At 41.4% G+C, this 52,558-nt stretch overlaps 1 protein-coding gene across 1 annotated transcript; it reads left to right on the top strand.

Moving 5' to 3' along the window:
- Window positions 1-23,646: 23,646 nt before the first annotated feature.
- onecut3a (one cut homeobox 3a) lies at window positions 23,647-50,158 on the top strand. The gene is made up of 2 exons (XM_034180228.1): window positions 23,647-24,901; window positions 49,626-50,158. Exons 1-2 carry the CDS (start codon window positions 23,863-23,865, stop codon window positions 49,916-49,918), a joined length of 1,332 nt encoding a protein of 443 aa, XP_034036119.1. The 5' UTR covers window positions 23,647-23,862; the 3' UTR covers window positions 49,919-50,158.
- The last annotated feature ends 2,400 nt before the right edge of the window (window positions 50,159-52,558 follow it).

Genomic DNA, 52,558 nt, shown 5'->3' with positions numbered 1-52,558 from the left:
AACTTTAGATCTCAACAGTTTTTAGAAGAATAACTCAACCCTTTTATTTCCTGTTAATTATGTAAATTGTTTATGTTAATTTACTGTCTTAATGTATTTATAAATTGTTATGGTTCTTGTTATCATCACTATTATTATCATTATGATGATGATAATAATAATAATAATAATAATAATAATAATAACAATAACAATAACAATAACAATAACAATAACAACAACAACAGTAATAATAATAATAATAACAATAATAATAATTTATTATTGTTATTATTATTATTATTACTACATCTATTTTGTCATTTGATTTTAAATGGATCACAATGGAAATCAGTGTTTTCACTTTCTTGTGTCATCCATGTATTTTTAACATATTTACAATTATATTATGAACTTACATAGAACCTACTAAAAAAAAATCACTCACTCACACTTTTAATATAAAGATGATTCATTGCCCCCTGCTGGAATGGCGTGTGAGTCCAGAATGTAGTTTGCAACGTCCATTGTTCAGTGTTGTTCGCTAGTATCGGGAGCTTCTCCAACAATATTAGTCCTATCAACGTTCCGTTTTTGGCGTTCATCCTTGATCTAAAATGCATAAGCATACTAAACGGCAGCTGTCAGCTCTTCCTGGTTTCAGCATTGAAGTCATATGCACGCACACACACAGAGGCCACTTGGCTGTTATAATATATGGCTATATATTATAACAGCATATGTCAGCTGTCCACAGTTTCTCTGTGATTGAGGTTACACACAAACACGCACACATGCATGCACGCACGTATGTGGAGCTTTTTGTCTTTTCCTCATTCTGCTGCAAGCAGGTGCTTTTAGTTTTAGACAAAAAGAAACAGTGACAGCGGTGGAAGACATCAAACACACTACGCATTGCACTCATGGTAACGGCAACATGACGCTTAACTAAACTGACTCAACCAAATGACCTACAAAAATACAATAAATCAGTAACACTAACAACACTGTTAAACTAACATGAACCACAATAACAACATTTAAAACCATAAAATCCCAAACTCCCATGGTGCATTGCAGCACAATGTCCATTGTTTACTGGCTAGCTAAAATTGCTAAATTGCAACATGACATTTAACTAAACTGACTAAACCAATTGACCTACAAAAACACAATAAATCAATAACACTAACAACACTGTTAAACTTACATGAACCACAATAACAACATTTAAAACCCTAAAATCCCAGACTCCCATGGTGCATTGCAGCACAATTTCCATTGTTTACTGGCTAGCTAAAATTGCTAATTTCTAATTGCTAATTTAATATTAGTCCTATTAACTTTCCGTTTTGCAGCATTCCACCTTGAACCAAAATACATAAGCATACTAAACGGCAGATGTCAGCTCTGCCTGATTTCAGCATTGAAGTCATATGCACGCACACACACAGAGGCCACTTGGCTGTTATAATATAGATGTCATTTAGTGTACTCTGTTATTCATAGTATATCTATTATTTTATATATTCATCATTTCACCCTGCAATTTGCACTCACTTAGTGCATCTGGGTTTTTTAGTATATTTGCTATTTTATTTATATTCATCTTTGTTTTTGCGTGGAGACAGTGGCAATGAGATTTTCACTTTGTACCTTCACAAAGTGAAATGACAATAAAGAAATCTTGAATCGAAATGCTTAAGACTGAAAAGTGTGTGTGTGGTGTGCACGCTTAATTTTACTCTTAAATCAGCATGAGTTGCATGTGAGGTTACTGTCTTCAGTCCTGTGCGTCCTTCCAGATATGAACAAAATGACAAGAATACTTTCATCTGATTTTTACAAAATTGGGTGGAATGATTAAAGGTCAACAGTGATTACATTTTGAGGAAAAATATGTTAGAAATCAAGTTCACAGGCCATGGACAAAAAATTTGGCCCAGCGATTTTCTATCTGCACTACCAGTCAAAAGTAAAGGGAAAGTGTGTCCAAATCTATCTATCAATTTATCTATCTGTCTGCCTGTGTGTGTGTGTGTGTGTTTGTTTGTTTGTATGTGCACCCCTTAATCTGGATCAACTCCAAAATGTAATGGGTTGCTCTTGGCTCGTGCTCCAACCCTCCACCTACTTTCATGAAAATTGGCCTTCAGTTTTTACATAATCCTGCTGACAGACAAACAAACCAACAAACAGTCATGAAAAGCTCTCATTGCTGAAGGTACGAACAGATAAAAGCAGCAAAGCCTCGCTTGGGAGAAGCAGGAGCCAATCAAAGTTGAGCCTGTTTTTCTTGATAAATCATTTCTCTTTGAGATGTGCTTCGGGGCCACTTTCATATGTGCACATTTCTGTAAACCTGATTGCCATATCTGACATTGCAAGTTGAATCTAAATGCACAGACGGGTTTATCACATTTTAGGTTAAAGTAGATTTTTTAGTGAACTATAAAATCCTGTCACTGCCAATTTTTCCTTCCAACTTGACAGATTATTCATGCATCACTTTTATTACGTCTCATTTGGGCACAGTGTAGACAGGGACTGACTGTAGGTCGTCTTAACGTCTGGGGTTTATGTGCACGATTTAGACTGTGAACTCTGGAATTGGAGAGGGCTCACATTTAAAAGTAGATATGAGAATGCAGCCAAAAAAAAAACCCCCATCAGATTTTGGCAAAAATTCAAAACTCTAGATGTGCAGAGCAAAATGGGAGCAGCTGACCTGCTGTATAGCTTTAACTTAAATTGTTGAGGCTAAATGTTGTGTCAGACTTATATAAAGGGCTGCGGTGTCAATTAGTTGTCTGGCTGCAAGGCTTTTAAAGCACCAACATCTATATCAGTAGGACTTTCCCCCATAATAATAATAATAAAAGTTATTATTATTAATTCATTTATATATAGCACCAAATCACAGCAACACTGCCTCAAGAGCTTTGCACAAATCTGACCTTGCCAACCCCCCATGAGCAAGCACATTATTATTATTATTATTATTATTATTATTATTATTATTATTGATGTGGCTTCAGAGACTATTATTCCTGCATAGGCTTATTCATCCAGAACCACTGATGCTCTAACAAACCAGTACATAGGATGTAAACCCATGATCCAGTGACTTGTGGGGTCTTAAAATAAACAAACAAACAAACAATCAAACAAAAAAGTAAATAATAATAATAATAATAATAATAATAATAATAATAATAATAATAATAATAATAATAACTAGGACTGCAAGCAGTCATATACGGGCCCTCGTTCCACGCGACTGCCTACCCAGGCCAGTGGGTGCCACTGTGACCACATGTGGGCATGTGCATGCAGGGGCAACCACTCATCACACAGTTAAAATTTTAAACAAATCACACAATGCATGAAGGAGTTATGACATGTTGATTGTTCATCCACTAGGGGGCGCTCAGTGTACAAACAGAGGGGCCGGGTGTGTTCAGGGGCCAACCGTCATCATACATGTGAAGATTCAAGTCAATCAGGCCCGGGGGGCGCTATGGCGCAGGTGGGAACTTAAGATATGTAAACGTTCAGGGCGGAGCCCTCATCATGTCCAGCAAGTTTGAAGGATCTACGATGAAGTATGTGGGCGTGACAGCCGTTCGAAGTGAAATGGCGTGCTCCGAAAAGCTCGCCAAAGTTTGACGACCCCTAGCAGCCACACCTTTTGACTTAATTAGAATCTTTTGATAACTTTTGATTACCATTGTGTTGTGATGATTTTGACCAAATTTGAAGACAATCGGATGAAATCCCTAGGACGAGTTCGTTCAAATGTAAGTAGTGGAAAAGGCCAAAAATGGCAAAAATTTGCTCAAAATCGAAACTTAAAATCAAAATGGCCAACTTCCTGTCGATATTTCACCATGACAGTAAGAGACTTTTTTGTCCGTCCTGGTATGGTAAATATGTGTACCGAATTTCGTGAGGCTACGATGAAAAAAGCCCAATGAGGAGGGGTTTTTGAAAATTTCTAGGGGGCGCTATTTCGCGATTTTTCTGCGACCATGTGCGACGCCCCCGAAATATCGAATTTCGGATCCGGCCGGACGACATTGGAACGTTTGGTGAGTTTTTGAGCATGGGAAGAGGCTGAAATTTCGATTTCAAGAGTGAGAAGAATAATAATAATAACTAGGACTGCAAGCAGTCATATACGGGCCCTTGTTCCGTGCGACCACCTACCCTAGGCAGTGTGTTCCCTTGTGACCAAATGTGGGCATGTGCGTACAGGGGCAACCACTCATCCCACAGTTAAAATTTCAAGCAAAGCACACAATGCATGAAGGAGTTATGACATGTTGATGGTTCATCCACTAGGGGGCACTCAGTGTACAAACAGAGGGGCCAGGTGTGTTGAGGGGCCAACCGTCATCATACATGTGAAGTTTCAAGTCAATCAGGCAAAGCATGAAGGAGTTATCATGACTTGATGTTCCATGGCAAAGGGTCAAAATGGCGGCACCATAGCGGCCACACCCTTCAACATAGAGAAAAGCTTTCGATAACTTTTGGTCAGTATCATCTTCGGATGCTGTCAAAGAAATTTGAAGTGCATTGGACAAAATCCCTAGGAGGAGTTCGTTCAAATACAACATGTGGAAATCATTTCAAAATGAGAATAAAATTCAAAATGGCCGACTTCCTGTTTGGAGTAGACTCATGGTGCAAGAGATTTTTTTTGTACGTCTATGCAAGGCACACATGTGTACCAATTTTCATCTCCCTACTCCAAAAAAACCCCTAAGGGGAGGGTTTTTTTTTTATTTTTAAGGGGGCGCTATTGAGGCACATTGCCCCGCCCATGGGCAAGGCCCCTATGAATTGTAGGAGGTTGTCATGCTTGACCTGTGTATCAATTTTCATAATGATATGACAAAATTAAAGCTGTCAAAAGGAAGAACGTAATTTCATGGCGAAGGGGCGATATTCGGTACACCACCACACAGAAGCCGTTACTCGTAGGTTCACGGCGATCATCACCTATGTTCACCAACTTGTTCTGCATGTTTTAGAAGTGGAAGGAAGTTGATGGTGTAAAATATGTGACATCAGTACCTGTTTAAGTATAATGTTCCATGGCGAAGGGTCAAAATGGCCGCGCCATAGCGGCCACACCCTTCGACATAAAGAAAAGCTTTCGATAACTTTTGGTCAGTATCGTCTGTGGGTGATGTAGAAGAAATTTGAAGTGCATTGGACAAAATCCCTAGGAGGAGTTCGTTCAAATACAACATGTGGAAATCACGCCAAAATGACAAGAAAATTCAAAATGGCCGACTTCCTGTTTGGAGTAGACCCATGGTGCAAGAGACTTTTTTGTACGTCTATGCAAGTCACATATGTGTACCAATTTTCATCTCCCTACTCCCAAAAAACCCCTATGTGGAGGGGTTTTTGAAAGATTCAAGGGGGCGCTATTGAGGCATTTTGCCCCGGCCATGGGCGACGCCCCTATGAATTGTAAGAGGTTGTCGTGCTCGACCTGTGTATCAATTTTCATGATGATGTGACAAAATTAAAGCCGTCAAAAGGAAGAACGTAATTTCATGGCGAATGGTCAATATTCGGCACGCCGCCACACAGACGCCGTTACTCGTAACTTCACGGCGTTCATCGCCTATGTTCACCAATTTGTTCTGCATGTTTTAGAAGTGGAATGAAGTTGATTGGGCTAAGTATGTGACATCAGGACCTCTTAAAGTAAAAATAGGACCTTTCCCGCCACCATCGGGGGGTGCTATGGCGCAGGTGGGAACTTAAGATATGTAGACGTTCAGGGCAGAGCCCTCATCATGTCCAGCAAGTTTGAAGGATCGATGAAGTATGTGGGCGTGACAGCCGTTCGAAGTGAAATGGCGTGCTCCGAAAAGCTCGCCAAAGTTTGACGACCCCTAGCAGCCACGCCTTTTGACTTAATTAGAATCTTTTGACAACTTTTGATCACCATTGTGTTGTGATGATTTTGACCAAATTTGAAGACGATCGGATGAAATCCCTAGGACAGGTTCGTTCAAATGTAAGTAGTGGAAATGGCCAAAAATGACAAAAATTTGCTCAAAATCGAAACTTAAAATCAAAATGGCCGACTTCCTGCCGATATTTCACCATGACAGTAAGAGACTTTTTCGTGCGTCCTGGCATGGTAAATATGTGTACCGAATTTCGTCAGGCTACGACGAAAAAAGTCCAAAGCGGAGGGGTTTTTGAAAATCTGTAGGGGGCGCTATTTCGCTGCGACCATGTGCGACGCCCTCAAAATATCGAATTTCGGTTCCGGCCCGGATGACTTTGGAAAGTTTGGTGAGTTTTTGAGCATGGGAAGAGGCCGAAATTTCGATTTCAAAAGTGAGAATAATAATAATAATAATAATAATAATAATAATAATAATAATAATAATAATAATAATAATAAACAGCGCAATTACAATAGGGTCCTCGTAGGATGTTGCCTACTCGGGCCCTAATAATAATAATAATAAATAATAATAATAATAATAATAATAATAAACAGCGCAATTACAATAGGGTCCTCGTAGGACGTTGCCTACTCGGGCCCTAATAATAATAATAATAATAATAATAATAATAATAATAATAAACAGCGCAATTACAATAGGGTCCTCGTAGGATGTTGCCTACTCGGGCCCTAATAATAATAATAATAATAATAATAATAATAATAATAATAATAATAATAATAATAAACAGCGCAATTACAATAGGGTCCTCGTAGGACGTTGCCTACTCGGGCCCTAATAATAATAATAATAATAATAATAATAATAATAATAATAATAATAATAAACAGCGCAATTACAATAGGGTCCTCGTAGGACGTTGCCTACTCGGGCCCTAATAATAATAATAATAATAATAATAATAATAATAATAAACAGCGCAATTACAATAGGGTCCTCGTAGGATGTTGCCTACTCGGGCCCTAATAATAATAATAATAAATAAATAATAATAATAATAATAATAATAATAATAATAATAAACAGCGCAATTACAATAGGGTCCTCGTAGGACGTTGCCTACTCGGGCCCTAATAATATGTTCCTTCCTTTCCAAAAGACGTACACTGTAAAAGACAGGCTACTGTATCCTGAGAAGTGAATTCCCATCCAAAATACTGTAAGTTCTGGGAAGCAGGGAGGTCTCGTTTCTGTGTTTGGGGAGCCCCCTCCCTCCCTCACTCTTTGTCTCTGTCTTCTCAAATAGACTATTTGTCATCTCTGAAATAGATCATTTTAAAAATTCAACCTGGAGCCAACCCCCACCCTGACTCCCCTCTATTCTCACTCTCAATTCCCCAGACTCCGGCCAGCTCCGATCGATAGCCTATTGATCAACTCTCTCCATTCCCATTACACACCAGTGCCAAAAGAGCCAACCATTTCCCCTGAAAAGCTGATCTGGAACATATTTGCAATGGTAAGGTTTCTCCCGTTTCGGCTGGTGGTTATTGTGTAGAGTGTGTGAGGAGCTTCTGCGGTGGTGAGTGTGGCTGAAAGGACCTCACACTGAATGCTTTTAACTGAAAGCGATTAAAAGAAAGTCAAGCAGAACATTGATTCTCCCCACTTAAGTAAAATAACAAAGGTGAGAGCATTATTGCAATGTAGAAAGTCACTCTTTTCCCAGTTGATTCTCCTTGATTCCTCTCCCCCCCCCCCCCCCCCCCCACACACACACACACTCTCTCTCTCTCTCCATAGACAATGCTACAGGCAAAATCAATACTTGTAAGGAAAAAAGAGGAGGCATATTTTTAGCCTGTTATTATATGAGCTGTATGAGGAAAACAGGGTTTGTGGGAAAGACAGAAATGCCAAGTTGCTGATAACAGCAAGATGAGCTGGGAGAGCCACAAAAGAAGTGAAAGAGTGAGAAAGATGATGTGCTGTGTGAGGCAGAGTCTAATGGAGATGGATCAAGCGAAGGTGGAGATAAGATGTCTGGAGTGATGCAGGCTGCAGATGGTTTTCTGTGGCACTCAGAGTTTTGGCCTGTGAACGTATACGTTAACGGAATGTTTGAATTTAGTTTGATTCTGGTTTTCTGGTGTTGCCTTGCACAGATGCAGTCGTGCACTCACACTTTGCACCGTGCACACTGCCCGTTTCACTACGGCCTCCAGTTTCCCTCTCGATGCCGATGGCTTTCTGATAGTCTCTTGTCTCCTGAACTGCTTTTAGGGCTCTCCTCGGTCCTGCTGTCAATCAGCCTCTGCTTCTCCTCTGATTGGCTGGAGATGCTCTGTTGATCCAGCGGCTGGCTTGTCTGATTGGCTGTGGTGCTCAAGGGGGGGGGGGGGAAGTTAGGAATTGATTTATCTGTGGTATTAGGGGATCAATTAATCCCCATTGTGTGTGCCAGCACAGATAGTCCGATATGTCTTATTTGGTATGGCTTGTTTCTGCTTGACCGAGATAAGAGTCTCTCCCATCGCTTCCCTCTATGAACAACAAATCAAATCAAATCGAAACGGGTGACGGACGGCATGCAGAGGGTTCCTCCCCGGCCCCCGGCTGGCTGATCACAATAAGTAAAGACCATCATTATGAATGTACAGAATAAATGCCTCTCGTTTTAAGGATCTCTGCTCTGTTGTCATGGCAACCCAAGTTTTCAGATTTAAACACTGCTAATAATGCTCATAACTCTGTGAAAAAAATATATTTTAAATGGGTCATGTTGTTCAAAATTGGACATAAAAGACTAGTTTCAACAGTTGTAAAATGCATCAAGTATTAAAAAAAATGGTTTAATTGTCGCATTATTACAGCTGCATTAGAAATAATCTGGTTTTAACTCACTTTAAAATGGTTCAACACAACAATTAAATCAGTTACAACTGTTTGCTGAAAAATCCCTTATTATATCTATTTAACCCATTCAGGTTTTAAAAGGGTCGTATTGTGCAAAGTCGGTTTTATTCTACTTTTAATCTAAAGGAGCAACTACTACGTAGGCCCGCTGGGCTGGTGCGTATCTCTGAATTACACAGCGTGAAGCGACAGAGAGTCCACGACTCCCCCTGGACAAGACGCCAGTCTAATGCAAGTTACATCCCCAACCAAGGCTGGTTCCCATTTACAGCTGGGTGGACTGACATGATGTAGATGAACTGTCTTGTCCAAGGACACAAACACTTGGCACAGGTGGGATTCGATCCCAGGCCTACATATTGGTCGACCAGCTCTTATCCGTGGACCTCCCTGCTCTACTTTAATCTACAACGTAAATGTGATTAGGATTTCATGTTAAAATTTCTAGAAGCCCCACATTTTGTCTCCATTCAAAGAGGAGTTGGCTTTCTATAAACAACATTTAAGCCTAAAGCAACTCATTTATTTAGACTTCTGCCACATGCATCACCGATGTTCATATCTTTAAATCCTGCTTGCTCCATGAGACATCTGAGGTTGGACTGATGTGCTGTTCAGCCTTTACACATAGACTGTATATATATATATGTATATATATATATATATATATATATATATATAATATATATACACACACACACATACATACAGTGGGGCAAAAAAGTATTTACTCAGCCCCTGATTGTGCAAGTTCTCTGACTTAGAAAGGTGTCAGAGGTCTGTAATTTTCATCATAGGTACTCTTCAACTATGAGAGACAAAATAAGGAAAAAAATCCAGGAAATCAAATTGGAGGATTTTTAAAGAATTTATTTGTAAATTATGGTGGAAAATAAACATTTGGTCACCCACAAACAAGCAAGATTTCTGGCTCACACAGACCTGTAACTTCTTCCTTAAGAAGCTCTTCTGTCCTCCACCTGTTACCTGTATTACTGGCACCTGTTTGAACTTGTTATCTGTATAAAAGACACCTGTCCAAAGCCTCAAACAGCCAGACTCCAAACTCAACCATTGCCAAGACCAAAGACTTGTTGAAGGACACCAGGAAGAAAATTGTAGACCTGCACGAGGCTGGGAAGAGTGAATCTACAACAGTCAAGCAGGTTGGTGTGAATAAATCAACTGTGGGAGCAACTGTAAGAAAATGGAAGACATACAAGACCATTGATAATCTCCGTCGATCTGGGGCTCCTCGCAAGATGTCATCCTGTGGGGTCAAAATGATCATGAGAACGGTGAACAAAAATCCCAGAACTACACAGAGGGACCTAATGAATGACCTGCAGAGAGCTGGGACCAAAGTAACAAAGGCTACACACTACACAGAGAGGGACTCAAATCGTGCAGTGCCAGGCATGTCCCCCTGCTTAAGCCAGTACGTGTCCAGGCCTCTCTGAAGTTTGCCAGAGAGCATATTGTTGATCCAGAAGAGGACTGGGAGAATATCATGTGGTCAGATGAAACCAAAATAGAACATTTTGGTAAAAACTCAACTCGTTGTGTTTGGAGGAAGAAGAATGCTGAGTTGCATTCCAAGAACACCATACCTACTGTGAAGCATGGGGGTGGAAACATCATGCTTTGGGGCTGCTTTTCTACAAAGGGGACAGGACGACTGATCCGTGTTAAAGGAAGAATGAATGGTGTTGGGAAGGTGTCGTAGCACGGACCCACAACAGGGGGCGCAAAGGAACGGACAATGAATAAGCCAAATAGTAACAATTTAATGTTGTGACAACACACAACTAAACACACAAGATCAGTAAAGTCAATTAACACCAGCTGACGTGTGGGCAGGCTCGAAGATAGAAGACCCCCGACGAGAGATGAGCCGCGTCCCACACGGCTTCCACCACCAACGGTCTGAAGAACACCGGAGCCGCCAAGTCCCGAGTCCCCAGGTGGCCTCTGTCTTCGGCTGTCGACCCTGGTACTGCTGGCAGAAAACAAAGACAGGATGGATGAGTGTGAATTCGCACACTCAGTAATCCACAGTCTGCACTCAGTTAGGAGGGAGCACCTCCACCTCCAATCACACACTCGTGCAGCTCCTGTTTTAACCACTTATCTGGTTTGGGGTGTGAGGCGAAGCCGTTGCTGTCACACCAAATGCCAATCCCACAGATAAGGTAAACACCAGGAAAACGGCTGCAAAAGAAGTTCAGATTATTATTCAACGTTCGAGTCAGCAGAGAAAATTACCTCTTCGGTAGATGATTTCTCGGCGAGGAGGTGGAGTTGCAGTCCGGCCTTTATGGTGATGGTGATGATGGTGAATGAGTGACAGCTGGTGCTGAGGATGAGTGACAGCTGTCACTTCTTCTGGGTCTGGCGCCCTCTCGTGCTTGGAGCCCGCACTCCAAGCAGGGCGCCCTCTGGTGGTGGTGGGCCAGCAGTACCTCCTCTTCAGCGGCCCACATAACAAACGGGGCCATGTATCATGAGATTTTAAGCCAAAACCTCCTTCCATCAGTGAGAGCATTAAAGATGCAACGTGGCTGGGTCTTCCAGCATGACAATGATCCCAAACACACCGCTCAGGCAACAAAGGATTGGCTCCGTAAAAAGCATTTCAAGGTCCTGGAGTGGCCTAGCCAGTCTCCAGACCTCAACCCCATAGAAAATTTGTTGAGGGAGTTGAAAGTCTGTGTTGCCCAGCAACAGCCCCAAAACATCACTGCTGCAGAGGAGTTCTGCATGGAGGAATGGGCCAAAATACCAGCTACAGTGTGTGCAAACCCGGTGAAAACTTACAGGAAACGTTTGACCTGTGTCATTGCCAACAAAGATTATGTTACAAAGTATTGAGTTGAACTTTTTTTATTGACCAAATACTTATTTTCCACCATAATTTACAAATAAATTCTTTAAAAAAATCCTACAATGTGATTTCCTGGATTTCTTTTTTTTTTTTTTTCTTTTTTCATTTTGTCTCTCATAGTTGGTGTACCTATGATGAAAATTACAGACCTCTCTCATCTTTCTAAGTAGGGGAACTTCCACATCAGGGGCTGACTAAATACTTTTTTACCCCACTGTATATATGTACACTGGACAAACCATCTGTGACATCACCCAGGTTTTCTGAAGGGCAGGTTTGAGGCTTTTAGTTAAGCTCTGGGGGTCTCAGAAAAGGCCCCACTTCCCTCTCATGTCACAGTGAAAATTTAATTAAGTTAATGGTGACAGCTTTGATGCCAAAATGAAGCAAGACTATGTTTTTGGCACATGAGAAAATAAATAAACAAATAAATGAATGAATAAAAGAATAAATAAATAGATATAGAGCATCGTGCTTGTAGAGCGCAAGCCTCCACCAACACTAGTTTCCAATTCCACAAAACTTTACCTTGGAAAAATTTTTCAAGGTCAAAGTCCTGTTAGAAGTGACTTTTCATAAACGAAATTAGATGTGATCAAATGCCAGGAGGATGTATTTAGTTCATGCACTTGAATAAAAGGTTTTTTTGTGGTACAGTATTGCCAAGTTTTTTTTTAAAAGTTCTTCAGTTTCTGAATTCTTTTTCAGATATTTTTCACAGAACATTGGTTATCTCTGCTGTGCACAATTTGTTGTTGCTTTTTGGCACTTGGTTTCCGACTGATAACTGGAGACAAACAGGCATAAAACTCTAACCTCCATCCAGTTTTGCTGGTGTAGGTAAATCCATAACAGAAAAATGAGAGTGACTGAGGCACTTTTGATTGAGATATAATGCAAAATGTACACGAAATGGGCTTTTCAATGTTAAATTCAAATGTTCACAAAATCCACAATCTGGATCAGATCCTGATCAAACTTTGTCAGGTGATAGTGAGTGACAGTGTGCACCTCACTTTCAAATATGAGAGTGATTGGGGCACGTTTGATTAAGATATAATGTAAAATATACATCAAATGGTGTTTTCAATGTTAAATTTAAATGGCCACAAAATCTCTAATCTGGATCACATCCAAATTTGGAACTTTGTCAGTTTATAAAGGATACTATCCTACATAATGCTCTCAAATATGAAAAAAAATTTGATCTTTTTTGACAGAGTTATGAATTTTTGAAAAGTCCTTCAATGTTAAAGATTGAGATTTTTCCAATTTTGCAAGATTGTTCCTGACTTTGACCTTTGACCTTGAAAATTTAACCAGGTCTTGCCTATCAGGATATGAATCTTCAGTAAAAATGTCACAAACAAACAGACAAATAAACAGGGGTGAAAACATAAAAAGAACTCCATGAGACTGGAGGTTGAGAACAGCAGTCAGCTAAACGTGTTCTCACTTCTCCACATTTGATGTCAGCTAATCTAACATCACCGATAAGTGTCAATCTCTCTTGTGCTACTGGTAATATGATAACATGCCTATCCCAACAGTCATAGGCCGTGAGGTGGGGTTCACGCTGGACAGGACGCCAGTCTGTCACAGGGTCACATACAGACAAACAAACTCAATCACACCTGCATGCACACCTACAGTTAATTTAAAGTTTCCAATCCATCTAATCTGCATGTCTTTGGATGTGGGAGGAAGCCGGAGACACCCGGAGAGAACCCACGCAAACACGGGGAGAACATGCAAACTCCACACAGAACCAGGTGGGAAGAGATCCCATGACCTTCTTGTTGTGTGTGTGCAGTGCTAACTACTAAGCCACTTTGCTGCCTTGCACACATTTGTACAAACAACAACAAAAAAGCACCATAAAGGAGCAGTTTCCCATTGAATCCCATGTTAAAATGTCTAAATTTGAGCAGAAATAAATATGTTTATAGCCTAGTACAAAAATAAAAAAGAAAATCCATCACTATTTCCCCTTGCATGACAGCTGTATGGGGTGGGGGTGGGGGGGTTGTTGATTTCACTTTTTTTAACTCCTTATTTTTGTCACTAAGTGGAGAGTTCAGACTCTGAGCTGAGACTCTGAGAAAATTCTTCTTCTTACTTATAAGGTTTTGAATAATCAGGTCCCATCTTATCTTAGGGACCTCATAGTACCATATCACCCCAATAGAGCACTTCGCTCTCAGACTGCAGGCTTACTTGTAGTTCCTAGGGTTTGTAAGAGTAGAATGGGAGGCAGAGCCTTCAGCTTTCAGGCTCCTCTCCTGTGGAACCAGCTCCCAATTCAGATCAGGGAGACAGACACCCTCTCTACTTTTAAGATTAGGCTTAAAACTTTCCTTTTTGCTAAAGCTTATAGTTAGGGCTGGATCAGGTGACCCTGAACCATCCCTTAGTTATGCTGCTATAGACTTAGACTGCTAGGGGGTTCCCATGATGCACTGAGTGTTTCTTTCTCTTTTTGCTCTGTATGCACCACTCTGCATTTAATCATTAGTGATTGATCTCTGCTCCCCTCCACAGCATGTCTTTTTCCTGGTTCTCTCCCTCAGCCCCAACCAGTCCCAGCAGAAGACTGCCCCTCCCTGAGCCTGGTTCTGCTGGAGGTTTCTTCCTGTTAAAAGGGAGTTTTTCCTTCCCACTGTCGCCAAGTGCTTGCTCACAGGGGGTCGTTTTGACCGTTGGGGTTTTTCCGTAATTATTGTATGGCTTTTGCCTTACAATATAAAGCTCCTTGGGGCAACTGTTTGTTGTGATTTAGCGCTATATAAATAAAATTGATTTGATTTTGATTTGAGCGTTGGTTGCTCAGAGCCGCTAGTTGTGGCAGTTAGTTTTTGTGGACGACTGTGCCCGTGTTTTTTGAGTATTGTCCGTTCGGGACCACCTCTGCCCCTTACTCCATGTAATGTGAAGGGGAGAAGCCAAAGGGAATTACTATTCCAAATATCTGTAATAATATGGCTTTTTGTGTGGTAAATTCTCCCAAGGGATCATCCTGAGGGATCCTGACGGGTCTAAGACGTCTGTGCTCCAGTATCACCAGAGAATGAAATTACTGTCTTATTTAATATTGTATGCTAATTGTGTTAGCACTTTCAGCAGCTATCAGTATCTTGATGATATTAGCTTCAGGTAATCCATGACTACCGAGGAAATAGTGGGTCATAATTTTTAATGGCAGCACCAAAGCAAAGCCATCATGAGAACCACCACGTAGTCCCCAAAAATATGATTTAATAAACACTCAAACCAAGGTTAGCCTGCCAGCTTTGCTTGGATTAAAACTCAAAGATAGGGGTGTCATGGTCATGTCATGGTCATGGTCATGGACCATGCATGGTCATGCATGGTCATGACCATGCATGACCTCTGTTTACATGTCACATGAGTCAGATAGGAGGACCTCAGAACAGTTTTGCTTTCTGATGGTACAGGTTAGGACCGGCTCTAGAACTTACTCTACCAAAGTCCTGGCCCACCCATAGATGGGAGAAGAGGTGGAGAGTGGGCAAGACAGTGAGTTATCGGACCAGGACGAATAAAACCTGAACACTCCCCAATCTCAGCGTGACCTAACAGGCTAACATTGGTTTGGGTTTTTCCTCCGGTTTATTGCCCCAATAAATGGAGTAACAGTGGAGCTAATGTCACCAAGCTACTGATAAAAATAACATAAAAAATCTATCTATCTATCTATCTATCTATCTATCTATCTATCTATCTATCTATCTATCTATCTATCTATCTATCTATCTATCTATCTATCTATCTATCTATCTATCTATCTATCTATCTATCTATCTATCTATCTATCTATCTATCACTGTACATTTGCCATGAACAAGGAAACTAGTTGTAGAGATCAAATGAGTCACATTTTCATGACGCCTTTTTTTTTTGTTTGTTTGTTTTTTTTGTTTTTTACTATTTCTAACTTGGTCCCTTCCCCTAATCCTAACCCTAAACAAACCCTAAACTTTTGTGGCGGGAACATGAATTCATTTTGTGATGGTATCATAAACCATAGATTAATGGACTTTTCATGATGCCGTCATGAAAGGATGTAAGATTGGGTTGAAGTAACACTTCTGGTCACATTAGCACCAGATTAGCGAGACAAGCGGTTGGCATTTGTCATTTACTGGGTGTTCCTGGGGTGTGGCCAGCTCGTGGTTACTCTGTGTTAATGTGCACAATGTTTAATGACAGGTTTTTTTTTAGGATGGGAAAACCCAGCACTGTCCCGATCAGTTTTTCCTCCATGTTTATGAAACTTCTTAACGGAACCAAAGTTCAATGACGTCTTTTACAGTGATGCATCGCGACTTAGCATGCTAACATTTCCATAAGATATCTTGTAAATCACTTCAGAAAAGTTATCTGTTTACAAAAGCAGCAGTTTTACATTTAGAGGTGTTTATTTTTCGCTAGCTTTTGCACAATGTATGCAAAAAAATGCCTAACTCATTAGATTTATATTCAAATACAGCTGTTTCAGAGCGCATTCTGAGCATATCTTGGATTAGTTTGTTGGAGCAAGAACCCATCTGATGTCAACCATATTGGTCACTCAGCATTTGCATATAGACTCCTCTATTTTGACCCTGCTGAGCTGGTGGCGTTTTGACCGTTGTCCCTTGTCGCTGTAAAAAGCCCACTCTGATTGAAAATGAGTGGCAGCTTGTCGCTTTGCTGCTGTCTCTTGTTGCTAATGTGCCCGTAGGGTAAGGTGCTGAAATAATATAAGTATTTGACTTGTACAGTAAAATGTAAGAGGGGCACTTTAATCAGCATGCAACAACGCAGACACCAAACATCGGCTTATTGGTACAAGCATGCAAACAAACAGCAACAATATAACAAGGAGAAATGTAGGTGAAATATTGTGTGTGTGTACTCCTGCACGTTTATGAGTGGCAAAGCAATCATAGCCAGGGGAAGGAGAGGGACGGGTCAATGAAACCATACTCGCCGATAGAGATGACAGTGAAAAGAAAAGGTAAGAGAGACGAGGACAGAAGTGGGTGCTAATTCCTACTTTTCAGTTTAAATAAAGATTGGAGCTAGATAAAAGCCATTAAGGGAGAAATCAGACAGGGCATGCTATGTAGGACAAGAGCTGACTGCAGGGAGGTGAGTGGTGGGATCAATACTCAGTCGATGTGCTCAACACCCAGCTCTGCACATGCACACACACACACACACGGAGGGGCGTGTGTGGTGTTGCTGTGTATCTGCATGTCTGCGTGTGCGTATGTGCATCAGTGACTAATGGAGAAAGAGAAAAAGAGAGAGAAAGAATACATGCAATCCACAATTAAGTCTCTTTAGAGTGACGGAATATTAAACACGGGCTGTAATTTGTAGTGATAAAAGTATTAAAGCAAAGATGGAAGGGTGGACAGCTGCAGAGATGGATTTATTTTCAGAGGAGCGATACAGTTAACCAAGATGGATGATTCAAAAGAGCATCGTCAACCCCAAACTGGAGCGCCCATACTACTGCAATCACTCGACATCCTCTCTTTCCTTCTTCTTCTTCTCTCTCTCTCTCTCTCTCTCTCTCTCTCTCTCTCTCTCTCTCCGTCTCCCTCTTGCTCTCTCCTTCATCGCTCCCTCTTTCTTTAACTCCTGTCTTTTTCTCTCCCTTACTCTCTCCATCGAATTGATCCACCTCGTCTCCTCAATCCATCTCTCCCTCTGTCGCCTAGCAACGGGTGCTCTATCGGGTGTGGAGGGTAGGAGTTTCACTGTGGGAGGGGTTGGGGTGGGCGGGGAGCGGGGGGGGGGGTAAGCAAGAACCAACTGTAGTTGATTCTGATATATATATATATATATATATATATATATATATATATATATATATATATATATATATATATATATATATATATATATATATATATATATATATATATATATATATATATAATAAAATATAGTTAGAATACATTTATTATTCTTATTTACCACACACACACACACACACACACACACACATATATATATATATATATGTGTGTGTGTGTGTGTGTGTGTGGTAAATAAGAATAATAAATGTATTCTAACTATATTTTATTACTTGAACATACAAGATAATCAGTATTTGAAGACTGAGTATCCACTGTTCAATTAATTGCAGAAAAAAATGTTTTATTTAATTCTAGCTCACTTTCAAATGTTTGATTTAGATTAGATCCCGTTTTTCCAACTAATATTTTGTGAATGTACACTTGGTGAGACTGTAACTTTTTAAGCGAGCTGCTGCCTCCAGAGAAAAGTACAGAATATTGCATCAGTTTGTGATTTAAATTATTATATACCAAAGAAACAATAGATACAAATAATTTTAGGCTATTTTGGCTTGTTACACGCACTGTTTAAGAAACATAATCATGTGAAATATTTTATCAGACTGGAACAGCTGTTCGAGTCCAAATGAATTCAACACCTTTTAGAAAACTTCTCTGTAGTGAGAACAGTTCTGCAGCCGCACGTTTAATTTCAAGCAAAAAGCTGGTTAATATACCGAATCCCTGCCTTAAAGTGCCCGAGGGAATAAGAAAGGTGTTGTGCTGTTTTTGAAACCTCATCCTTTTGATCTACATTTAATGTGTGATCCCCTTTGAGGAAGATGTGCAGGCTGTTCTTTAAGCCTGATAAATCCAGTGTTAGCACCACTTAAGAGGAGAAGAAGCTCTGCGGTTTAGAACCAAGAGGGCAGGAGAGAAGAACAATGAACAATGCTTTTAATCAGCATGTCAGATAGGCATTAAAGTCTGCACACTCCATGAACAAGAACAAATGCATGCATTCATCTGGAATCGGGTTATTATTCTGGACTGTAATTTTAATTACATTACTAATCTGTACACATGTGAATTCGTTGCAATATTTTCAAAGATCGTTGTAAATGCCTCTGCAGATTTCAATGCAAGTGCAAGAAACTGGAGTTCTTTGGTATTTTCATATTTTAAGCTTTAGTTCTCTTATTGACACTATGTTTGTACTTAAGAGCATAAATGCATAACTTTTCATGGAGTTCTGGTCATTCTGTGAAGAATTATAGAGATGCATTTTTTTCTTTTTTTTTAACATGTTATTAAAATGGTAAAGTCTAAAGTGAGGCATTTTGCATTTTACTGTGATGTAAATCAAATTTAACTGGAATGTAATTAAAGTATAGGCTATGTACCCGAATGAGCAGGTTTGTCCAGATATTTATAAAAATTAAAAATTATTCAAAAGCAGTTTAACCTTTTCAGTTCAATTTCAGAATGTAATTCATGTTCAGAACTTTTCTATCTACCTTTTAGTTGGCATTACTCGATATTGAGAAACAAACTACTAAATTCCTCCAACAAATTGTCATTACCACACACACACACACACACACACACACACACACACACACACACACACACACACACACACACACACACACACACACACACACACACACACACACACACACACACACACACACACACACACACACACACACACACACCTGTTTTAGGTTTAATGTTCTGTTTTAACAAATCCGTTCCTCCTTTCCTGCTTAAAATAAATGCACAAATATATAAATTCGGTGAAGACAAAAATTAAAATATCAAAAACCATTCAGCAGTTTTGTTCTTATGTATGATTCCTGCTTTATTTTTTGTAAAAATAAATATCCGATCAAAAGTCACTTCCCGTTCGTGTAACATTTAGGAATCAGCTCAGTCAGACTGATGCTCTATTGAATGTATTTGTGATTAGCAGCATTACTGATTAAACGCACCTGAGTCATGGTGATTGGATAGCAGCTCATCATTATTAATTTTAATAAACAATCATTGCAGTTAATCGATTATTTTTAGATCTGTTGCAGTTAATCGATTATTTTTAGACCTGTTATGCTTAATGCCACGTCATTGTTCTTTTACATAAAATAACCACATTTTGAGTGAAACCAAAGAAGAGAAGAGATGTGCGCCACATTCTTTGAGCCAATCGATCAGACTGCAGATAGATCGACATGGCACCAGGGCTATTGATCACTATACGGTCTTCTATTGCTGGGCGCTTTCAAATGCAAATAGCCTAAATAATAATCTATGGAAAAACACTAATTCCTTCACAAACTGCAGGCAAACGTTTTGCAAACACTGACAAATCAGTGCGTAATTTCCAATATTCAGAGGTCTGACTGTGAAACACCCAGCTTTAACAACAACAACTCAATTATTAAACCCTATAATTTACAAAAGCAAGGCGACATCAATTTGGACACGTTTGCATGCAAAGCTGGAGTATGTAAAAGTAAAAACAATAAAAGGAAAAACGAAACGGCGCATGAAATGCAATACAGCACCGAATGAGATATATGTCAAATTAAAAGATTTTCCGCGAAGAATTAAAAAAAAAAAACCTGCACAAAGAGAGACACTTACTTAAGGTAGAGCCGTAGACAAACATTTTTAGGCCGCACTGTGTGGTTTGGGATGAGCGCAGCGAGCCTCGTCCCGAGGCCTGATCAATGGCACGTTACTAAACACCGCTACTTAACTTTTGCCAATAACTAGATTCAAGTAAATATACTTTAGAATACATTAAGTGTGATGCATCAGCTACGGAGTCATTCAAGAAGTCATGAAAAGATTAGTCTGTGTCTATCGAGTGATTGTGGAAGAAAGACACCGACTGCACACATGGCCCCATGCACAAACAGCAACACCACAAATACTGAAGAAATGGACGAAAAAAACAAAACAAAACATGTTTATACAGAGAAATGTCATTTTTCAACGCCTTTGACAATAATTTTCTTCAAGATAAAAACATTTTCGCCTTTTGCGTAATAACAACATCATCATCAACAACAATAACAACAACAACAATAATAATACAAAAATAAAGTAGCTCTATAAAATAATTGAATTAATTCGCATTGTGCCAAATTAAAGGTGAAAATTTCATTTCATCTCATTCGCATTTCCACATCTTGTTTATATTGTATATTTGTTGTTTATATTCTATATTTGTACTGTTGTGTATTTAAAATTCTTTGTCTATTTTCCTTACTGTCCTACTTTTTTTTTTTTTTGTACTGAGCAAATGGAACAAATGCAACTTCCCCTATGGATAAATAAAGTATTCTGATTGTGATTTAAACTTTTCATCTGTGGTGGCCATAATCAAACTGTCTGTTGAGGTCAAATACTTAAAAGCATACAGACCTAAGTTAGACAGTTTTTAACAGAATGCCTTATTGACACGATCGATCCTTCAGAAATGTATTGAGCGATGCTCTGGGTTCTGCATTGATTGGTTGATCAGCAAAAAGACAGCAGCGCTTATAAAGATTAAAAGAGAGAGAAAACCCGAAATGCTTTAGGCCTCATAAAGCAGCACAGATAATAACACAATCTTTAACACAAACAGGAGACTATTTATCAAATTATGTACCTTTAATTTTAAAAAAAGGTGGAATAGCCTCACTTTTATAGATAGACTTGTTAGATCACAAATAAATGAAATGCAATGAAATAAATAAATGCTGTCAGCCCACTTTGTGTGTGAGGCTGATTGTGTTGGTGTTGGTGTGTCGATGGCGGCGTGGCGCACAGTTCAGCGCTTCTCCCGCTGTTATTAATGTGAAATAAATCACCGGGTCTCTGCGGCACCGCCGCAGTCGGACCGCACCTATCGACCGCACACACTTAATATTTCATATTGTCTTTTTGCCATAGGATATGCTCATTAGAAAAAAAATAGGAGACTACATTAAAATACAAATTAAATCCGAGCTCCAGACATATGCATATGTTTTTGTGTGCGTGCGTGTGTGCGAGCGCGCGTGTGCATTCATAATTTATTTTGTAAACTTTTGTTGACCAATATGCAGAAAATAGACGAAATCAGAACTGATTGGAAACCCGTCAGTAACTCCGGGCCTTTTGACCCTGATGTATGTGTGTGTGTGTGTGTGTGTGTGTGTGTGTGTGTGTGTGTGTGTGTGTGTGTGTGTGTGTGTGTGTGTGTGTGTGTGTGTGTGTGTGTGTGTGTGTGTGTGTGTGTGTGTGTGTGATATAAAAATATAATACTTGAGAGTGTTTGCGTGACGCTTACAAGTTTTGTTCGAAAAGATAAAACTTTTCCTTCTTTTTTTTGGGGTGGGTAAAAGCCCCAGTGGTGAATTAGGAGCGAGGAGCCTGCAGTGAAAGTTAACATCCATCACCAGCGCGACCAATACGCTGCTGTGGCCGGCTGGCTGAGCACAGATGACGGATTCGCTGCTGCGCGGGGCTTCGGTAATTCATTTTCGATAGCAGTGGTTGCTGGGATCAATAAAGGGACATTAACCCGAGCGGACACTGCTGTTCTCTCGATGGCAGAAGCCAAAAGCCAGCATCCCCCGTTGGCCGTCAGCGCACACGCACTTTAGGGTCATTATTTTGGGGCGCAGGAGCCGCCTGCCAACGCCACTGATATCACAATCTGTCCGTGACGTTATGGATGGCCTGTTAGTAAACACTGCTCAAATTGTTTTAGGCAATTTGCAAATTATTGCTCTTGCCATTTGCGGGGTTGTTAGACTATTTTTTTTCTAAATTTTGATAACTGCGTAGTGATAGCGTCCAGAAAGTTTGCCGTACTGTTTTAGGGCGCAATATCAGGTGCTGAGTGTGTGGAATCTGTTTCATCTGTTTGGTGTTACACTTTTAATCTAACAGATTAATATTTCTACTTTTTGACAAACTGAGATTTGTTGAACTTGTGCGTATAAAGCACTTGTGCGTATCAAGAAATAACGCACAGCAGGTCAAATTTTATTACATTACTGAACATGCAGTATTAATGTGAGTTACCTGCACAGCGAGAAAAAACAAAACCAAACAAAAAACAAGATAATTTTACTCGACGAAAAACGCAGAAAAGTACCAGTGCTTCACTTTCCTTCGCCCTGTATGGAATCTAATTCCTTGATCCATATTTGCAGTTGGGACCAACTTATCGATGCATCTTCCGATCCATACATACTTTGACACTGATGGATTGCTGACCCGCATTGACGTCGGTGCGCAGCAACTTTTTAAACTTAAAACATTACATGCGAATTTGTAGTTTGATTTTCCTGCTCAAAAGCCTGCAGGCGATGTTGGAATAAAAAAAAACTACTCAGTGTAAGAAATATACAGCTGAAAATGATGGACAAGATGATTTTACTTTATATCAGTGCAGCTTTTTCAGATAAAAAAAAGGCTATTGAGAAATCATTTGCTCACGTGGCGTGTCAGAGGTCATCCACGCAATCAGAAACTCTAAATTCCAAAAGAAGGAAAGTGGCGGGTTATTTTTACGCACACGAATCTGTCAATGCACAATTTAGTGTCCCGATTTTAAATCTATGTTGTGATTTGTCTTAACACGCGCGTGATGCGATGTGACACGATTAATATTTAACCTTCAAAAAAGAGGAGTCACATGCGTTTCTGGCGCCTTGTCAACAGTTTTATCAGGAAAAACAAGGAGCGCGTCCTTCTTATCCGTGACTGCTCATCTCATGTTGCAAATGCTGCAAAACACTGCAGCTCCACTAAAGATAATGTTTTATCTTAACAAACTGCTAATGCAATCTTCTTCTTCTTCTTCTCAAAATTCGTCTTCTTTTTTTATACTTGAGGTTCAGTTTGCAACACCAACAACTCCTGTCACAGGGGCTAGTGACGTCAGCTTGCTTCCAGACAAGAATCTATGCACGAGTGCGAGCATTCATGCGCCTCGGGGGCGCGCACATGCGCACACAGACACGGTCTCATCTTTTAACAGGAACGCGGGCGCGCGAATGTGCACATAGACGGCTGAGCTGCGCTTTGGCTGAAAGAAATCCGAGGCAGGCGCACAGCACTTTTCAGGGCGCAGCTGTGGCGGCTGGCGGGACCCGATTTTTTAGAACCATGCTGGATTGACTGCAGAGAGCCAACTAACGATCAATGGCTCGGCTTTGAAATCGTTCAGAATTTATTGGAAAGGAGTGTGAGACAGAGCGACAGTGAAAGAGGGGGGAGAGAGATTGAGAGGAAGAGAGAGAGAAAGCGAGAGGGCTGGAAATACAGATTCTTTTCAACGATGGAGCTGACAATGGAAAACATTGGAAATCTGCACGGCGTGTCTCACCCCCATCAAACGACCGACTTAATGAACTCTCCGCACGCGCGCCAGCCCTCGGCGTCGCATCGGAACTTGGTGTCGCACGGACGTTCAGCCATGGTGTCCAGCATGGCCTCGATACTGGAGGGAGCCGGAGACTACCGCACGGACCACGCGCTGTCTGGGCCCTTGCATCCAGCCATGACCATGTCGTGCGACTCCGGGATGAGCCTGAGCAGCACCTACACGACTCTGACGCCGCTGCAGCACCTGCCCCCCATATCCACCGTTTCTGAGAAATTTCACCACCCGCACCCGCACGCTCACCATCATCCGGCGCACCAGCGGCTCGCAGCCGGGAACGTCAGCGGCAGCTTCACCCTGATGAGAGACGACCGAAGCCTCGCCTCTATGGGGAACATCTACGGCCACTACCCCAAAGAGATGTCCGGCATGGGACAGCCGCTGTCCCCTCTGTCCAACGGTCTCGGGTCTTTGCACGGTTCCCAGCAGACTCTCGGCGCTTACGGCCCGAGCGCGCACCTCTCCAACGACAAGATGCTCTCCTCTGGGGGGTTTGAGCCCCACGCGGCCATGCTGTCCCGGGGCGAGGAGCACCTGGCTCGAGGTCTCGGTGGCCACGGCGCGGGACTCATGACATCCTTGAACGGAATCCACCATCACAGCCATCCGCACTCTCAGGCAAACGGGTCCATGCTGTCAGACCGGGACAGGCAGACGGTGGTGGGTGGCGGGCAGGGAGCGGGGTCGGGGCAGGTGGAGGAGATAAACACCAAGGAGGTGGCACAGCGAATAACAGCAGAGCTCAAGCGCTACAGCATCCCCCAGGCCATCTTTGCTCAGAGGATCTTGTGTAGGTCCCAGGGAACTCTCTCTGACCTGCTGCGGAATCCTAAACCGTGGAGTAAACTCAAGTCCGGCCGGGAGACGTTCAGGAGGATGTGGAAGTGGCTCCAGGAGCCCGAGTTTCAGCGGATGTCAGCACTCAGGCTTGCAGGTGAGTGAGGAGACAGCTCCCCAACCGGAGTGATGTGGAGGGATCAATTAGGAGTCAATGTGGCGAGACTGTCGATAGCTGCTCAAACAGACATTACTAGAAGTTATTAGTCGATTGTATCGAGTAAAACTTCATCATGACAGTTGGGGTGTTAAATGTTGGGGGGAAATCTATATTGTGATTGATGTTACGCTCTACGATCACTACAAACAAACACTGGAAACACAAACAGCAACAACAACAACAACAAAATCTCATAACTGCTCCAAACTCAATTGGAAAACTTTGGCGAGATTGACCATTTTACGCACGTAGTAGTTTTACGCACAGGTTCATAAACACTCTCTCACACACATATGCACAAAGGATGTCATGATAGGGCTTAAACTCACTCGTTACTGCTTTAAAAACAATTTTAAAATTGCAAATATTTTTGTATGAACTCACTGTGTGTGCGTGTGTATTTGGGTGCGTGGATCACTCGCGATGTTTTGACACTTCTTCCTGTCTAATACGCGCAAACAAGCACCGTCTGAGGCCGGCTGGCCAAAGAGTCTGAGGAGCATGACCTCCTATGGATCAATATTTCAAGTCCCGGCGTCCCCTTTCAGAGCAGCGCCACTGATAATTGATCGATTGGGTTCTGAAAGACACAAACAGATTCGTCTTTCTCTGGTCTGTTGTCTCCTCTGCTCTCGGATATCTGCTCCCCTCTCCCCAAATATTCTGTTTATTTCTTGTTTGTGCAGTCATACATCGTTCCTGATTGACACATTGAAGGACACGCCTTTTTTATTCGCACTTCCTCTGAAGTGGACATCCTCGTGGAAACAAGCCTCTCACGGCCACCGTTTCATCCATGCTTTTGACTTTTTAACTCGAGAAGATGATCGCATTATCGCCGCCTGTATAAACACTCACGGCCTGATTTACTCAGTCCAAAAGAAGAGATATAAAACAGAGACGTGAATGAGAGGTCCCCTTTGCCATCGATGTTTGCGTAAAGCTTCACGTGCGTGCTCCCGAGCGTCAATCAGCTCTTCTGTGTCGTATTTCGGCGAACAGTTCAATTAAGCAGATATAGTGGCATATTTTAGTTCCAGTCGATGCGCTATTGAAAAGCACTTAATGGCATGTAAATTGTTCCTTTGCGTATTTAGTAGGGTTCTGGTAAATAAAGATTTAAACACTCCACAATTGTCTCTTTAAGTGCCACTGCTGTTAAAGCTAATTGGACTGTGGGGTTTTATATCTTCCACACACACCGGAACAGGACCTGCTGATTGCGCTGACGTTTTGGATCGAGCAGGTCCAGGACAGGCTTACTGTGCGACGAAGGGAAAAGTGGATAAAATATTCAAGCGGTGGAATCAATTACATTCCACTTATACATTAAATATATTAATCCGGCGTCCTGCAGAACTGCAGCGATTATGGTCCTCCTGCTGTCACGTGCTTCTCACCGTAAATCCATTTGGATAAAAATGACAAATGAGCTGTATGCAAATGGTTGGAGCAACATTTTACTTATTGCATTTAAAATCACCAGAGTGCGCATTTTGCGCGCGTGTGTGTGTGTGTGTGTGTGTGTGTGTGTGTGTGTGTGTGTGTGTGTGTGTGTGTGTGTGTGTGTGTGTGTGTGTGTGTGTGTGTGTGTGTGTGTGTGTGTGTGTGTGTGTGTGAGGAGGGGGAGGATGCTGAAAGTGAGTCTGGGACATACTCGCTGGCCCACATCAATCAATAAATTCAAATTACTATTCCAAATTCATCACAGTCACACAAATCAATGCAGCTGCCCCGCTTAGCTAATGTGAAAATGCCGGTGTGAGCGCAGACATGACGATCCTGAAAGGAAACACACAGCGGAGACAGGCCGATTAAAGGGGGAGAGAAGGGGGTGGCGTGGGGGTGATGCGTGCCCTTCACGCTTAACATCACATCTCCTGCGTGGTGCAACAAGGACGAGGAGGAACCGCAGGCGCTCACTCAGGTCCACTAAGATTCTGGGGTTCTTTTCTAAAGGAGCCGTCGGCTTCCTTGCAGAGAAAAGACGCGGCTCTGAGCTGATGTTAACGATGAAAACGATTCGTCCTTGCATCTGTGTTGAATTCCACACTCCATCTCAATGTATTTGGTTCGGGTCAATACGGCGCTGATCGATAAGGATAGCCAGTACATCTATCAATTATCCCGCCTCAGCACTCTCTCCCATTGGTCTCTCCAACGGGGGGCAGAGGAGTTGTTAAAACACGCTAAAGCACGCTTTCCCCCTTCCTCTCTGTTGTAATCATATTGCATTTGTTGTGTAGTACGCGCGGACCGCGGTTGTACGCGCGTGCCCCTCACTGTGCCCTTTGGGGTGGGTTTGGCACATAGTCACCACGGCATGGATCGTACACAGAAAATAAGTCAACATATCACACAATATTTCCTGCATCTCCCATGAACCACACCACAGCGCAGTCCTCTTTTCCCGTTTTATTTTATTTTATTTTTTATTTTATTTATTTATTTATTTTTTTGCGCCATTTTTTTGGGAAGGTGTCACGGCACGAAACGCAAGGGACAATTTTCCCCTGAAAAGCGCAGTTGCCTCATTAACATTTGAATGTGCGGTTCACGTGCCAGGCTGTGTGGGTCAAGACCCACAGGACACAGAGTGGAAACGCTGTTGAGAGGGTGGGATGTCTCTGCTGCTGTTTCAATGAATGCGCGCACTTTGCGCAGGTCCAGCCACCATTTCCGACGCGCGCTGCGCCCTTTCGCCTCTACGCATGCGTCACTGTAAAATCTCAGTTTTCCCCGTTAAATATTTCTTTATTGAGCTGTACAGTTGCCCCACGCAAGAAATCTGCCTTTCAGCTGCCATTGGTTCCTCCGCCAAACAGGTTATATTTTCAGCCACTGGTGTCTTTGGTTTTGTTTATTTGTCATCAGATCAAAAAATTTATGGACCTTGGAATGAGTGGGACATGGGCCAAGAAATAAGGTATTATTGCCATAACTGATGGGATGTGGTGACCTGGAGGTTTTCGAAATGGGTGTGTGATCAGAGGTCCTTGGTTCAAGTCCCCGGTTAGACAGGAAAATCACTAAGGTGACTTTGAGCAAGCTATAAGTCTTTAATCAATTTCAATTTCAATTTATTTTCATTTATATAGCGTCAAATCACAACAGAGTTGCCTCAAGGAGCTTCACACAAGTAAGGTCTAACCTTACTAACCCCCAGAGCAGCAGTGGTAAGGAGTTTTTCCTTACCCCTCTGAGGAAGAAACCTCAAGCAGACCAGACTCAAAGGGGTGACCCTCTGCTTGGGCCATGCTACAGACATAAATTACAGAACAATTCACAAAACGAATATACAGAAATTCTGTTTAATCTCAAATTGCTTCCAGTGCACATTTGAACAGCTTGCGTGGCAGCCCCCTGACATTAGTATGGGTGAGTGTGAAGCCTCAGTGTAAATCATTTTGAATATCTTAAAGGTTCTAGGGAGATGTAGTACATTTATGACTTAGTACTTTTGACTTTTATAGGTTCAGGTCGAAAAGCTGAGTATAGGTTGGTGTCACTGAGATTGAAACCCATTGGACCATGGTGGTGATATCCAACCTGGGCTATGATATCTGCTGTGCTGATGCTCCTCCTGTTTATTTTGAAATAACTTCAAATCAGCAGCACTAAAGTGCATGGGGCTTCATTGGCTATCATCAAAACACATCAGAAAATTAAATTAAAATTGCTGTTCAAAATCCATTAGTTTCAGCTTCAGGTTCTCACATTCAAAATATTCAGTCTATTCATCATTCATATCCAATCATTCCCATGTCTTCCTGTGGACAGAGGCCATCAGATTAAGTTCACATATAACATAAGAACTTTCTTATTCTTTCTTTTTAGCAAACTTGTTGTTCAGTTTTGCTTTGGTGATTAAAAATGGAGCATGTACTTGTTAATAAAAACAAAACAAAACAAAAACAAACTTGTCCTGTAATCAGACTGTAGTGCAATTAAGACAGAGGATAACAGTCCAACTTTAAAAGAGAGGGATGTGCATTGAAAAAAAAAATATTGTTGGACCAACCCATAAAATTGCATCAGTTGATAGCACACAAATGAATTGTTTATCCAAACTAACTTAGCAAGTAGTATTTATGAACCTTTGGACAAACTTCATTTATTTGAGTGTTACCAAATAAAGCAGTTTCTTTAGCTTGGTCCAATAATGCTTGTTTTCCCAGTGCAGTTTACTGCTATAATTGTGTTGGGCAACAACATTTGAAATTGCTAGTTCTATTGCCCAGTCTCATGTTTTTTTTTTTGTGCTCCCGTGATGAAATGAGTCAAATTTTCATGATGAGTTTTTTAAACTCACTATTCCTAACCCTACTCCTACCTCCTGATCCTAACCTTAACCATAACCTAATCTTACTCGTTCCCTCACCCTAACCATAACCACCCCACCCACCCCCCGCTTCACTTTTAATTTCGTGCAGCCATCACGGAATGAATTAGAATGAATTTGTGCTGCTGTGATGAAAATGAGGCGCTTTTCATCACAATATCACAAACTAATAGATTAATGTATATTTCATACTGCTGAATCACGACTTGCCATGAGACCAGGTTGAATATCAACATAGTATCACATCTTTTCATGTATAGTCATGAATTACTGATGTAAAAATAAAGTAAAAGAAAAATAAGTAAAAAAGACACAGAAGTCACGTTCTGTGCAGAATAACAATATGTACAGTAGAACACACTATTTAGAAGCAAGAAAAAAGAATGTTTCAGAATATTGCACAAGTGTTCAAGTGATGAGGTACATGACTGTACAAGTATTATTGCACAAGAATGTATAGTATGATTAAGTGCATCAGGAAAATATGAAACAACTGCATGGGTGGCAGAGCATATGTATAGTACTTTTCCATATGGTGTAGATGTAAAAAGTGCTTTACAATGATGCCTTACATTCATTCATTCACACATACATGATGCTGTCATGCAAGGCACTGACCTGCACAGAAGCAATGTCAGGATTAAGGACCTTGATCAAGGTGGTGTATTGTATTGCCTGTCTGACAGGGATTCAAACTGAGGATCCTTTGGTCACCTTTGCACTGTAAAAATGAAATGTTATATTCACTTAATCTTTATATGTCAACTGGTCCCACAAAACGTGGTTGTTTAAATGGGAGGCATAATATGTCTTTAACTGTAACAATGTTATAATTTGCTTTTCCCATTTAAACAACCAGGTTTTGTGAAAACGTTTGACACAATTAGATTAAGTAAATATATAATTTCATATTTTAGACTGTAGCCATCAACTAGTAGTTCATGTGTTTCACAATAAGAAAGTCCACAGTTCACAGCCATGAGTGGTAGGATCTGGAAGAAAATGCGAGGACCTGGTTTATATTTTATGCTGTGGATGACTTTTTAAAAACTGAAATATATTTTGCACTGCATGACTCTGTGTACATAACAATGATGCAAAACAAAACAAAACATGCAGGAGAATTATACACAGAACAACAAATGTGTAGCAGAAATCTGAAATTTACTTTTACTTACTATTTAGGGGAGGTGATGGTCTAGTGGTTAAAGCATTGGGTTTGAGACCAGAGGATCCTTGGTTCAAATCCCAGCCTGACTGGAAAATCACTAAGGACCCTTGGGCAAGGTCCTTAATCCCCTAGTTGCTCCCGGTGGGCGTCTTGCATGGCAGCAGCCTGACATTGGGGTGAATGTGAGGCATTGATGTGTAAAGCGTTTTGAGCTTCTGATGCAGATGGAAAAGTGCGATATAAATACAGTCCATTTACTTTAAAATATATTTGTACTTACAGCAGAAAGTCTTTGGCCCACAGGGTTACAATATTCAGCCCAGTCTCACATTTTTTTTCGTGCCCCTGTCATGAAAAGTGCCCGATTTTTGTGACACATTTTTTTTGCATTAGTGTCTAACATCCCCTAACCCCAACCCCAACCCCCCCAGACACCCCATCGCCCCACATTTCTTGCCCCGTCATGATATGAAATTGTGCTCCCGTCATGAAAATGCCCCATTTTTGTGCACTCATCACAAACCCATAGATTAATGTCCTTTTCTTAATGCCGCCACAAACTGCCGAGACACTGGGTTACAATAATCATGCTCTCACTTGCCCCACCAAAAGAAAAAAAAAAATTCCTCTGGTTCCGCAACTGCTCCACTATGTATATTAGATCCACTGAGCTGATTATTATAGCAGATAGGGATACATTCTGATTTTCTGAGATTGAAAGGACATTATTTATAGCAGATAGGGATAAATTCTGATTTTCTGAGATTGAAAGACATTTATTTTTATGTAGAGGTGTGTTTGGTAGTTTTTGGGTTACAGCTCTGTTTTATAGTTTTTATTTCCTGACCACAAAACGGATTTAGATTCCTCCATTGCCTTTGTTTTGTTTTGTTTTTCCCCCACTCGGCGCTGTCCAGAGTGCTGAAACACAGGATGAACACTGCCTGTCTGTTTCCAGGACAGTTCATGGTGCTGAACTGGACTTTAGCCAATTTAACAGCATTCTTGTGGGCCACAAAAACCATTATCCCACCCAACAGCTTCCACCCATCGATCAATGTTACATTCAACAATCTACCACCCAATTCAGATTTCCACATCTCCAGCTTTTACAAACTGGAAACCCTTTTTATTTTTGGAATCCTCCTCAAAGTCAGAAGCAAAAACAACCTGGAGTTGGAGTTGCGATCTTTCTTTTGTGGTAGAAAACACGTTAATGGGTTTAATGGGATTGTGCATTAAGATGTGATTGATGCGGGATAATCTGGAAAAGATTTTTCTTTTTTTCATGACGATGACTTGATGTTAGCTGCTAAATGATCGATTGGCGCGTTAATAATTGATGTGTGAGGGGAAGATAGGGGAGTAAACAGCTGCGGTTTCACAGCCTCGTTGTTCGTTAAGCACAGCAACGTGTGCTGTAAGTACCGAGACACGCGTGTTCAAGTCTTTGAAATCCTCCGGTGGAAGAGCAACTGTCATTTTCTGGAGGTTATACCTTAAGGCTATTTTGCTTCAAAACCCCTCGTTCGGCGCGGAGGCCGTACAAGATGAAAAAAAAAGACATCTCAAACCTTGCATCATTAGGAGGAGCTCCGCATGAAGAAACAAGGATGTATCAATATTTATAATCCGGATGTTAAATGTGGACTTTAAAGGAAAACACGTGCAGGTTTTTTTCTCCTGTGTCCAGTGGCGTTTCTAGACATTCTGGCACCGTACGTGAGATAAAACCTGCCGCCCCCCATAAAAAAAACACAAAAGGAAAAAATATTATTTATTTTACTTTTCACATTGTATTATTTGAAACACACAAAACAGCAGGAAAAAGAACAACAAATATTCAAAATAGTTGGTGCATATCTGCTGTAGGAAATAAATTATTAAATTATAAAAGCAAACACAAACATAACTGGAACAAATATAAAATACGTACACTTGTTTCCACGTTAAATGTAAACAACCTGCTATCTGCAAACCAGATCTTAATTCCTCATCTTAATTTAATTGAATTAGCTTATAATGCACCAAATCACAGCAAAAGCCGTCTCAAGGTGCCTTACATAGAACAATTCAACATAAAATTAAAATAAATAATTAAAAATGAATAAAAAATTTCAAGTACATAATTAAAAACAGAAGTAAAAGAATAAAACAGATAAAAAATAAAATGATCATAAGAAAGAGAATAAAAATGGGTTTTCAGTCTTGACTTAAAAATGTCCACGGACTCTGACTGCCTCACGGTCGCAGGAAGACCGTTCCACAGGGTGGGTGCACGATGCGAAAAGGCTCTTTGACCTGCTGACTTCTTCTTCACCCTGCAAACACATAGAAGTCCCGCATCCTGTGACCGCAAAGCCCAGGCCGGCACATAAAGTTCCACCAGATCAGCCAGATAAGATGGTGCCAATCCATGAACAACTTTGTAAGTCAATAACAAAATCTTAAAATCTGCTGGCAGAGACAGGGAGCCAGTGCAAAGACGTTCATACCAGCTACGTGTCAAAAGTCTGGCGGCAGCGTTCTGAACCAGCTGAAGACTTTCTTTCATCATCTCAGTCATTGTAGTAAATAAATCTGAATTCTTAATGTTCGGTGTTATTACTGTGAACACACACCTATATATACTTACATTTTAGTTGAGACCAACATTTGACAGTGTATAAAATAGTAAAGAATTTGAACATAGTTTCATTTTATTCATGTAAATGTGTACATTTTCAAATTTGATTTTTCTTAAAATTCCCATTTTAAAATGCATTTCATTTGTCAATTAAAAAAGGTCTTACATGGTTTTGCATCTGAACTCTTCCCATATGCCCTTGCAGGTGGCGCTTTATGCCATCGCCCAGATCACCTGTACATAGAAACGCCCGTGTCTTTGTCGACCTCCCCCCCCCCAACCCCGCCCTCCAACAATATGTGATCGGATGTAAAGTGCATCTGCGCCACATTGTTAAGGCCGATATGGTGAGCTCTGAATCTGTATCGATTTCCATTCCGCGACCTCTCCTTTGCTGCGCCATGCGCCCTCGCAGCCCCCTCCGTCTCCGCCATTTCTCCCACTGCCTCTGTGACGTGACACCCATCAGAATGACTAATAAACTCTCCTGCCGGCTTGTTGCGCACCTCGTCGCGGTCATTTTGAATTTAGATGATCAAAACGTCCAGGTGTGCGCTGGTTTAACCTACTTTGGATTTGTTATGCATCCCACCCACACTATCCACACACACAGTGTGGACCTCATTATTCCACACGATGCGGTTTTAATAGAAATCAGATTCGCTTCTTGCGTCATCAGCCATTTCTCTCCTTTTTAACGCTGCTAGAATACACACACACACACACACACACACACACCACACACCACACACACACACACCACACACACACACACACACACACACACACACACACCCACACACACACCACACACACACACACACACACACACACACACACACTTTTTATTCACAGGGGGGGGCGCGCTTAGCAATTATAAATGCAGCAGAGGTCTGGACTGTGTACAGTCTGAAAAGCGTCTCTTCTATTTTAGCTGATCAATTCCTGCGCTGCTTCGTCGCCCCCTCGCCAAACCGGATCGATAGGAGAGAATGACCTTTAAATCAAATTGCTGGCAGAGTCGACTGAATGCACGCGGCTAGCATCAAAGGGTTAATGGCACCGCGTGCGTCCCCCACCCATGTTCCACGCAAAAAAATCCAAAGGGGCCCAAAAGCTGTGACAATTAAATAAAACCCATTTCCATTCTTGCGCTCTGGAGTCAAATGGCGAACGTCAAGATGTCGAGTGTGCAAAGTGATTTGTTGTGCAATGTAAATATGCGCCGAAACGCGGCGGCAGTGTGTCCTGTGACGTAATACAGGGATACCCCAAAAGGCTGTGCGCCCGAGAACGCGCCTACGCTCCTGCAGTTAAATAAAGAATCAAAGTTGGATCCGAGTCCTCCTTTGTTGAATACACAAAGTACATCCAGGTCAGTTTGTTCCCGTCTTCTAGTTTTTGCAGAAGACAAACGCAATAAAAGAACAAATTGGTGTGTTATTTTTGTGGTTATAAATGATTTTCCGCGGTGGCGCTGGAAAGCGGCGGTGCGTCCGAACGCCGGCTGCTTATCTGCCGCTTTGACAGGCCATCGCTTATAAAGGCCGTTAATGGCTTGTTTAATGCGCAGCCTAAGAACACGAGGCAAGGACAGCGCGCGCAATTAATGGCAAGAAAAGACACCAATCCACCGAAGTCATTACGGCACGTGTTAGAAACGATTTTTTTTTTTTTTGGTGGTGATGGGACTCACCACCATATTACATGTTACATTTCTGCTTAATGAGCTACATCATTCCACTTATTGTCCCCTGTGTGAAAATTTGGCAACATTAAAAGTCATATAAGAAAGACAACCAGAGAGGAAAAAAACAAAAAACAAAAACAAGAAACAAAACAAACAAAAACAAAACCCAACAACAAAACAAACAACCCTCGTGTCTTTAATTTCTATCAGTGTATTTGATATTTCCTCTGTTTAGTGTGAATTACGCAGTAACAGTTCGACCACATTCAAATTGATGGCGAAAAAAATAAAAAATAAAAATTTTCAAATGTTGTCTCAACCTTGTTGCTCCTTTTTTAAATTTTTGAAATAGGAGCCTGCAGATGGTTTGTACGGAACCTCTGTAAGTCTGTCCACTGGATCGATCACAACAAAACCGCAGTCTCTCTCTCTACCTGACACACACACAACACACACACACACACACACACACACACACACACACACACACACACACACACACACACACACACACCACACACACACACCACACAACCCACACACACACACACACACACACACACACACACACACAGTTGTAACCCGAATCTCCGGTTGGGCTACCCCACACAGATCAACAAAGAAACAAACGACTGTGAAATCAATTGATGAAGGAATCGATGCAGCTCATACATACTTTAGACATAACGAACAGGCCTGATCCAAATTATGAATTTGCAGCCAAATGAACAACAACTTTGACTTACTGATGCGATGTGATCACGCTGGTCAGTTATTTTTTCAGGATTTCTGAATACAGAAAAATCCTGCGGGTTTGTGTTTGCTGTTCTTCTATTAAGGCAAAAAGTATGTATTTAACAAACAACAACAAATTAACAGACGTTGATTTACTGTCATTATAATTATTATTCCTGATATAAATGTTAGGATAATAATTATTACAGAGCGAACGAATTTTGGTGGAGCTCTAATAAATAAGTAAATAAAAAATAAATACACGAAGAAGAATTTATTTTTGTCATGCTGTTTGTAATATAGGGTTGAGTATGTATATGTGCGTCATATTTGTGCATTTTTTTGCATTTTATATTGTAATATAATGGCAAATCGATCTTAAAAATAGATCCGTAATAAAGCAGCACACAGCTGCACAGATTAAATTGCAACACTTTATTACTGTAGTGTAATTTTGTTTTTATTTTGTAGTAGTGAAAATATTCGCCGTACACGGAATTTGACCAGTGCAATAAATCTTGAGATAAAATATTTCTGCGGATGTTCTTAAAATCTAATCTTTCTAACCTGTAAACATCATCATCATCATCATCATCATCATCATCATCATCATCATCATCATCATCATCAGCTGCATTAGTGATAACAATTTTGCAGAGCGGGCTGACATTTAAAGAACCCGTTTTGATTAAAGATCAGTATCGCCACGTACCTTTTGGGAATGTGGAGAGGTCATTTTAGGTTTGAAAACACGCCAATTTGATGGCGTTTAACGCGTCTCGGGCATTCATAAAGTGTTTCAGTTCGGTTCGGTTTACACCGATTTTAGTTCTTTAACAGGCCAACGGGATCGCGCACAAAAAAGAAATAAAGAAGAATAAAAGAGAAAAGAAACAAAGAATAAAAAGAGAACTTACGCAAACCCCACATTTTACGCATCGTTTAAAACAAAACAAAACAAACAAAAAACGTATATGGCTTAGTTTGCATTTATTATTTCCGAGGGCTTTTGCAGGTAAAAATATGATCACAAATCCATTCCCCACCACTTTCAAATGTTTCTTTTCTTCCTCAAGTGAATTTCTAATAAATCGATAAATACTGAAAACCTTACTGTCGGCCCACACCCATCAGGGGGTAAATTAATGAATAAATAAATAAACTTAATAAAGATCACACTCAGTCGCGCATAAATGGTGAAGGCAGTTTGAAATAAATGACAATGGCAGAATCCTAAATGGCGCTTCTACTGATAAAGCAGAAACAATGATTAGAATTAAACTCGCCAAAACTCCGTCATAGAGCGCTTTCAAAAGGATGAGTGCATTTCATGATCTAAAACCTCATCAGGAGGGTGATCATCACAGATGGCAATCTTTACTGATTAATGAATTTTTATTCTTTTTTTTATTATTATTTTTATTTTTTATTTTTTTTTTGGCGTTCTGCAATGTCTTTTGGTTTAGCGCAGGCTTCGGTGCGTCACTCGGTCACATCAGCGCGCAGCGGGCGTTTGGAGAGCTCTGCTGTTGAAAGCGCCGAGGTGGATGTGACGGGGCTGTGAGTGAGTTTATTGGAGTTGCTGGAGAAATGCCTCGCAGCAGAAGCCAAACAAACAAACGGCGTCGCTTTATCAGTATATTAACACCAATTCTCAGTCATTACATTAAGGAGTATTGAGCCGGAAAGTGTTTTGGGCCTGGCACTGCCCCGCAGCCTGGATGGAATCAACGGCACGGTGCACGGAAGGCCGTGCGCATACACGCTGCTATCAATCTTTGGGTAACAGCCCGTGTACAAACAGCAGGCAGTGCTTAATAAATTGAATAAAACTTAAACATCAGACAGTTGTAGTCATGGAGCAGTATGGCAATAGATGGACTCCACTATAATTAAAAAACAAACCTGCACAATGATCAAAATAATCGCTGTAAACCTTTGGATATAAATATATACTTATATATATTTCTGTAGATATTCATGAACAGCACATAGATCGTTTTGAAGCGAATCAATCTGATTTTTTTTTTTTTTTTTTCTTTTCCTTCCAAACTGAGATTTGTGTCTACATGAGCGCGAAGAAGCGCGTCTCCTTCCAGGCATGTTTTGCGTCTCCGCCCCTCCATGAATCTCCTCTCCAGCCCCCCCCTCCCCTCTCCCCCGCCTCCTCCCAGGCATAATTAATTGGACGAACTGAATTTCACACACGAATTATTCACGAACCTATCGATCGATATCGAACACCCAGAGCCTTTCTCTTAACCCCGCTTGGTTTGTCGTGAAGCAAAGAATATTAATGGCACCAGAACAGGCAAATGAAAAAGTTCTATCGTCATGACCCATGGAAATAATAATAATAAAAAAACAAAATGAAGAAATTATAATTATAAAACAATAATAATGTCGAAGGGAGTAAGATTTTTTAAATGCCTTTGTGAGATTTTTGTTGTTGTTGCTGTTAATATGATGAAGCGGTGAGTTTTCTTGGGGGCCGCGCGCTGACAGCAGGGCGCAAACACTCAGAGCCCAAACCCAGATCTCAGTCCGGTTTGTCTTTGTGCAGGATTTTATGTCGATCTCTCTGCTCGGTGCCCACTGTAGCTCTAAAAGCTGCAATGATCGATTTTTTTTTCTTTTCAACGCCGAGCTTGGTTCAGTAATCAGGGCCCCCTTCCTCACCGATCGATCGATATCGATTACTAAATCCAGCGCCTGTAGCACAGGCGGCGCGCTGTGGCGCCCCGTGCAGCCGGGCTGCGGCCAGAGCGACACCTGCTGGCAGAAGAAACAAAAAGCAAGCGGTCGATGGAAAGATGTGAAAAGAAAATTTACAAGCTGTCTGATTTTAACGCAGCTTTCTTTCTTGTATGAACTAAGACAAAACAACATATTTCAGATAGTGACTTAGAAATGTATTCGATCATTTTCTCCCACAGAGTTGTTGCTCACCCCCCCACCCCCCAAAATATCTTTTTGGTCATATGATCGTTGACTTTTCTGTTTGTGCAGGGAAAAGACTCTAAAAACAAAAATAAAATAAAATCAGCCTTTTGACTTTAAAAGCAAAACAAGCAAGATAAATTGAAATATACCTTTTGGTTAATTTGCATTGAGAGGAAAAACAAAGACAGTCTATACAGATACATAAAAGCATGAAATGCCCTAGTATTTGTGACAAATCACTAAATATTAATTCGGGAATATTAGTGATGTGTTAGCATTAAATACACACACACACACACACACACACACACACACACACACACACACACACACACACACACACACACACACACACACCACACACACACACACACACACACCACAAAAAGATTATCAGAAAAAAGTGTACCAATTCATTAGTTTCTACTAAATTTTTAATTGATGAACATTTCTTATTTCTGAACTTCATCCATTTTCACAGTTTGGGGATCACTGCCTTGCTCAGGTTCACTTTGACACCCAGAAGGACTTTGGCATTGAACAGCCCTTTCGGTTTATGGACAACCTGCTCCACATGTCCCTGCATAATGAATTTAAATTTCAGTATGACATATTTCTATTAAAAAGTCAGTAATGATTATTTGAAGGATATTGGAAATAAGCTAATTTGCTGCCTTGCACTGATTTCAAACATTTTTGTGGATTTTGGGAGATGACCCCCCCCCCCCCCCTCCTCTTTCAGAGTTTTGTAACCTTTCATTTCCAAATGTTGCCTGAGGTGCACTGTATGTTTGGAATCTGGTGGCTGGAAAGCTGTACCTGTCAGCTCCTCACTGCTCCTCATACTTCGCAGGACTTTAAGAGGGTCACCAAATGTTTAGATCCCATTTCTCCTGGTTAAAGCCAGATGGGAATCTCACATTAAAAAAGAAAACAAGCCAAAAACAGAGAATCATCCCAAAACATTTTTGTGTAGCTTGTCCATGATGTTTTTTTGTTTTTTTTTTGGAAATGGATATTGTGCTTTTTAAATATAAAGCTTCATACAGTTTGGTAAAAGCACTGCACATGAGCTTATCAACATCAAGGAAAAAAAAGAGACTCATTGGATGGGCAGAATTTTCATCCAATAAGTGTATAAAGCCCCAAGTAAATTAAATTAACTCACTCATCTTCAACCTCTGGGATCTGGTCACAGGGGCAACAGCTCCAGCAGGGAACCCCAGACTTACCTTCCCCGGGCCACATTAACCACCTCTGACTGGGGGATCCTGAGGCATTCCCAGGCCAGTGTGGAATCTGGCCACCTAGTCCTGGGTCTTCCCCGGGGTCTCCTCCCAGATGGACGTGCCTGGAACACCTCCCTTGGGAGGCACCCAGGAGGCATCCTTACCAGATGCCTGAACCACATCAGCTGGATCCTTTCAACACGAAGGAGCAGCGGATCTACTCCGAGCCCCCCACGGATGACAGAACTTCTCACCCTATCTCTAAAGGAGACACCAGCCACCCTCCTGAAGAAGCCCATTTTGGCCGCTTGTACCCGCGATCTAGTTCTTTCGGTCATGACCCAACCCTTGTGACCATAGGTGAGAGTAGGAACGAAGATTGAGCAGTAGATTGAGAGCTTCGCCTTTTGGCTCAGCTCCTTTTTCATCACAACAGTACGGTAGAGTGAATGGAACACCACCCCTGCTGTGCCAATTCTCCGGCCAATCTCATGCTCCATTGTCCCCTCACCCATGAACAAGACCCTGAGGTACTTGAACTCCTTCACTTGTGCAAGACTGTATTCCCTACCCGTAGTAGGCAATCCATTGGCAGGGTTGGGTAGGATTACTTTGAAATGTAATCCAAAAGTAATCAGATTACAAGTAATCCAAATGTATATACATACATACATGTAATCCACGTGTATTCTTTCAAAGTAATCCTACCCAACCTTGTCCATTGGTTTCTGCTGAGAACCATGGCCTCAGATTTAAAGGTGCTGATCCTCATCCCAGTCGCTTCACACTCAGCTGCGAACCGATCCAGTGAGTGTTGGAGGTCACAGGCCGATGAAGCCAACAGGATCACATCATCTGCAAAAAGCAGTGATGAGACCCTGAGCCCACCAAACTGGAAACCCTCCTCCCCCTGACTACGCCTCAATAGCCTGTACATGAATATCACTAACAGGATTGATAAGAAGGCACAGCCCTGGCGGAGGCTAACCTCCACCGGAAATGAGTCCGACTTACTGCCGAGTGCTCAAACACAGCTCTCACTTTGTGATTGGATTATTGTAATGCTTTATTCTCTGGCCTGCCGCAGTCTAGCATTTGAGGACTTCAGTTGGTGCAGAATGCTGCTGCCAGAATTTTGACACAAAGTAGAAGGTTTGACCACATTACTCCCATTCTGGCATCCCTTCATTGGCTACCGGTTTCTGCCAGATTGGATTTTAAAGATTTATTGTTGCTTTATAAGACTGTTCATGGACTGGCGCCTTCCTACTTGGCGGACTTGGTTAAGCCCTAGGTACCTGCGAGGCCTTTGCATTCGCAGGGCGCAGGGCTTCTGTGTGTTCCAAGGATTAACAAAAAGTCTGTGGGGTATAGAGCCTTCTCCTACCGTGGTCCAGCTCTTTGGAATGATCTACCTGCTGTTATTCGGCAGTTTGACATGGTGGAGATTTTTAAATCAAGACTGAAGACCCACTTTTTTAGACTGGCTTATCATTCATTTTTTAATCTGTTTGTGTTTGCTTTGTAATTTCTTTTTATTCTACTGTGTTTTATCTTTTAACTGTGCTTTTCTTGCTTTTAATTTTGATTTTAGATTAATTTGTGTTGTTGTGAATTATGTGAAGCACCTTGGGGTGACTTTGTTGTGATTTGGCGCTATATAAATCAGTAAATTGAAATAAATTGAGTACAGAGATTGAATGGCCCAGAGAAGGGACCCCCTCACTCCATACTCACACAGCATCTCCCAGGGTACCTGATCATACGCCTTCTCCAAGTCCACAAAATGCATGTTGACTGGATGGGCACTTCCAGGGCCCCTCCAGGATCCTTGTGAGAGTGAAGAGCTGGTCGGTTGTTCCATGACCAGGACGGAACCCGCATTGTTCCTCTTCAATCAGAGGTTCAACTATGTAACAAATGTTCACTTTTGGCTTGTTCCTGGGTTAAAATTTCCCATTTCTTCACAACCAATCAAAAGAGAAAAGAGTGGTCTTGACCTCCAAACTTTGGTTTTGTGGTCAGGACAATGAAATTGCAAATTAACCAGTTTTCGCATTCACTGAGTGGTCACTACTAATTTCTGGAAAAGTTAAGTCCATTTTTCAGAGTTGTAGTCATCATATTTTCTTTTTGTGATCATGTCAAAAGGGTTCAAACATCATTTCAAACATAATACAATGTTGACAAAGCAATTATATTTATGAAAACCTTCCTCATTTGTACACATTGAGCAAGAACGTTCAAGAACAGGAGAGTAATGTACTGAGGTTTGAAGAATCATGAATATTTCACTCTTTAATCAAAGAAAATTAAACAACCTAAACAACAGAGGAGAAAAGAGAGCAATGAAGTTTGCTGTTCCAAGAATATGGCGTGAACCCACTGACCACTCAACCAACTGCTACTTCTGCATGGTGGATCCTTCCAAACCCCTAAGTGGGAAGAATGCACCTGCTATTCTTTATCCTGACATTCCATCTTCCATTGCACCAGTGCCACATAGTGCTGAGCTTCCTGTACCGTCACCTCCAGAAAGAAAACAACCATCAGAAGAAGAAAGCACTGAATCAGAGGATGGGGAGAACAGTGGACTGTGACATTACAGATACAGTTTGTGAGAGGAATCCTTACTTCCCAAGTCAAGGAGATCTGAATGACATCAGAGATCTTGGTTTGACAAAGTCAAATGCTGAGCTTTGATCTCAAGGCTGAAGGAGTGGGACTTGTTGGATGAAAAGTGTGCAAGTAATGAGCCAAAGAAAATGTCACAAACTTTTCTCTAGCTTCTTTGCCAAGGAAGAGAGTTTGTGCTATTGTGACATTTCAGGACTGTTCAATGCAATTGGAACTGCATGTAATCCAAATGAGTGGAGACTCTTCATTGATAGCTCATCCAGAAGCCTGAAGGCTGTGCTACTGCACAATGGGAACAAGTATCCATCACTTCCTTTGGCTCATTCAGTGGATCTCAAGGAGGATTAAAACAGTGTCACTTATCTGCTGGAAACTTTTAACTATGATGAGTGTGGATGGAAGGTCATTGGGGACTTCAAAATGGTGGCATTTTTGATGGGACTCCAGGGAGGTTTCACCAAGTTTCCCTGTTTTCTCTGCCTTTGGGACAGTAGAGACAGGGCAGCACATTATCACCGGAAGCAATGGCCTGAAAGGACTGAATTCTCAGTTGGAAGCCATAACATTAAACATGAGCCATTGGTGGATCCTCACAAGGTTTTGTTCCCTCCTCTGTCCATCAAACTGGTTCTCATGAAACAATTTGTCGCAGTGCTTGACAAAGAGTCTGCAGCATTCAAGTATCTTCAAGACTTTTTCCCAAAGCTGTCAGAGGCAAAAGTGAAAGCTGGTGTTTTCATTGGACCACAAGTCAAGAAAATCATAGAGTGCCCTGAATTTTCAAAGAAACTGACAGCAAAGGAACAGGAGGCATGGAAAAGTTTTGTTGATGTTGTCCTTGGGTTTCTGGGCAACCACAAGGCTGACAATTATGTGGAACTGGTCGAAACTTTGGTGAGAAACTATGGCCAAATGGGCTGTAGGAATGTCACTGAAGGTCCACATTCTGGATGCTCACCTTGACAACTTCAAGGACAACATGGGGGTATACACAGAAGAACACGGGGAACGCTTCAACCAAGACATAATGGACTTTGACAACAGATATGAGGGATCTTACAATGAAAACATGATGGGGGACTACATTTGGGGTCTGATAAGGGAAAGTTATTCGTTGCACATTCACAAATCAAGGAAAACTGTTCATTTTTTAACTTTGTAAAATTGTTTTCAATGTTTGAAAATAAACCTTGCTGCAGTTATGTTCCGTATTTTAGTTTTATTGTGAAAAAGTCAGAAAATTGTCAAAAATAGGTGTTTTGAGGGGATAAAATTGCTGTGCAGCCCTCAAAAAAAAAAGTTTGGCATGAAAATTGGGCTTTTTCTATTGTTTTGCAATAAATGCAGTTGGAAAAAGACACTTATTTGCCAGGAACAAAAATCGTGTTACACAGTGATTGGCCGAAAGCTCCTTTATAGCACCCTGGAGTAGACTTTACCAGGGAGGCTGAGTAATGTGATGATGCCCATGTAATTGGCACACACTCTCTGGTCCCCCTTTTTAAATATGGGGACCACCACCCCAGTTTATTAAATTAAATTACATTTTATTGCATGGTTGCTCTTTGTTTGAGTTGGGGCTACAAATATTTATTGGACACAAATCCTGCACATTTACTTGAGTTCATCTAATGATTTATTTATTTATTTATCTATTTATTTATTTATTTATTTATTTGAGTGAATGAGCTCATATCTCATTAAAATCTTCAAACAGAAATACAGTTTGATGGGCAGGTTTTGTACCAGTTTGAAGAGTAGGCTGACCTCAGCTCTGAATCCACAAACTGGAGAAATGTTTCAAATTGACTCCATGTCAAAACATGAAGAACAACAATAAAGGAATAATTCCAGAGGGTATGTGCATCTCCAACAGTCTTCAGGTCATCTGTCTGTGGGGGCGCTGTTTTGCTGCAGTGTCCCACATTTTAATCATTTCGTCATTGAGCTAAGGTTTATACTGCTCTAAATCAGTCCATCAGTTTTTCAGATATCCTGCTGACAATCACACAAACAAACATGAGCAGTGATAGTAAGATTAACTAATTGTATATTGATTGAGAATTGAATTATGCACAATAGGGTTATTCCATCTGAAATCACCCAGTTTTGAAAAAGATTCCCAGGTCACTCCTCAGCTTTATTCTGTCAATTCTGTTATGTGTTATTCACATTCCAAAGTTGGAGTGAAATGCCAAATATTAGGTCTGTATCTTGAAAACTTTTGAAGTTACAGCCTTTGGAAATTTTTCACATATCGTGAAAACTGCGTTTTCTACCAAATTTGCACATTAATAATGAGCTCCCTATATGCTTCACAGCTTTGAAACTGCTCATGCCAGGTTAACCTTTGGTGTAGAGTTTGGAAAAGTTGGCTGTTTTGGTGTATCTAGTGCAATCTGCCTTCCACAAAGGCCTCAAAATGGTAGAAAACCCAACATTTTACATGTAGTTCGTATCTTGGATTAGTTCAAAATCAAAGAAATATACTAGCTATGGCTATCGAACATTTTGTATGATGGTTTGTGATATAATGGAACATATCTACACATTTAAATGATACACCAGGTGATTTTAACATTTATAGTTGTTGGAAACATGCTAACTTTGAAAAACTGTCAGAATATGCCAATTTTCATCACCCCAGATTCCAGTGTGGACAGGTGGCTATCATATTCATATTTTTTTAACATATATTCTTACATATCTCAAGATGATATGCTGCAAACATGGTGTTGTTATTGAGCATCCTTGTTGTGATCATAAATAGACACATTACATGACACATTGGCTATTTTGGGTGGAGCTCTGGGTGACTTGAGATGGAATGACCCAATAGTGAAAACAATTATCAAACTATTCAGTGACATCTGGATAAAAACAGAGTTTCTCATTTTAATGTAAATAAAGCCAAACTTTCATGAACACATTAAAAGAGTGAAAACATGCTGGAGTTATCCTAAATGGTAATTGTCATCTTCACCTGTTTTTAGAGAAAGTCATTTATCTCAGCAGTGAGAGAGTCATCTTTAAAGAGCTTATGGAGTCACAAGGTCTCTGGAGAGAGATGTTTGACAATGCTGGTGTCTTTGCAGGGGAACAAAGGTCCAAGTTTTTGGGGTCCTGGTGTTTCCTGTCTTAGGTATGGTTGTCGGACGTGAACGCTAACCAGTGGCCTCAAGAGATGACTGGATGTATTTGGTGCTTGGTCTCTTTGGAAGATGTTTGGGTATCACTGGAATGACTTTGTGTCAAAAAAACAATGACTTAGAGAGATGAGGTGTATCACTTGCATTGTGAGGGTGCATCAGGATGGACCATTTGTCTGCCTGGATGGTTACCATCTGTGACCCATGTAAGTTGTTTTGTAGTCAATGCCACAACACACAGCACTATCAAACACAGAAGCATCAGTTTTCAAAGACTTTCCTATGTTGTGGTATTCAGATTGATAGAAAAAAGCAATCATGCATGCAGATGTTCTGACTGTTTTAAGTACAGATGTCATCAGGCCTAATAATTGTCTTACGGTCAGTGTTGCTACAGTTACTTTGAAAAGTTACTTTCTTAGATACTTTTTAGTTACTTTATACAGTTACTTCATTAGCAGCTTCATGCAGTTACTTTGTTAACAGCTGCTGACAACTTGTAATTAATAGGTAATGAAACTAATAAGCTAACTAGTAATCTAACTTGGTTACTCTTAAGACTGAGTAATCAGCAAAGTAACTAATCAGCAAAGTAACTAATAGTTCCTTTTCTGAGTACTCAGTCTTGAAAATAACCAAGTTAGATTACTAGTCATTTTATTAGTTCCATTCAGCAGCTGCCAACAAGTTGTCTGCAGCTGTGAATGAAGTAACTGTATAAAATAGCTGTAAAATGTAATTGTAAAAAGTAAATAATTAACTCACTTTTCAAAGTTACCGTGGCAACGCTGCTTATGGTGCACGCGGAAAGTATTCACAGCGCTTCACTTTTTCCACATTTTGTTATGTTACCGCCTTATTCCAAAATGGAGTAAATTAATTTTCCCCCTCAAATTTCTATTCACCATACCCCATAATGACAACATGAAAAAGTTTTTTGAAATTTACTACAAACTAGAGCACTTTGCTCGTACAAGTGCAAACCTCTGATAACACGTTTCCAATTCCACAAAATTTTACTTTGGAAAAAAATTTCCAAGGCCAAAGTCCTGTTAAAAGTGGCTTTTCATAAGCTATATTAGATGTGATCAAATGTCAGGAGTATGTATTTAGTTCATGCACTTGAATCAGAGGTTTTTTTTTTTGGTGTTGTTAGGGTTTTTTCCCAACGTTTTCAATTACACCAAATGGGTTTTTCAATATTAAATTGAAATGTCCACAAAATCCATAATCCAGATCAGATCTGGATCAAACTTTGTCAGGTGATAGTGAGTACCAGGTTGCACTTGTTTGTTTGTTTTCAAGCAAACAAACAGACAAACAAACAAACAGGGGCAAAAACATAACCTCCTCCAACTTTATTGGAGGAGGTTATAAGGGAGTAATAAAAAACTAAGAACTGACAACTGTGGGGCCTCACAGTACAAACCTTTAATTGTCCCCTCACAGCTTTAACATCCTTTTGAGCAACATGTGAACTGCAGACCCCCCACCCCCACCCCACCCTCAGAAATGACATCATGATAGTTGCTATTCATAATCCTGTATATTGTCTGTATATCTGGTATATTGTATGGGAGGATGATGTACATACATATGCATTCAGGCAAATTTGTGTGTTTGTGTTCCACATCCACATCGGTGCAGCGCTGATATGAAACATGAATGTGATGGATGGGCCCGCGTGCAGGTTAGACATCTGTAGTAAACAGATTGGACTGCAATGGCTGATCAATGGGCTCTGTTCCACTGTAATTAGACACACAGCGCCATTGCCTGGCTCCAGCCACTTCAGCATAATCACAACACTCCCACACTCAAACGCACGCATACGTGCACACACATGAGCCGAAGTCCATGCGACACAAAACTGCGCTCCAAAGGATGAAGACACATTTATTGGAAACTTGTATGAAGGTATCAGACAATCAGAGTGTCATTAAGTGGACAGCCCGCGGCGTTGGCGCCTGACTCTAATTTGTCCTCATTTTATTCAGACAGTAGGGAAGTTGAGAGGGACACACGCTCTGTCGATCCTCAGCCGGCAGGGGAACGTTGTGGCTGCAGAAGTTGGTGTCTTAAACTTCCATAGTGACGGTTAAATAGGCGACAACAGTTCTACAAATAAAATCAGCGTTTGCTTAGTTGTGTGACATTAATCATCTTAAAAAAAGACTGTCTTCCTAATCCACCGTACTATCTCCTGGACAGCTCACTCGCTTGGCGACTCTGATCTTTGGTGTCTTGACCGGGACAAAATAAAGCTCATACACAATTTATGTCCACCGCTTTGGCCTTCATATCTTGCACCTGCACGCTTCTTTTCACCTGTTTCTTACAAATACCTCAACTTACACCATATTCGCCTTCAACATTCTATTAACTATTAATTTTCCCGTTTGCTGCCTACAACTTCAACTCCTGCACGGCCCTCCCCGGACACCCCTCCCCTAACGTAAAAGGGAGTATACTTGGTATGTTTTCTTTTGAAAAGCGCTGGGAAAGGGCTTGTAGCAGCCGGTGCATGCACCTCTCGAGTTGGAAGAGGGGGGTGTGGGGGGTTATAAATACCCTCTCAGAGCTCAATAGACTGGGCTCCAGTGGGCTCCGTTTGAAGTAGCAGACTGTAGACCCGTACAGGAGGGAGGTGGGGTGGGGATTCTGACCTCAGTCCCTACAGAGAACCCCCCAATTCCTACAGCAAAGTCGGTCAATATCTCTTTCTCCTTCACTCACCACCCCTCCCTCCCCAGCTCCTGTCTTTGGGTCTCACTCACGCAAATACGCACACTTTGTCTTACTCCTCCATCTTTTCTACTCTTCTTCTGCCAAGCTTTTAGTTTTCCCTCCATCTGCCCCTCCTCTGTGTCTATTTCCACGTACACACACACACACACACACACACACACACACACACACACACACACACACACACACACACACACACACACACACACACACACACACACACACACACACAAAATGCTTACTTTTGTGCAACAGTCACCCAGTCCCCCATTGCGACTCAAACTGCATTAATATTGAATCAAACAGCAGTGTCTCCAGCTAGCAGGCAACAGCCAGTCTCCCCCCTCGTCCACACACCCCATCTTTCTCTCACCGCAGGCTGGCTCCCTGTCTGCTCTCTGCAGGATGGAAGGAATATTCCCACTGGGCACCAAGCATGGATTGGCTTTAAATCAACTTTAATATGGCAACAGAGATGAAGCTGTACAATCATTCCTGGTCTACAAACTAGTTTTCAAGTCTAGGCTAATGGTGTACAACCCAAAATCAGAAAAAGTTGGGGCAGTATGGAAAATGAAAACAAACAAACAAACAAACAAACACACATACAAAACAAACAAAAACAACAGACACAGTGATTCTTACATTTACTTTGAGTTCTGTTTCAATGCAGACAGTATAAATTTAAGATATTTCATGTTTTGTGTGGTCAACTTCATTTTATTTGTTAATTATTGTTTGTTATACATCCATTCCCTCATTTTAAACCTGCAAAACATAACCCAAAATGTTGGAACAGGGGGCAATTTGGGGGTAGAAAAAATTTAATAATGCTGTTATTTTAAACAGGCGATGTCAACATGTGATTGTAATCATGATTTGGTACAAAAGCAGTATCCATGAAAGTTGAGTATTTGAGGAGCAAAGATGGACAGAAAATTTGCAGTTTGGGAAAATTATTGTAAGGTTAAAAATAATGTTCTTCAAAGAAAGATTGGAAGTGATGTGCATATTTCTCGCTCATATTTCTGCATCATTAAATGCAGGAAGCACGGGAGTGACTTTGACTTTAAATTAAATGACGCTGACGGAAATATCAAAACATGAAATATCAAAGGTTCATATTGTCAGCAATGAAACAGAAGTCAAAGTCAATGTAAGAATCACTCTGCTGTTATAGATTTTTTAAATTTAATTAGCATTTTCTACACCGTCCCATCTTTTTCTGACACGGGCTGTATATTTTGGCACATGTCATCCCTCCACCTTTTGACTTTCTTATTTTGCAGTAAAAACAATCACTGTTGTATATTTACCTTGCTTTATTTTCTTTCCTCTCTTTGCCTCTCACTCTCATCCCCATCCCTCCCACCGCTGCCATCCACAACAAGCCTGCAAGCGCAAAGAACAGGAGCAACACAAGGATCGCAACACAGCACCAAAGAAACAACGCCTGGTCTTCACTGACCTGCAGCGCCGCACACTCATCGCCATCTTCAAAGAGAACAAGCGCCCATCCAAGGAAATGCAGATCACCATCTCCCAGCAACTCGGCCTGGAGCTCAGCACCGTCAGCAACTTCTTCATGAATGCACGCCGCCGCTGCGTGGACCGCTGGCACGACGACCACGGTACCAGCCCCGGGCAGCCAGGCACATCCGCCACCACCTTCTCCAAGGCTTGAGTGGAAACAAGGGTCTTAGAGAAGGTTGTGGGTCCAGGTTGGAGTAACAGGCAAATTGGGAAATTGGCAGTGAAACCAACCTGGCCTGGATCATCTGAATGTGTCTTCTGCCTGAAAATCCTTTTGTGCCATGCAATCATCTTTTTTGTCAGCCCAGACCACTACTACAAGCTCTCACGGGAAACAAGCGTGATCTGAAGGTGACCCATAAGGTCAGGTCCGTCCTGCATCACTCACATAAGGACAATCACTGATTCTGTTTTTGTTTTTTTGTTTTTTTTTTTGTGGCATGTTTGTTCCTGACAAAGCAAAGAGACACCAAAGATTTCATGCTTTTTTGAACAGTATCACAATGACGCCGGCCTTCTTGACCCACCCAAGTAGCCACAGATTCTGCTGCCCCCTCCACTCTTTGTGTCTTCTCCTTTCCTCTCTTTCACATCCCCTCAACACCGGCACACCGACGCAACAAGGGTGAGCGAATGGCAATAAATCTGACAGAACAGCACATTGCCTTATTATCCGAGCCCCCATCTTGCACACACGAGGCCGTCTCACAGAAAACAACTCAGCCTGCGAAAAAGCAAACAAACAAGGCTTTCTTATTCTCCGCTTCTACCTCCCTCTCCTCCTGTATTCTCCTTCATTCCTCGGCCAGAGGTATTCCCTGATGGCCAGCCATTTCAGTGAGCAGCTCAGCCTGATCATACAGCAAACTAATGAATTGAAAAATGAATCAATGCAGACAGAAAGGGGGGCCAGTGACCCCTCCTGAAGGTGAAACTCAAGACGCTCGGCAGTAGATACTCAGGTCTTCCAGGCCAAGGTCTATTTTATTTTACTTTTTTTTTTTTGCACAGATGTTGGAGGCCTGCAGGGAGACGTGTCATTGTTACTCTCAGCCTGAGCTGCGAGTCTGCGTTTCTCTGGCCAACAGGAGAGGTGGGCGAGATGTCTGCACTTGCTCTTTGTTCTGCTGGGAGCTTTTCCTCTGATCAATAACCCGAGAACCAAGCGACAACAACATGCTTGGGCGTCCAGCCAACTACATTACAGCTGCACAGGGAAGGCAGAATGTAAGAGGAGCGTATGAAGCCCAGCAGAGACGGGGACACAAAGGCCTCGGAGCAGCAGCACACCTTTCCCGTCCCTGTCTGACTAGTGCTGGCAGATCAACAGTGCCCCCTTCTGTCGACAGTAGACACCTGTATCTAGCAGAGCATGAGGGCTCAGGGTGGAGGAGAGGGAGAAAAGAGCCACTAGATGCTGTCACGGCACAACACAACTCGTTCAGCCCCTCGCAGCTTGTTGAAGGCGGATCAATAGCAAACCATTATCCTATTGTTGTTTCTCATCCAACCAGCCCCGGTGAAGCCAGAGGAGGGGGTTGGTTCAAACGCAAGCTGAAAACACAGAGATTCACAAATCTGAAAGAAACCGCAAAAATTAGACAGCAAAAACAAGAACAGAATCAAAGAGACTTACTGAGTGCAATGGGAGATAACAGAAGTTTAGAAAGGTTTCATAAACCAAATGCTGGACCATCGCTCATCCCATTCGCCCTTTTATTTGCAGGAAAAAAAGCAGTTCAACATATGCGATTAAAACCAAAACTCCCAGTTCTTCCCACAAAAGGTATCAAGCTGTCGTCCACTGCGCAGCTGACAAAATGCTACAACAATTAGTGCCAATGCTAACTGCCTTAATGCTAATCAAAAGAAAAAAAAAAAACATGGTACTAGGCTAACACATGGCAGCGGTGCACCCCGCTGACGATGGCAGTGTGTGCCATAGCAACCAACAATCAGCTTTTAACCGAAGGAAAATATACTTTTTTTATTGAAAAAAAAATAGAATTAAAAGAATTAGATTTTAAGGCATACAATAACCAAACCTCAAATGATGTGCGTTAGAAATATACGCCATAATCTCTCATTCCGTCTTTGGTTCTTTACCTCCTCTGACCCTCTGACCCCAATGCCCCCCCCACCTTTTCTCTCTCTATATTGATGCGGGTATTTAATTAGTACCATGGACACAAACTTTCTATTTCTTGTTACTATTGTGCTCTGTTGTGCATAAGGCACCTTGTTGAAAAATCAAAAACAAAAAATGGAGGACTTTTTAAAAAAAACAAACAGAGGGACGTAAGACCAAGGCCAAAGAAGGACTTTTTCTCTCTCTCTTTTTTTTTTTTGCATCCGATGTGAATACGGATTCAGTTGAAACATTACGTGTGGAATGGAAAAAACCCCCAAACAAACAAACAAAAAAAAAAACCAGGGAGCTGCTGAAGAAAAGAATAAACAAAGGACTCGTTCTCTCTCTCTTGGTGTTTCATGTCAGAACTGCAGTCTTTTCAGCTGTGCCCCAAGAATGGGGTCTAACGGAGAGAGAGGACAAAACATGACCTCCAAACATCCCGGCTGATTTGGTGCGCCGTATTGGAAGCCGGTGGGAGGGCGAGGGGGGAGTGGGGGTGGTGAAGCTTGGGGCTCAGTCTATGGTCTTAAAATGCAACTGTAGCATTTCCAACAATGTAGTCAGATTAGCGGTGCAGATTAGATAAAAGGGCGGCTGTAGAGGAGGTGATGGGGAGGTGGCGGCTTGCCTCACGTCGCTGTAAACATTGAGTTAAAA

The sequence above is a fragment of the Thalassophryne amazonica genome, chromosome 10, assembly GCF_902500255.1.
Source record: "Thalassophryne amazonica chromosome 10, fThaAma1.1, whole genome shotgun sequence".
Taxonomy (NCBI): Eukaryota; Metazoa; Chordata; class Actinopteri; order Batrachoidiformes; family Batrachoididae; genus Thalassophryne; species Thalassophryne amazonica.
This window is presented reverse-complemented; position numbering and strand designations above follow the sequence as displayed.

What these genes read in the sequence shown, in the direction of transcription:
- onecut3a (XM_034180228.1), top strand. Translation starts at nt 23,863, where the DNA reads ATGGAGCTGACAATGGAAAACATTGGAAATCTGCACGGCGTGTCTCAC. An exon ending in GTCAGCACTCAGGCTTGCAG is followed by an intron (nt 24,902 to 49,625) that starts GTGAGTGAGGAG and finishes ATCCACAACAAG; the next exon opens with CCTGCAAGCGCAAAGAACAG.